Here is a 71798-nt window from a genome sequence, read left to right as displayed (position 1 = left end):
TGTCTCTCTTTGCTATGCCCTCTTCATACTTCTTTGAGGGGAGCTGGTCGCAGCGGGAGGGGGAGACTCCCTGGCTTCTTCAGCAGCCTGACCCCACTCTGCCTCTTGACCCCCCCCTCCTCTCCAGCCTTCTGATTCTGGACTGTCCTCTGCCACAGCTTCTTCCTGTTCATTAAACCCTGATACTTTGTATACTGCATTAGACCTGTAGATCTCAGGGCGGTTCACAACGTAAAAGCACCTCTTCACTAGTTACAGGTGAAACTCGGAAAATTAGAATATCGTTGAAAAGTGCATTTATTTCAGTAATGCAACTTATTATTTTGAGTTTCACCTGTACCTTTTCATTGTCCTCCCTCTGACCACTCATCATCGTCCCACCACCCATCCCCTGGCTCTGAGCAGTCTTCCCCTGGGGGTTCTCTTGGGGGTTCCCCAGCTGGTGCCTTCTTGGCATCCAGCCAGTCCATGACACTAGCCCCAGGGGCGGGGATGGTTGAGATTCTGCGCTTTCCAAACTTGTGGTGCGCCCAGCTTAATTTTTAGAAGAGCACTTTAAAAAAAACAGGGTTCTTTGTTGGAACAAAATGACCATCCCTCCCCCCCTCATCTTCCAGGAATTGCATCCTGACGAAATCGACACAGACTCCGCCTACATCCTTTTCTACGAGCAGCAAGGAGTGGACTATGCACAATTTCTGCCAAAGATAGATGGCAAGAACATGGCAGACACAAGCAGCATGGATGAAGACTTTGAGTCCGACTACAAGAAGTACTGCGTGCTGCAGTGAGCGCAAGCCAGGGGAGGCGCCGTGGACCGTTGCGAGAGAGCGCCCTTGAAAAGTTGCCTCCCGTTTGGCAAAAAAAGGAAAAAAAAGTGGTTTTTAGCAGAGCGGAAGAGCTAGACGTAGTTTTTATTTTTTTATTTTCCTCTCATGATCTGAAAGCACAACTAGAAGAAAAGAGAAAGAAAGAACCCCCAATTACATAGCAGCTCACAGGTTGAGATAGCTTTGGTTTTTTGTGTTTTTGTTCAGATCTCTCCATACACACTGGGTGGGGAGAAGGGGGGGGAATAACACCCATTGGTTGGATTTCTTTTTTTCTTTTTTTTACCTTTGGCTTTTAAACTGGTTTGATATAAGCAAACTAGGACCAAGAAAGCTTAAGTTGTGAGTAGCCCAAATAAAAGCTGGCCCAGAGTAATAGAAAGGTGTTTGCTTCCCTCCCCCCCCTTTTTAAAACAAAAACAAAATACCCATAGGAAAAAGAAAAAAACCTACCTTTTTGGATGCTCTCTTCAGATTTAAGACGATTGAACTTGTAGTGTTGTCTGTAGACAACATGAATTTGCTACCTCCTTTTTCTGAAGTTTTATTCCATTTTTTTAGTGGCGAGATAAGGAAAGCCCAGGATAGGCAACCTGCACAGAGGAGCAAACATCATGGCTTAGGGAATTTCCTGCCTTTTCCGTTTTTAACCCCACTGGTCTCAGTTTGGTTTGTGAATATTGACAGCCACTTCCTGTCTTTCTCAGTTGTTTCTTGGCTGCGTCAGTTCCACCCTCTTGGGTGAGCTGTGTGCTTTCAGAATGGCTTGGAGGGGAACTTCTCCTGTCACCTCTGTGGTTTTGTGGCTGAGATGATGCCATCCTACTCAGGAGAGAGTGGGGAGAGAACAGGGAAATTATGTGGCATTCGTCCCCAATCTGAAGTCTGGAGGCCTTGAGCTTTTCCTGGCATCAGTGTGTGAGCTGCCCTGCCTTATTTGAACATGCATATGGGCCCACTAGCGCCCCATCTTAGAATCTACATCACACAGAAGTTTGCTCCTAAGATCTCAGGCCTGGTGCAGACACAACACTAGTAAACTAGTAACTATGGTTGAGATTCCAGGAGGGGAACATGGGATGCTAAACTAACAAATATCTAAATCTTGGTTGAGATGGGAACTCTGCAATGTTTACCCATGTGCTCATGGAATTTATGTTGGGCAAGGGGTGAGTGGAGAGGGGAATGAGAGGTTGCTCTGCCCCCATCTTCCGACCTCTCCACCATGGTTAAGAGTTCACAGTCATTTCTTCTGCTCTGGCCTTTAGACCCTAGAAAATTGCCCCCCCCCCCAGATTCAAGTTTGTGAGCGGTGTGAAATAGTTGTGTGTGCGCGTGTGTTGTGTTTTTAATTAAATTGCACTTTAAATGAAAGGAAAGGATAATTAAAACTCAGACATAAGTTAATTTTATTACTGCCAAGTGTTTTTTTGAGTGAAGGATGAGGGCACCTCTTTCGCTTAAAGAGCAAGAAATCCTGCTTGGGTAGCGATTACGGTTTTAATATTGAAGTTTATCCAATCTGCGTGCAAACCTAGGCATGTTTCCCTGCCCCATCCCATGACCTGGAACGAAAAATAGTGCCCCATTTCTTCCTGTAATAAAGTTGGCATTAATTTACAACTGTTGAAAGCCAAGTCTGTATTTGTAGGAAGATCTGCAAAAAAAGAGAGGTCTGCATCAGAACTCCTTTTTGTCCAGAAATATCTGTGAAGAAAGCTGCTTGAATCCCTGCAGACTTGGGCCCAACAGTCTTCTTCGAAAATCCACTAGCTCAGAAGCAAGAACTTTAGTATCTGGTCCACTGGTCTGGGAGCCCAAGTGATTCTGCCATTACCTTCATTTGAATTCTCTTGCTCTTCCAAAGCACCCCTCTAAAGGACATTGTTGAATAAGATAACTCGTGATCTTAAAACAGGGTTGTAACTCCTTAATTTGTCGGAATAAGCAGGCAGTGTCAGGGTTTGAGTGTTAATTTATAAACTGGAACAACAACAAAAAGCCTAGCTTTTGCTGAACTCCTGAACTTGTGTTTGGCCTGTACCACTTCAAATTTCAAGCAGGGACTCTGATGACCGAATAGCTCCGGTGGACCCCCCCCCCCCAAAAAAAAGAAACCCGCACTTGGAAAAGTTGCAGGTCAGAGAAAGCTAAGCAAACACACTTGTCCCTGAAAAGCTATATTTCTAAGTAGAGGATTTTTTATTTTATTTTTCCATCAAGTTATATTCGGTCATCTGAGCAGCCCAATCACAATTCAGTGGGAACTTGGCCAAAAGTCTCATTATTTATTTGCAATATGCTTTTCTGCCTGCCACTCCTACCATGAAACAGAATCACTTAGCTTAATCTCTATCAAGGCACAGCTTTTGCTTCCCTGTCTCCTCTTTGATTGAGCTTTCAGGGTTTACAAACTTTTTTTTTTTTTGGAAGTTGCTTTTCTTGAGCCCGTGCAACTTTCCGACAGATTCAGTGCGGGGCTGTTAGCTGCGTCCCTGCATGCACTTGCTAGGGGGAGATGTTCTGAGACAGTCTGAAATCTTTAGACCAGGAGTAGGGAACCTGTGGCCCTCGGCTCCATATCAGCCCCGAACATTGGCCATGCTGGCTGATGGGGCTTGGGGTCCAGAAACACCTTGAAGGGCCATAGGTCCCCCACCCCATGTCAAGACATTGACAAGTCATGGCGTTTCACATAGGGGCCTGTCCTACACACTGACATGTTTGTGGGATGCCTTAACACCTCTGCCAATCAGGATCAGGGGAGATAGCATGAATCCATGCCTCATGGCTACCACCTCTGTATAGAGTCAGGGACATCCTCCACCTTAGGACCTCTGGCAGTGGGCGAGTATCTGACTTGACTCTTTGGAAAGTCCATTTCTTTAGAAGCTAAATTTGGCCCTTGTTCGGGCGTTGATCTTTTCGGTGGACGCCATTCCTCAGTCCAGTAATTTCTAACAATTAGGTTTAAGCTTTGCCAAAGGTGGGGTGGGGCGATTATTGAGCACCCGGTAATAACACTTCAAGATGGCTTGGGTAGGTGCTGCCCTTGCTGGTAATGTCCACAGGGTATTGCTCTTAAATTTCTTTTCCGCAGGGCAGTGAGGTTGGAGAAAACCAAGCCTTCCAAACCGGCAGAGATTCTGGATTCAAGACTATTCTGAGACACCCCGATCTGTGTTTCCTTTTACAAACTCCTCCGAACTCGTATTCAGATTAACTTTCCTTTCTTTCAGAACTTCTCTTGTCACTGAAACCGATCTACTAATGCCATTTTAAAAAACCTGCCATGCTTTGTTACTTCGATTCTTAATTATTATTTTTAAGGAGAAACGAAAATTAAATTAATTCCTAAATTTAACAGGGAAATTTATTAAGTTAACTCTTAACCACATTCACTTTGTAAATTATTGTATAAAAACTTATTGACAATGCACTGAATTTAGAAAGACCATGTACATAAGTACTGTGTAAATAATAAAGTATTAATGTATTGGAATATGAACTGTATAAAAAAAAAGTCCAAGTAACTGTATATGGAGTGAACTTGTTTATCTGTAACTATATTATTCAAACAAATTAAATACTGTGGATGCAATCCTCTGTCTCAATTCCTTTCCCTTTCTTTTCTTTTTGAGAAATTTCTATTAAAAAATGAGCAAGTTGACTTATGATCTGTTTTATGCTCCCCATGCATATTTAAATAAATATACATTTGGGTGGAATTTGACCATCAAAAAGACGTTGCTGCTTTCCAAGTGGTGAAAGCATGAATTTGCCATATGGGTGGTGCCTGTTTTAGCTGCAAAAAAAGGTTAGAGACAGAGTATATAATTATTACATAAAGTGCCTAAAAATGGATGAAACACGGAACCTACCTTGCAAACCAAATAGTCATTTTGTGTTACAGGAGGTCCCATGCTCCATCCCTGGTATTGCCAGTTTAAAAAAAGATTTGGTAGCAAATGGCAGGAAAAAAACCACCTTCACTCTGCCAGGCAGGGTCGTCAATAACGTGATAAGTGGGCTAATTGTCTGACTCGTACAGGGCACTTTCCTCCACCCATGAAGCAGCAGGATCATCTGCAGTTATCCATGGGCTTCCTTGCAACATAGAACACAAAAGTTAAATCTGCTGCAACCCCCTTTTATGCTAAGCTGTAACTATTCTGTAGAAATAGGGTAATAGGTTGTGGTTTGTCAGAATAATATTTCGCGACCAAGTTCTTTGCAAAGGGTGGTGACGTGACCACCATCAGGACCAGCTGGTGGCAGCATCTGCTTCTGAAGTTCTCCCAAGGTTACTGCTCTTTGCAAACTGACCACGTGAAGAAAATTAGATACACAAGGATGGGAGGCAAATTTGATTCCGTTCGCATTTCAATGAGAACTTACGGACTTTTGAGTTTTCCAAACCAATCCATGAACTGAAACGGTCATCCTTTGAAATTTGTCCTTAAGCTTTCACAATGCAGTTCCAATTCTCCAGCCAAGTAATATAAATGTGCAAGAATGCATAGGCTAGCTACGGTAAGGTGTGCATAAAAATGGTGAAAATATACCGAAAATGCATTATATCAGGACATTGCTTTGATAAAAGGTGTGTTAGGCAAAACTGAATGCAAAAATGTGTTGCATTAGGAGAAATCCAGAATTAAAACACCGGTGAATTTCCATCAGGAGTTTTAAAAGCAATATTTGCAAACTGATCTGTAGAAGTGCAAAGAACTGAAGAATAGAAAACTCTGAAATGTAGAGGGTGGGTGTTTCTCTGCTACAGATTGTCACTCTGCAAATGGCCATCAGGGTTTTCTTACATTGGGATGTACAGTAATGGGTAATTTGCACTCCTATGCAGAAAGGACCCTTACCTTTCCCGCCCCGACCTAGCCACAGTGATCCATGCGACGGTCACCTCCAGGCCTGATTACTGTAATTCGGTCTACGCGAGACTGCCCTTGAAGCTGTCCCAGAAACTCCAGAGGGTGCAGAATGCTGCAGCGAGGCTCCTCATGGGGTCCCTGCCACTGGAGCATATTCATCGAGAGCTTTTCCAGCTGCACTGGCTCCCGGTGGAGTACAGGTTCAGATTTAAGGTGCTGGTTTTGACCTTTAAAGCCCTTCGCGGCCTAGGATCCTCGTACCTACGGGACCGCCTCTCCCAGTATGCCCCGTGGAGGACCTTAAGGTCCATAAATAGCAACACTTTAGAGATCCCAGGCCCTAAGGAAGTCAGATTAGCCTCAACCAGAGCCAGGGCCTTTTCAACATTGGCTCCGGCTTGGTGGAACGCTCTGCCTCATGAGACCAGGGCCCTGCGGGATTTGATTTCTTTCTGCAGGGCCTGTAAGTTGTTCCGCCTGGCCTGGAATCAACTTGATCCCCTCCCCCCCTTTTCCTTTTTCTGATGAGGCTGCATTTTAATCTTAATTTTAATGTATTTAATCTTGTTTTTAAGATGTATTCTAATTAATTGTTTTATATTCGGTGTTAGCTGCCCTGAGCCCGGTCTTGGCTGGGGAGGGCGGGGTATAAATAAAAATTATTATTTTAATTATGATGATGATGCTTACCTGGAATCAAGCCCCTTTCAACACAGTGGAGCTGATTTCCAAGCAATTTTGCTCAGGGTTGCATTGCTGTCCTGCCTACATTAATTGCAGATTCTCTGTGACTTCCTCTTCTCCCAGTCAAAGATAATTATGCCATGATTATTTTTATGGTGATGGATAAAGCTACCAGACAAGAAACTTTCCCGGTTTTCTCTCTGTGCTGCCCATAAACAATGGCTTTATAATGCAAATGTGTGAATATTGGGTAGAAATTCTTAAGGACTTTGATCTTTGTGAAATCCTCTTGGAAATGACCTCTCAGACTAATAGTGGGAGATCTGTGTTCAAATCTCCACTCAAGCCATGACATTTGCTGGGCAATCTTGGGACAAGACATGACCTCTCATCCTGAGCTTCGAAGATGAAATAGGGGAGGAGATTATCCCCTGTACACCACCTTGAACATCCTTGGAGGAAAGGCAGAATAGAAATAAATGTACAGATTGGGAAGTGTAGTTTGGTTGGGGTGCCCCTCACACTGCTCCAGTTGGCAGAGTTCCCTGGGAAGAGGGATTGACGGCTAAAACACACTGAGGACCATATTATTCTGTGAGGAGAATTAAGGGGCTCTCAGCACCCTGGTCAATTCCTGCATCAGCACAACTTCCAACGTAGGCTTAGAAAACCCAGTCGCAACTTCTGTTATGCGGTACCCATCATGAATGCAAAAAAGGCGGCTAGTGTCAATACCGTGCAACTTTTTTTTGTACTTGGGGAAATCTATCACTTGTTCGTTCCTTTACCACGTTAGATTCAATTTTTGCGCTGTAGTATTCGCTTAAATAAATGCTGCTGGGATTCATACAGGTGCCCATGAGAGTGTGTGCCAGGGTGCCTGCCAGTAAATTTGCCTCAGTAAATATCCCCTCATGGCACAAGAGACTGTTCGCTCTTCCTGCTCCATTCATGTTTATACCAGCTTAGCCTTCTCTGCCTTGAACATGCCTCCTTAATACGTTTCTGAACAGAGGAGAGGGGAGAAAGAGCTTCTCTCTGTGAGGGAGCAGTGACTGAAGCAAGTGCCTTTTCCTCATTAATTTGGGTGGGACAGGGGCTGTTCACACCATTTTGTGGTCTTCCCTCCTTTCCAGCAGCCATTTCGTGTCCTGCCACTCCTCACGGCAGCCATTTTGTGTTATGCCACCACCCACTGGACTAGATGGGCCAATGGCCTGGTCCAGCAGGGTTCTTCTTATGATACGATAGGTTGTTCCACACACTCACGAGAGCCATTATCCACATTTTCCAATCTTCTCTAAACGTATGTTCTTCTTGTCCTCTTATTTTAATTTGTTAAATCTGCAAGCTGCGCATATTCTGTCAACTTAAGTTGCCATTCTTCTTTACTTGGGACCTTGCTCGTTTTCCATTTGTGGGCTAACTAAACACGGGCCGCAGTACTGGCATACATAAATAACCTTTTTTGACACCTGGGAATTTCAGTCTGAATTATCCCCAACAAAAGGACTCGGGGTTTTTTTTGGAAAGTACTTTTAAACATTTTTTAAAATTCAACATGGACCATTTCCCAATACTCCTTTTTTTTAAACCCTTTTACAAGTCCACCACATATGAAAGAACGTTCCTTCAACCTCTTTGCATCTCCAGCACTTAAATACCACCTATATATCATTTGCAAGTAGTTCTCCTTCAAAGAATTAATATGCTGTGAACTTCAAATCACTTTTCCAGAGTTTTCTCCAGAGGTTAATATCTATATTGTGACATATCTATTGCCCAGTGTGTCACTGAGGCTTCGACAAGCTCGTCTTTTGTTTCCCACCCTAGTAACAGAATATACATTTTGGACAAAAGTTTTGTAGAAGTTCTTTTTCAAATTGTGAGCTTTGGTCAAGAAAAACTTTTTTTTTCCTATCCAATTTAAACATTTCGTGTAACTGATGGTATTGTAACCAATCCATAACGTGGTTCCTTACATCTTCCATTGATTTCAGTTTGGGCCCCCACAGCAATTCCCTGTAGGTTGTCTACTGTCTATCCAGGGCAGGTTGCAGCATTAAGACACAGTAGTAAAAATAGGTTTGTTTGTTTGTTTGTTTGTTTTTTTAAAAAATGTTTTTTGTTTTGCAAAAATAGTTGTCATTTTCCCCCATGTTAGAGAGGCTAGACTGGCCTCAAGTGGATAGAAAATTCTTCAGTTGGTCTTCGGTTGCCACCACCCTGGTGAAGTTAATGCAGGTGGATGAACATCAACTTCGTTGGACTGGTCATGTTGTGCGGATGCCCGATGATCGTCTTCCAAAGCAACTACTCTATTCCGAACTTAAAAATGGAAAGCGTAATGCTGGTGGTCAACAAAAGAGGTTTAAAGACTGTCTCAAGGCAAATCTGAAAAAATGCAGTATATACACTGACAACTGGGAAACACTGGCTTGCGAGCGCTCCAGTTGGAGAACAGCCTTTACCAAAGGTGTCATGGGCTTTGAAGAAACTCGATCTCGGGACGCAAAGGAGAAACGTGCAAAGAGGAAGATGCGCTTGGCAAATCCACACCGTGATCAACTCCCGCCTGGAAACCAATGTCCCCACTGCGGAAGGACGTGTGGATCCAGAATTGGCCTCCACAGTCACTTACGGACTCAATGTTAAAACCGTGTTTATGGAAGACAATCTTACTCAGCTACGAGTGATCGCCAAAGAAGAAGGTGGATGAAAGAAAGAGCTGGATGAAATGTTCTTCAGTAGGTCTTATATAGCCGCCACCATGATGAGATAAACACAGGTGGGCAAAATGAAGGAAAACCTGTCCATTAAAGTTAAAGTGACACTGTACCTTTAACCATGTAACCATGTAATGATTGATTCCATTCACCTGCTATGTATTTAATGCTTGTAGCAAGTTTGAACATTAGCTGTGCCTGTGAATACTTTCTTATTTCGTGTAAACTGTTTTGTCTGACTGGGTAAGGTACAGCATGTTATTTGTGCTTTACAATTTATTTGTATTAATATACATTGTAATTTGAGTGTTACGGTATTTGTACCATGCAGCCTTTTGAACTAATGAAGCTTGTGGCGAAACCTGTTGCATATCCGGAGGACAGGTCTTCCTTCATTTTGCCCACCTGCGTTTATCTCATCATGGTGGTGGTTATATAAGATCTACTGAAGAACATTTCATCCAGCTCTTTCTTTCATCCACCTGCGTTAACTTCACCAGGTTGGTGGCAACCTAAGACCAACTGAAGAATTTTCTATCCAGTTCAGTTTTTACAAACTATCTTGAACATTCTTTATTTTTCTATTGGCGTCAGGTTGCTGTTCAATGCCTGGACATTACCTACTTGTTGAATGGTTCATTTATTCAGACTTTAAAACGTTCACTGTGCATATAATTCATTCCATGTTTTTGGCAGAACTAGTATTGATCTGCACATGGCATTGTAGCATGTTTTTGTTTGTTTGAATGGTCTTTAGTCTATCTTTAGTCCAGTTAAGTAAAAAAAATTCCTTCAGTAGCACCTTAAAGACCAACTAAGTTTTTATTTTGGTATGAGCTTTCGTGTGCTGGTATCTGATGAAGTGTGCATGCACACGAAAGCTCATACCAAAATAAAAACTTAGTTGGTCTTTAAGGTGCTACTGAAGGAATTTTTTTATTTTTTATTTTGCTTCGACTCAGACCAACACGGCTGTTGTTGTTTAGTCGTTTAGTCGTGTCCGACTCTTCGTGACCCCATGGACCATAGCACGCCAGGCACTCCTGTCTTGCACTGCCTCCCGCAGTTTGGTCAAACTCATGTTCGTAGCTTCGAGAACACTGTCCAACCATCTCGTCCTCTGTCGTCCCCTTCTCCTAGTGCCCTCAATCTTTCCCAACATCATGGTCTTTTCCAAAGATTCCTCTCTTCTCATGAGGTGGCCAAAGTATTGGAGCCTCAGCTTCACGATCTGTCCTTCCAGGGAGCACTCAGGGCTGATTTCCTTAAGAATGGATAGGTTTGATCTTCTTGCAGTCCATGGGACTCTCAAGAGTCTCCTCCAGCACCATAATTCAAAAGCATCAATTCTTCGGCGATCAGCCTTCTTTATGGTCCAGCTCTCACTTCCATACATCACGACTGGGAAAACCATAGCTTTAACTATACGGACCTTTGTCGGCAAGGTGATGTCTCTGCTTTTTAAGATGCTGTCTAGGTTTGTCATCGCTTTTCTCCCAAGAAGCAGGCGTCTTTTAATTTCGTGACTGCTGTCACCATCTGCAGTGATCAAGGAGCCCAAGAAAGTAAAATCTCTCACTGCTTCCATTTCTTCCCCTTCTATTTGCCAGGAGGTGATGGGACCAGTGGCCATGATCTTGGGTTTTTTAATGTTGAGCTTCAGACCATATTTTGCGCTCTCCTCTTTCACCCTCATTAAAAGGTTCTTTAATTCTTCCTCGCTTTCTGCCATCAAGGTTGTGTCATCTGCATATCTGAGGTTGTTGATATTTCTTCCGGCAATCTTAATTCCGGCTTGGGATTCATCTAGTCCAGCCTTTCGCATGATGAATTCTGCATATCCTATATAATAATGTCCATGTTGTCCCTGCGTCCAGATGTCCCGTGTGTCCCTGGGTCACTGCGCATGTGCCCCAGGGATACAGGGATTGGACAGCAGAGACTGCGCGCGCGCACTCTCCCCCCACTCTGCCTCCTCCAACCGCCGCTCCCGCCGGGGTGGAGGCCGGCGAAGGCCTCCTCACAACCCTCCCTGGCCGTGAGGAGCGGCGGTTGGAGGAGGCGGGGGGGGGAGAGTGCGCGCGTCCTTCCTGTCGGCGGCTGGGGGAGAGGAAGGAAGGAGGAGAAAGCGCCGCTTTCTCCTCCTCCGTTCCTGTCCCCCTGCCGCCGACAGCAAGGACGGGTCCCAGGGTTCGGAGAAGCGCTGCGCAAGCGCTTCTCCGAACCCTGGGATGTCTGCTTCCTGTCGGCGGCTGCGGGAGAGGAACGGAGAAGGAGAAAGCAGCGCTTTCTCCTCCTCCGTTCCTGTCCCCCTGCCGCCGACAGCAAGGACGGGTCCCAGGGTTCGGAGAAGCGCTGCGCAAGCGCTTCTCCGAACCCTGGGATGTCTGCTTCCTGTCGGCGGCTGCGGGAGAGGAACGGAGAAGGAGAAAGCAGCGCTTTCTCCTCCTCCGTTCCTGTCCCCCTGCCGCCGACAGCAAGGACGGGTCCCAGGGTTCGGAGAAGCGCTGCGCAAGCGCTTCTCCGAACCCTGGGATGTCTGCTTCCTGTCGGCGGCTGCGGGAGAGGAACGGAGAAGGAGAAAGCAGCGCTTTCTCCTCCTCCGTTCCTGTCCCCCTGCCGCCGACAGCAAGGACGGGTCCCAGGGTTCGGAGAAGCGCTGCGCAAGCGCTTCTCCGAACCCTGGGATGTCTGCTTCCTGTCGGCGGCTGCGGGAGAGGAACGGAGAAGGAGAAAGCAGCGCTTTCTCCTCCTCCGTTCCTGTCCCCCTGCCGCCGACAGCAAGGACGGGTCCCAGGGTTCGGAGAAGCGCTGCGCAAGCGCTTCTCCGAACCCTGGGATGTCTGCTTCCTGTCGGCGGCTGCGGGAGAGGAACGGAGAAGGAGAAAGCAGCGCTTTCTCCTCCTCCGTTCCTGTCCCCCTGCCGCCGACAGCAAGGACGGGTCCCAGGGTTCGGAGAAGCGCTGCGCAAGCGCTTCTCCGAACCCTGGGATATCTGCTTCCTGTCGGCGGCTGCGGGAGAGGAACGGAGAAGGAGAAAGCAGCGCTTTCTCCTCCTCCGTTCCTGTCCCCCTGCCGCCGACAGCAAGGACGGGTCCCAGGGTTCGGAGAAGCGCTGCGCAAGCGCTTCTCCGAACCCCAGGATTCTAGCGCCCGTTATTGAACGGGCTGAAAACCACTAGTAAGTTAAATAAGCAAGGAGACAATATACAACCTTGTCGTACTCCTTTCCCAATTTTGAACCAATCAGTTGTTCCATATCCAGTTCTAACTGTAGCTTCTTGTCCCACATAGAGATTTCTCAGGAGACAGATGAGGTGATCAGGCACTCCCATTTCTTTAAGAATTTGCCATAGTTTGCTGTGGTCGACACAGTCAAAGGCTTTTGCGTAGTCGATGAAGCAGAAGTAGACGTTTTTCTGGAACTCTCTAGCTTTCTCCATAATCCAGCGCATGTTTGCTATTTGGTCTCTGGTTCCTCTGCCCTTTCGAAATCCAGCTTGCACTTCTGGGAGTTCTCGGTCCACATACTGCCTAAGCCTGCCTTGTAGAATTTTAAGCATAACCTTGCTAGCGTGTGAAATGAGCGCAATTGTGCGGTAGTTGGAGCATTCTTTGGCACTGCCATTCTTTGGAATTGGGATGTAGACTGATCTTCTCCAATCCTCTGGCCATTGCTGAGTTTTCCAAACTTGCTGGCATATTGGGTGTAGCACCTTAACGGCATCATCTTTTAAAATTTTAAATAGTTCAGCTGGAATATCATCATTTCCACTGGCCTTGTTATTAGCAATGCTTTCTAAGGCCCATTTGACTTCACTCTCCAAGATGTCTGGCTCAAGGTCAGCAACCACACTACCTGGGGTGTACGAGACCTCCATATCTTTCTGGTATAATTCCTCTGTGTATTCTTGCCACCTCTTCTTGATGTCTTCTGCTTCTGTTAGGTCCTTACCACTTTTGTCCTTCATTATGGTAATCTTTGTACGAAATGTTCCTTTCATATCTCCAATTTTCTTGAACAGATCTCTGGTTTTCCCCATTCTGTTGTTTTCCTCTATTTCTTTGCATTGCTCATTTAAGAAGACCCTCTTGTCTCTCCTTGCTGTTTTTTGGAAATCTGCATTCAGTTTCCTGTATCGTTCCCTATCTCCCTTGCATTTTGCTTGCCTCCTCTCCTCTGCTATTTGTAAGGCCTCGTTGGACAGCCATTTTGCTTTCTTGCATTTCCTTTTCCTTGGGATGGTTTTCGTTGCTGCCTCCTGTATAATGTTACGAGCCTCCATCCATAGTTCTTCAGGCACTCTGTCCACCAAATCTAAATCCTTAAACCTGTTCCTCACTTCCACTGTGTATTCATAAGGGATTTGATTCAGATTGTATCTTACTGGCCCAGTGGTTTTTCCTACTTTCTTCAGTTTAAGCTGGAATTTTGCTATAAGAAGCTGATGATCTGAGTTACAGTCAGCTCCAGGTCTTGTTTTTGCTGACTGTACAGAGTTTCTCCATCTTTGGCTGCAGAGAATATAATCAATCTGATTTCGATGCTGCCCATTTGGTGATATCCATGTGTAGAGTCGTCTCTTGTGTTGTTGGAAGAGAGTGTTTGTGATGACCAGCTTGTTCTCTTGACAGAACTCTATTAGCCTTTGCCCTGCTTCATTTTGAACTCCAAGGCCAAACTTGCCAGTTGTTCCTTTTATCTCTTGATTCCCTACTTTAGCATTCCAATCCCCTGTAATGAGAAGAACATCCTTCTTTGGTGTCATTTCTAGAAGGTGTTGTAGGTCTTCATAGAATTGGTCAATTTCACTTTCTTCAGCACCGGTAGTTGGTGCATAAACTTGGATTACTGTGATGTTAAAAGGTCTGCCTTGGATTCGTATCAAGATCATTCTGTCATTTTTGAGATTGCATCCCATTATAGCTTTTGCCACTCTTTTGTTGACTATGAGGGCCACTCCATTTCTGCTAAGGGATTCTTGCCCACAGTAGTAGATATGATAGTCATCCGAACTGAATTCGCCCATTCCCTTCCATTTTAGTTCACTGATGCCCAGGATGTCGATATTTATTCTTGTCATCTCATTTTTGACCACATCCAGCTTACCTCCATTCATGGTTCTTACATTCCAGGTTCCTATGCAATATTTTTCTTTACAGCATCGGACTTTCCTTTCGCTTCCAGGCATATCCGCAACTGAGCGTCCTTTCGGCTTTGGCCCAGCCGCTTCATCAGCTCTGAATCTACTTGTACTTGTCCTCCGCTCTTCCTCAGCAGCATGTTGGACGCCTTCTGACCTGAGGGGCTCATCTTCCAGCGTCATAACTTTTATATGCCTGTTGTCTTTGTCCATGGAGTTTTCTTGGCAGGGATACTGGAGTGGCTTGCCAGTTCCTTCTCCAGGTGGATCACGTTTAGTCAAAACTCTCCACTATGACCTGTCCATCTTGGGTGGCCCTGCATGGCATAGCTCATAGCTTCTCTGAGTTATTCAAGCCCCTTCGCCACGACAAGGCATAAATTCCCTTTTATATTTATTAGCCAGTTTGTGGTGGTTTGTTTTGGTTTATTGCTATATTATTATCATCACCACTTTGATGCTTTGTATACATGGTATATTTGGGAAAGATGGAGGGCACAAGGAAAAGGGGACGACAGAGGACGAGATGGCTGGACAGTGTTCTTGAAGCTACAAACATCAGTTTGACCAAACTGCAGGAGGTAGTGGAAGACAGGAGTGCCTGGTGTGCTATGGTCCATGGGGTCACGAAGAGTCCGACACGACTAAATGACTAAACAACAACAACAACATACATGGCCTCAAGTGGGACATAGCTCTGGGACCCCAGTTGTCTCTGACTGATGATTCCCATCTGTTCTAGAGAACTACAAAACCAGCACCACGGAGGCAAAGAGGTCTGGCAGCCATGGCGAGGGTACTTTTGCATGCCTCTTGGGTGGGTGGAATTTCCTGAGGGCACTCCTTGGCGAGAGGGAAGAAGCACCAGGGAGAGGGGTGTGCTCAGTTCCACCCGTTGTTGGGTTGAGACTAGTCTTGGGTGGGAGACGGCGTCCTGGGGTAAAACCCAGACTGCTGTCGGGAACAGTACTTTCGTGTGACTGATGGGTAGCAATTTGCCTTGTCATGTACACAGTTCTGTCGGCGAATGTTTTGGCAGGACACCCTTGGGGTGTTTCTACAGTGCATTTTTTTGTTGTTGAGTGGTTGCTGGTGGCTGACTGGGAGATATTGGAGCAAACAGTGCTGTGTTTGGGTGTACTGGGGGCAGAATGGGATGAGGGAATTGCGTGAGTAGCAGGCGTGGTTTGATTTGTGCAGACATAAGGCCAAATTTGGGTGTGGTGCATATGTGTTCGTATGGCGAATGGCGTCTTTTTGAAGTGGGATATGCCATGGTAAGAGGGAGGCTGAGGAGAAAAATCCTTGACTATGAAGGTATATCAAAGGTGCAGCTATGTTCTTTTCTTTGGGGAGGGGAGGCTGTATTGATGTTTATTGCATTGGTTTGTATTGCAGTTTCTCAGTTTCATTGTTTGGAGAAAAATGTAACAAGGAGCTCATGGTGGCATTCGTTGTTCTTCCCTTCCTCACTTAATCCCCAGAACAACCCTGTGAGGTAGGTTAGGCTAAGAGGCAGTGACTGGCCCAAGGTAATCCAGTAAGCATCATGGCCAAGAGGGGATTCGAACCCTGGTCTACCAGATCTTAATACGGCATTCTAACCACTACGATCGATCGATCGATAGATAGATAGATAGATAGATAAGATATTTTGTAAACCACTTAAGGACTATATTAATCAGGAAATAAATATGTGAGGTTGGTTTGTTTTGTTTCAATTGCTTTTATTATAATTTTGATTCTTTATAAACTACCCTGCAAACTGGTTGAAGGTCAGGATATGATTTCCTGCTCCATCTTGTAATGAATTTCAAGAAACACTTATTGGCTTGCTATTTCACTCTCCCACTGGGAGAGCATCCTGTACTCAAAGTGGCCAATCAGGTGCCTATAGCAGGACTGGAGGGCAACAGCAACTAGCATTCAGAGTCAAGCTGCCTCCAACAATTAGCCATTGACTCTGGGCTAGGTGAAGAAATAGGCTACTGTAATGCAGTATAAGTCATCTTCTTAAGTCTGTCTTATTTTTCATTCATCGGTTCGGGAGAGTTTATTTACCCCTGCCCATCTTGAAAAGTTGCCTTCCCTGTGAATATAAATATGTAAATTTGTCTTCCCTTTGTGTTATGTTTGTATATTAATGTGGAAATCCTCCGGGGAAACACCTACTGTACAGGAAGGAAGGCCTAACACACGCACGCCAACCTAAACTGGGAAGGCCCAAGTTGGCGCCATTTCAATGGCCAAGGAGAGGAAGTTTATTTCTGATAAAATAAACGACCAGCCCTGAACCCTTAAAGCTGGGCTCCCCTGTCTGTTGGTTGAAGTCTAAACATACTTTTCTGCAGAATGGCTCCACGTGTGTCTGTCGCCTACTTGGGAGAAAGGCACAAGTCCAACATCAACAACGGCGGCTCATTATTTGCCTAGGCGTTCACCAGGCCTCCTCTGCTGCATTGCCCCTTGTTGGTTTATTTGCCCTTATGAAAATCCCATTCAAAGGTCAAGAATTCCCCCCCCCCCAAAAAAAACCTCCACAATGGGTAGATTCAAATACTGATTATTGGGCCTATTTTACACTGTACTTAATCTGCATTATTTATTTATCACATTGGTAGGAACAGAGGAAACTGCCTTGTACTTAGTCAGACCATTGGTTTGTCTAGCTTAGTAATGTCCACACTGACTGGCAGCAGCTCTCCGGGGTTTCAGGCAAGGGTGCCTCCCAGTCCAGGGACTGAACCAAGGACCTTCTTTGAAGGCAAATGCTCTGCCACTGAGCTATGAAATCTCCACTTTGCAGGCTGGGCCAGGTTTTTAAAATGATGATGATGATGATGATTTAGCATTAGTATTTATTTGTTGCCTTCTGTATAAAATGTCTCGGTGACTTAAAACTGTATTTTTAAAAAAACAACTTGCAGTCATAAGACATTTAGACATGCTGAGTGAGGCCTGAAAGCTTTGTTAAGTTTAAGAGGCCCTGTTGAATAACCAAATAAATTTGCAAATGCTGGACCTCACCTGCCACCAGGGCTGCTTAAGAAGGGTCCTGCTGAATCAGGCCAATGGCCCATCTAGTCCAGCATCCTGTTCTCACAGTGGTCAATGAGATGCCCAAGGGAAACCTGCAAGTGGGATCTCAACTCAAGAGTGCTCCCCGCCTTGCTGTGCTTTCTAGCAACTGCTATTATCCTCCATGAATTTGTCCAGTCCTCTTTTAAAGCCATCCAAGTTGGTAGGTATCACTGCCTCCCGTGGGAGCGAGTTCCAAAGTTCCAAAGTTTAACTATGTGCTGTGTGAAGGACTTCCTAACACCCAGCACACAACAACAACAACAACAACAACAACAACAACTTTTATTATTTATCCAGTCTCTGCATGCTGTGCCTAATTTTATGAACTTCTGTCATGCCAGCTCTTTCTCTCTTTTTACTAAACTGAAGAGTCCCAAACGTGGCAAACTTTCCTCATAGGAAAGGTTTCAAGCATATATTGTTTGACAGCTTATGGACACCTGACCTAATGAAAATTTGATCTAAATTATGGTTATTTCTGCACAGATTCATAAATGCAATCTGACAAATATCTGTGTAGTCATTAAGTATCATTTTGTCACAGGGTCTGTTTCCCCTGTTTCCCTTAAAAAACAACAACACCATTTATGCAAACTTGAAAATGTGTGTTTAGAGGCACCTTAGGCCCTAAACTGTAGCTTATGTAGTCCATGCCCAAATCCAGCACTGCCTGTGGGCCTGAAGAACTTCTGCCAATCAGTGTTAACAGTACTGAGTTGGATGGGACCAGTGGCCTGATTTGTGTAAAGGCAACTTCCTATGTTCCTAAGACCATCTCTTACAACAGGTATGAGGGTGTGGCCCGCCAGATGTTGTAGAACTACAACTTCATCAGCCCCAGCCAGCATAGCCAAGTGCAATTGCAGAATCTGGGATGTGATGGAGAAGACATAGCCTTTCAACTCCTTGCATTGCTTTTCACCCCTTTCTATGAACATAAATGACATCATTTATGCCAGAGGTATCAGCCAAAAGCACCCATCATCTTAACACAATTGTATTGTGTTAAGCAGGTTGCTGCCTTCCATTGTGGCTCCTTGGCTTGACAAGAGTCTCCGTGAAATAGTACAACCTCCCCTTTTCCATGTGCATGGCTTGGGTTGCTAATTTAATGGGAGAAATGGAGGCACTCCAGATGACAAATAGCTACGTTCGTCAGTGCACCTCCCTGGAGCCGGCCTCCGAAATGTATTACATAGCAGCAAATTATTCTGTCATAACTGCTTTGCAAACGGAGAGGAAAACAAAAGCTCTCGCTTGAATTGTTTCTTGTGTGTGCATGTGTAAAGGGGGAAGGAGACATTGATGACAGTCCAACACCCATCGCTGCAGCTTTGATTTACCACATAGCTGTGGTGAAGAATCCTATAATTAGAGCAATAAGAAATGGCAGCTGGAATGGAACAAACAGCTTCTTGAATACCCAGCCTCTTCTGCACAGTTTTGTTCGGGTTGGATGCTCAGCTGAAGGCAATCTGGAATTCCTCTCACTCCCTTCCGCCCCAAAGAGATGGGGAACCTTTTTTGGCCAAAAGCTGCATCCCCACCTGGGCAGGCTACACTCGCATACCCTTTTCTATGTTCCATCCAGACAAGTGACAGGCATGATCAGAGAGTTCAGGCAGGCTAAAGCACTCAAGGAGGATGTGGAGCAAGGCCAGTGAGCCTTGGTATGGCTTGGCAACAGAAGGTGTGGCTGAAGAGAGTCCCCAGGGCCAGGTAGAGGGGCCTGAGCCTGAGGTTCCCCATCCCTGATCTTAGGATACAGGGAGTGGTCTTTAAGGATAGGTTGCGGAGGCCATTGGTCAGTGTACACAATAGATTTTCATTTGATGAGTTGAGATGGAATGAGGAAGGTGTCAAAGATTGACATTGTTGGAGACCCACAACCAAGCAGGATGGGAGTTGGGGTGACAACCCCTGGAACCCCATGATGCTACTTTTCCTTCTTGCTGTTACCACACATTCACCTGCCCCCCCCCTGTTGCCCACAGCAGTCATTCCACAGGCCATAGGAAAGGGAGGTGGGACTTCCAGGTCTCACCGTTGGCTCTCTTGAAATAACAGCCACTATGTTATGGCAAGAACAGCTCCACGGGACACCTATGGGTGAACATGAATGTAAAGGGGGGAAATCAGGCAACCTTGTTCAGTGTCAAACTTTTATTTGTTTTATTCCTCAACCCGAACAAAATCTCCTTAAATAATGTAAGAACACATATATAGGGCTATATACATACTCAGAGGAGACCCACTGTAATTAATGCACACAATTAACCTAAGTCCATTATATTCAGTGTGTCTACTCCAAGTAGCACTTAGTTGGCTACAACCTACAGTACTGTGTGTTGACTTTGAGTATATAAATATTTCCATATTATTATTTAGCTCTATCTCATACACTTTTCTCGGCCTTTATTAAAGCTTTTGACAATTAAGTGGGTAAAGTACAAGTAAAAAAACCCCATTTGCCTGCTTGTAAAGCTGTGGTGAAGCTCCAGTGCCTTGGCATTGAAGAAGATGGTGCCTACAAAACAGGTGTGTTGCAACAACAGCCTTTACCTCAAAGCCAAAGCATGACTTGGCGTTCCTGGTATACAAAGCCCTGCAAAGGGTCAGTGGTGATTGCTGATGGTCACATTCAGATCTTATGCTAAACCCTCCTTCCCCCACCCTTGAGTCTCCAGGTGCCGCTGGACTCCAGTTCCCATCAGCCCTAGCCAGAACTATCCAACAGTTGAGGGATGCTGGGAGTTTTGGTCCAACAACATGGTGACCAAAGGTTGGGGGCTGGGCTAAACTATTGTTTTCATGACAAGAATGAGCTGCATCATGCTTCTACACTCCCCTCTTTTCCTCCCTCATGGCCATAGGGAGCAGATTAGAAGTTTTTGCTTCTGGTTTTTATTTACCACAGTTTAATATGTTAACGTTAACTATGTTAATATTAAACCTGCCAGCTCCATAACCTATAGTTTCAAACTTATGGCTTCAAACAAACAAGAGTTAACTACTGGTTTGGAAAACAGGAGCAGAAACTTCCAAACTCCTCCTTGCTGCTACTCTTTCTTGTCACACTAAACTATGGTTTAATGAGACATTCAGACATGGCCGGTGTCACATTGCATTGATGCAAGGTCAAGCTTAGTTTCTTTGTGTTAACCAAAGGTCATCAGAAATTTTCCCATCACAAAGTGACTGTTACATATAATAGTTAAAGATTCAGTAAAATGCCAATTCTTGTATGCTAGCTACTGTTGCAAGGCAACAATCCAGATTATTTAGGCGCTTTACAAATTAGTCTCCAACATGCCTGCCGTGCTTAGTCACATAATTCAGTTGGATTAATCAGTTAGGAATCTTTCAGTCAGTTCAAAGAAGTGGCCTCAAATTTGTTTTTAGCCTTATGGTAGGTGGCTATTGCTCCTGCATGGTGGAAGCCAGTGAGGAGGCAGGCTCTTCTGATCAGCAGAATCCCCTGTTGGTGGGTGAGGATCAGCTGCACACGAACCAAGCATGTTTTAAGATTGGGGGCTTTGCGCTAAAGAACCCATTTAAAATCTGCCCAACCCTTCACTGGATGAGAGTGAGAGCGAAGTATGTTGCTGTTGGTATTAGTAGCAATATTTTTCCTGGTGCGAGAAGTACATTTGAGTCTGACTTGTAGACAATTCGTCCACCAAGAGGCTGAGTCGGTCGAAAGTTATCCACCATTGGCCACTCTTTGTCTGTGTCAAAATAGAGCTCCATCCAGAATTCTTGGATCTGTGGAGCACCAGAAAAATGAAACATTACCGTATTAGAAAAATGAAAAACGAAGCAATGGAACTAGCACTACAATCCTAACCCTACTTACCCAGGAGAAAGCACCACTGAATTCAATAGGATTTCCTTCTGAATAGATATGGTTATGTTTGCATTAATAATAATAATAATAATAATAATAATAATAATAATAATAATAATAATAGCTGTTTCATGTTATTAAGCCAATGAAACAGTGTACCAAGGTAAAAGCAGAATGAAACACAGGAACACAAATTCTAAGAAAATAAGAATGAGTTCAATAAACTAAAGTAATAAAACCATTCTAATAAACTCTAAAACCAATGAAAACACTCCATCAACTTCATCTTCCATAAATGTCTGGGTTACACCTCTGGGGAAAGCTTCTGAAACAACATATTTAGTAGGTGCCTAAACATTATCATAAGGGACGCGGGTGGCGCTGTGGGTTAAACCACAGAGCCTAGGGCTTGCTGATCAGAAGGTCGGTGGTTCAAATCCCCGCGACGGAGTGAGCTCCCGTTGCTCAGTCCCAGCTCCTGCCAACCTAGCAGTTCGAAAGCACGGCAAAGTGCAAGTAGATAAATAGGTACAGCTACAGCGGGAAGGTAAACTGCGTTTCCATATCCTGCTCTGGTTCGCCAGAAGCGGCTTTGTCATGCTGGCCACATGACCTGGAAGCTGTACGCCGGCTCCCTCGGCCAGTAAAGTGAGATGAGCGCCGCAACCCCGGAGTCGGTCATGACTGGACCTGATGGTCAGGGGTCCCTTTACCTTTAAACATTATCATGCCAGGTGCCTGTCTCATTTTGGCTGGTAAATGGGGATAAAGGATGGGGTGTGGGGGTGCCATCCTACTCCTAATCCAGCCTGCATTGATCCCAGCATTCATAGCAAAAGCCTTCCTCAACTTTCTCGACTTTCCTTTCCTTTTCCTGAATAAAAAGAAGTACTCGCCCTGGGATGAAACCCAGTGCCACCTTGCGGGACTATTCACTTCTATAGCCAAAATTCTGAAAGAGAGAGCCCAAGAGAGGGCATTAGAATTAAGTGGACAGCACTAAACTGCATTGAAGTGCATCATTCGCAGCTGTTACCTACTACGGTAGCACAATGGCTCTGTTAAATTGCCCAAAAATAATTAAATAAACAATAAGTTCTGAAGAAGTGTTTAAGTGAACTGAATGATGAGGCTTAAGCATGTTAGGGTTGAATATGCCTTTTGTAAAGCCCCATCTCTTGTGCTTTGTCTCACCTGCTGGAGACTAAGTTCGATAGGTGTCTCAAACAAAGTCCAGATGACTCCCTCATTGCATCCAGGTGTGGTCAGCGAGCCGGTGTACCGATAAAAGCTGTCGAGGGCTGACTTTTTAGGGATGAGGGCTTCCAGGCATAAAGCCCCCATTTCAGTCGCGTTGCCTAAAGAGATCAGAGAGGAATTATTGTTTTGTGCAAGGCACATCTTTCTGATCATCACTCTGGCAATTGCCTTCAGTTCTGTAAGTTTATTGATGCTGATGTCTTTCAAAAGAAGTTTAAGGAAGACTGTAAGAAAAGCCCTGTGAGATAAGGCCCGTGGGTGGCAAACCACATGCCTCTTAGGAAACCCACAAGGTGGACTCAGGGGCCCTAGCCCCCACTATCTGCTCTGTCCCCCAGCAACTGGAATTCAGATGATTACTGTATCTCTTCCTTGTTAGGAGTGGTATTTCGGAGGATCTGTTGAGATGCATGAGCAGTAATGGATGGAGGAAAAAATTGATTCATTTCCCATTTTAAGCTGAAGCGATCACATTTGCACTCTTCTGAAGCAATACAAGAACTGAAACACAGCCATCCTTTGGAATTTGCACTAATCCAAATTTTGTGATGCAGTTCTCTGACTCGACCACCTTTACAAAAATACATAGAAAAGCACATAAAAAATGAGTGTGCTAGTTAAGATAGCATACAAAATTCTCTGCATTAAGATAAAATGCTTGCAAAAAGGTGTATGTTAGCCAAAACTGCATACAAAAATATATTTATTAGCCAAACTTTGCATGTATTCTGTATATCTGCATCTTGCTATAGAAAATGTGGACACTGAGACTGAGACTAACTGAAATAGACAGAACCATCCATCTGTTATCAGCCATGCACATGAGAAGGTGCTTAAGGCCACGATGAAGCTGGAGAGAGTAAAACACCTGCTTTGCATGCAACAGGTCCCAGGTTCAATCCCTGCTATCGCCAGTTTGTTTTTAAAATAGATAAGCGAAATGAACATGATAGGAATGACCTTTGCCTGAGATTCTGGAGGACCTAGGAAGCTGCCATTGGTCTATCTAGTTCACTCAGTATTGTCTGCAGATAGAGGAACTTTTTTCAGTCTGAGGGCTGCATTTCCTTCTGGGAAACTTTCTGCCAGTAGCATGCAGTGCAAAATGGAAAGGGCAGTTAAAGTACAATTTTATTATGTGTACAATAGGCTACTTTCTGCATACCCTTTTGCAGCCTTCTGCATTCTCCATCCAGACAAAAAAAACCAACATCATTAGAGTTCAAAGGACACACTCCAGCCAGGCAAAAGCATTTTTTGTTTGAATCAAGGCCAGTGATGGGGAAAGTTCTGAGGAGCAGACAGAGAGACTGGCGGGGGGCATATTTGGTCCCTGAACCTAAGGTTCTCTATTCCTGGTCTGCACTGACTGGCAGTGGCTTTCCTGAGCTGACAGGGCATGTTCCTAGCTTTGTTAGAGTTGCCCAGGGATTGAATCCAGGGCCTTCTGCATGCGAAGCAGCTGTTCTCCCAGTGAGCGGCAAGTCTTCTATAGAGTAAATAGCCCTGGGCTCAATGGATCAATGATCAGAACTTGTGGAGGGAAGTGTCCTTATGTATTTACATCTCCCTATGATGATGATGATATTATTATTATGTTTTGCTTTATTACCCTGCCTTCACCGTAAGGTCCTGGGGCAGCCTGCAACAATGAAAACAACTTACAATCAGAAAAATAAAGTGGGTCCTAGAAAACGTATACCTCAGGTGCTAAAAGCCAGACTAAAGTCAAGTATAGAGTAAACATGAAGTTTTCTGACCTTGTTTATGGATCAAAGAGTTGAGTGTTGCTGCTGCTGTTTTAAAGAAAAAGTTTCCATTAAGTCTTACCGTTGAAAGGAATGTCTTTTAACTTTGAAATGAAAGGTTCGTAGAAGTCATTTTCTTTGCCAACCTGAAATAAGACATTTTAAAAAGGTACAATTTTAATGCCCCTTTTTAACTCTCTACTATTTTCTAGAGCAGGGATTGCGGGGGGGGGGGGTGTGGACAGTTTTTCAGCCCAATTACCACTTTCCCTTCTGGGCATTCTCCCAAGAGCCACAGGTCAGCATTTCCCCCCTAGATAGTAGAAATTTATCTTGCAAACATACCAGAAAGTATGAAATGGCCCCCATGATTCTTACAGCCCAAGCCAATTCTAGTTGCTTTGCCAGTTTTAATGTGAACCCAAATCCCTTCCATACCTTTATAAAGAAGCCCAGCACTGCCACACCATTTTTGGAGAGCGCTTCCTCTATGGTGGGAAAGTTGTCCTTGATGTGGACGATGTGAAGCTATGGGGGGAGGCAGGTGGAGAGAGACTGAGACCTTTTTCTACAGTACTGTGCTTACAAATGTTTAACTTTTAAAGAAGAAACAAGAAAACTAAGAAATGAACATTGATAAGGGTAAAACCTTACACAAAGGAAAATAAACATGTATTTGCACGTAAGCCATATACAATATAGGTGAGGATGTTGTTGTTGTTTAGTCGTTTAGTCGTGTCCGACTCTTCGTGACCCCATGGACCATAGCACGCCAGGCACTCCTGTCTTGCACTGCCTCCCGTAGTTTGGTCAAACTCATGTTCGTAGCTTCGAGAACACTGTCCAACCATCTTGTCCTCTGTCGTCCCCTTCTCCTAGTGCCCTCAATCTTTCCCAACATCAGGGTCTTTTCCAAGGATTCTTCTCTTCTCATGAGGTGGCCAAAGTATTGGAGCCTCAGCTTCACGATCTGTCCTTCCAGGGAGCACTCAGGGCTGATTTCCTTAAGAATTGATAGGTTTGATCTTCTAGCAGTCCATGGGACTCTCAAGAGTCTCCTCCAGCACCATAATTCAAAAGCATCAATTCTTCGGCAATCAGCCTTCTTTATGGTCCAGCTCTCACTTCCATACATCACGACTGGGAAAACCATAGCTTTAACTATACGGACCTTTGTCGGCAAGGTGATGTCTCTGCTTTTTAAGATGCTGTCTAGGTTTGTCATTGCTTTTCTCCCAAGAAGCAGGCGTCTTTTAATTTCGTGACTGCTGTCACCATCTGCAGTGATCAAGGAGCCCAAGAAAGTAAAATCTCTCACTGCCTCCATTTCTTCCCCTTCTATTTGCCAGGAGGTGATGGGACCAGTGGCCATGATCTTGGGTTTTTTGATGTTGAGCTTCAGACCATATTTTGCGCTCTCCTCTTTCACCCTCATTAAAAGGTTCTTTAATTCCTCCTCACTTTCTGCCATCAAGGTTGTGTCATCTGCATATCTGAGGTTGTTGATATTTCTTCCGGCAATCTTAATTCCTGCTTGGGATTCATCTAGTCCAGCCTTTCGCATGATGAATTCTGCATATAAGTTAAATAAGCAGGGAGACAATATACAACCTTGTCGTACTCCTTTCCCAATTTTGAACCAATCAGTTGTTCCATATCCAGTTCTAACTGTAGCTTCTTGTCCCACATAGAGATTTCTCAGGAGACAGATGAGGTGATCAGGCACTCCCATTTCTTTAATAACTTGCCATAGTTTGCTGTGGTCGACACAGTCAAAGGCTTTTGCATAGTCAATGAAGCAGAAGTAGACGTTTTTCTGGAACTCTCTAGCTTTCTCCATAATCCAGCGCATGTTTGCTATTTGGTCTCTGGTTCCTCTGCCCTTTCGAAATCCAGCTTGCACTTCTGGGAGTTCTCGGTCCACATACTGCCTAAGCCTGCCTTGTAGAATTTTAAGCATAACCTTGCTAGCGTGTGAAATGAGCGCAATTGTGCGGTAGTTGGAGCATTCTTTGGCACTGCCCTTCTTTGGAATTGGGATGTAGACCTATATACAATATAGGTGAGGATACTTGTGTATTATCTGAAACAAACTTTCATATCTCGAAGCAAGAGACTCTGAGTAGACCCATTGGGCGGCAATGTGGGTAGAGTGTCAGACTAGGACTGGGAGACCAGAATTCAAATGCTCATGCAGCCATAAAGCCCATTGGATTGCTACCTTGGGGCAATCACTCTCTCTTAGCAGAACATAGCTCACAGGGTTGTCGTGAGAATAAAACAGGGAAGGGGTGAATTGTTTACACCACCTTGAGCTCCTTGGAGAAAAGGTGGAATAATAATAATAATAATAATAATAATAATAATAATAATAATAATAGGAAGAAGAAGAAGGCTGAATTCATCTTAAGAGTGGATACACTGAAATTCATGGACCTGTGTTTGACATGACCGTTAATTTCACCTGGCTTGTTTCTCCATTCTTGTTTCTCCATGCATGTTTGTCCAGTTCTCATCGCTGTGCAACATTAACTCAGTTTTCAAATTCAGTATTTAAGCTTCTCCAATACATAGCAAGGATGCTAAAAATTATTGTTGTATGTGTGAATGCTCCATGCGAGTTTCCTCAAGTGGACACTTGGCACATTTGTCCAGAACAATCCCTTATGTTGGAAGTGGGTGGGGAAGGCTTTCTTTGTTGGTGCCTGTGGAGCTGTGGAATGGGGGCCTTGGGCCAAGAGTTTTCTGGACATGTGAATCCCTGCATGACCTTTTTTCTTTTCTTTTCTTACCTCCATGGCATATCTTTCCCCGTCAATGCTGTGCTCCGATCCAGGGCTCACCCTGCTTTTCTTCCCCTCGCTGTTTCCCCAGTGGAAGTGGAACTGCACGGCCTTGTATTTCCCCTGGAGGCCACCCGACTCGATCTTTGCTGTCCCATCAAGCTGCACTAGGACTGAGGGAGGCAAAAAAGAAGTGCCCTTTCAGGTCATTCATTATTTCAAAAACATGTTATCATTATAAACCGGGGGTTGCGAGGGAACCTCCACCCCACAGACCTCCTTTGCCCCCACCAGGCCATTTTGGCCAAGCAATGCCCAGATGCCACACACCAGAGCTCTCTGTTTCTCATATTTTCTCTGTTTTCTAATATTTTAGTATTTTAAAAAATAGTGCAGGGTTCCCCAAACTAAGGCCCAGGGGCCGGATGCGGCCCAATTGCCTTCTAAATCCGGCCCGCAGATGGTCCAGGAATCAGCATGTTTTTACATGAGTAGAATGTGTCCTTTTATTTAAAATGCATCTCTGGGTTATTTGTGGGGCATAGGAATTCGTTCATATATTTTTTTCAAAATATAGTCCGGCCTCCCACAAGGTCTGAGGGACAGTGGACCGGCCCCCTGCTGAAAAAGTTTGCTGACCCCTGAAATAGTGTCTTTTATTGTTTCATATAAAACAAATATACCAGGGGCAACGAACAAATGACACTCACATCCCACTCAGTCATGAGTTCTTTGTTTTCAGTGTGAATGTATCAATTATATAAAATATTTGTTAACCCAGAGTGTCTTCCCAGAGTGATCTGTGTGGAGCAAGTAGTTGGTAACTATGTTACTTTGTTGCAGCATACCACATCAAAGCTATCAGTTTTAGTAATATTACTACAGTGGTACCTCGGTTTAAGTACACAATTGGTTCCGGAAGTCTGTACTGTACTTAGGTGGAAGCGAACTTTCCCATTGAAAGTAATGGAAAGTGGATTAATCCGTTCCAGGCGGGTCCGCGGAGTACTTAAACTGAAAGTGCTCAAATCGATGCGTACTTAAACCGAGGTATGACTGTACATGCCTTCCTTCCTGAAGGGAAGGAACAAACCATAGCTGTTAGTACCAAGTTTCAAACGCATTAGCAATGGGGTCTTTCCAAAAATATTGCAACAGTCAATCTTGCAGCTCATTTTTCTAATATTAAATTCAGTTCTCCCCATTTCTGCAGCAATTTGGGATTTTAAACAATACCCTCACAAAAATTAACCAACATTTTAGTGCTTGCCATTTTCACTGGCATACATACAGTTTTTTCTAACTTTCCCTGATATAATGCATGTTTGTATGTTGTTTTAATGAAGATACCTTGAACATTAAATAAATGTGTTTATGTCATTTGAAAAGACAGCTGTGTTTCAGATCGCACAATGTTTTTAGAAAGTTTGAAGTTCTTTTTAATACAGAGACTCCTAAAAAGTGCCAGTGGCAACAATTCTTCTTTTTCATATAAGAGTAGTGATGAGGGATAAATTCAGTTCAGTTTACTGTAATATTCTTGTTATAATGAAAAATTCTTGTTATTTGCTGCTATTACTACTACAACTACTACTACTACTACTACCTGCAGCAGTGGGTCTCAGGGCAGGTTACATTGATTTAAAATCCAGAACGAAAAACATTTCACAGTCACGGGAATCGGGTGGGATGAACTTACCATATCTGCACTTTCTGAAAGAGTGTGTGGATGTATTAGGAGGAATATGTGCATATCAGGAGAAAGTCACATTAAAATGTTGATGAAGTTCCAGGGGGACTTTATTAAAAACAAAACAAAAAATACCTCCAACTGATGGGGATGTGGAGAACCAAACTTAAGCTTGAAATGCAGAGAAGCCAAAAATGGGCAGGTACCCCCTTTCCTCCATAGGAGGGAATGGCTCCTGAGAGTATGGCTGCCAAGGTCACCTGCATCTCCTAAAAGAGATGTTCCCATCTTCCCGGTCATTGGACATATTGGCCAGGGCCGGCCCAAGACATCTTTGCACCTGAGGTAAACTTCAGAATGGTGCTCCCCTCCCCTCCAATGAAGAAGGGGTGAGTGAAGATCTACATTGAGCACAAAGGTGATGCGGAAGAATGATCTGCATCCCAGTCTGCTGCCCCTGTGGATCCTGCTGCCTGAGGCCTCATGGGTAGGTCGGTCCTGATCCTGTCTTTGATCTTACAGGAGGTGCAGTCCCATGGGAACACTTTAAGGACACCACACCGGTTACTCTTGCAATACACAAGCCAATAGGTTATATCTTCTACAAATTCCGCCTCTCACCTGTATGGCCATTATTTACAACTCTCCAGGGTTTTTCTGGCTTGGTGTTGTATTTTTCAAACTTGAATGGCATGAGGTCCCAGTCGTATTTCACATCGTTGGTGAGGATGTTGATAGGAGACTGTTGACTTTTTCCACACACCTCGAAATCCTGTTCCCAGTGGCGGGGTTCTGTTGAAGGTGTCGTGGGCAGGAGGGGGGGAAAGATTATTTCAGTGGGGGGAGAAAGTTGGAGAAAGTTGTGCCACTGAATGAATCAGGCTCTCTGCAAACCAGGCTTTTTGAAATATTAGGCAGCCTTAGGAATGCAAATGCCACCCTTCTGCTCTCCAAAATAGTTGGACTACAATTACGGTCATCCTGACCATCAGCCATGCTGGCTAGGGCTGATAGGAGTCTTAGTCCAACGGCGTCTGGAATAACCAGCTTGGGAAGGCTAGTACATGTCATCACTGTATTGTCTAAGGTGGCTGGTTAAAAACCCGGATGCTTCAAAAGGCTTTAGCACAAGTGTTCTCTTTTTGCTGACTTTTCCATGGGCGTACCCAGGATCAAAACTAGGGGGGGGGGGCGCACACCAGCCACACACCCCACCGCCAGCCACGCCCCCTACCGCCAGCCACCCGATTGGCTGGCTGGCTGGCAATGACATGGCTGGGATCCCCCCAGGAGGCGTGGTCAACGTCAACGCCCCCCAGAGGGGAGGGGGCCAGCTTGCGCTTCTGCCTCGCCAGCTCCTTTACCGGCAGCGGTGACTAAAACGAGGCAGCAGCAGCAGCGAAGCTGCCTCCGCCGAGGGAAACCTGGACCTGGGCTAACTTCAGCCCACACTCCTTCAAGTCACAGCGAGCACACCACAGAAAGTGCTGCCCCACAATGCTCTGCGGCACATTGTGGGGCAGCACTTTTTGTGCTGTGCTCACTGTGACTTGAAGGAGTGTGGGCTGAAGTTAGCCCAGGTCCAGTCCAGGTCTCCCTCGGAGGAGGCAGCTTCGCTGCTGCTGCTGCTGTTTCGCTTCAGCCGAGCAGGCTGAGGCGGAGCACAGCTGGCAGCGTCTCTGCCTGTTTGCCCCCTCTTTGCTTCTGGGGGGGGCAGCTGCCCATAGCTGTCCACTTTCGGATTTGAAAATAAGGGATCAGCAGCCTCACCTGTCCCAGGGACAGTCTACTGTATAATATATCTAGCAATCCAGGATAGCAACGGGAAACGGCGCTGGAATAAGGGAATTTCCAGCAAAAAAGGGAAAGTTGACAGCTGTGGCTTGGAATAAGGGAGTTTCCCGCCAAAAAAAGGGAGTGTCGCGGTCATCCTGACCTGCGCAGCACCCTCTGACATTTTACGGTCTATTGATGACTGTGCCAACGACCGAATAAAATATCTGCTGTCACTTAAAATACTTCAGACCAGGATAGTGTGGAAGTAAAAAGATGTTGCTTTATTGTTGGTACATAAGCGTACTGGTTTCAGTATTAGTCTTAAGATTGTTACAAATAACAGATGTTTCCTATACCAGCCTATTACCTCTAAATATAACTACTACCGGCCTATTACCGCTAAAGACAACTAAATGTATTTGTGAATAAGCACACAAACTCTTTATCCTGACTGATTAATAACTCACACCATCTATGCTTCACCTCAGTGTTTAAAACCAGCTCTCTCTCTACCAACAACCAACCGACTACCTCAACCAACTGACTACCAACTAACTCCAGGGGTGGGGTTTTTATACTCTGTCAGAGCCCTCCCCCTTGGGTTCTAACAGTTCTATTTGGATTAACCCTTAATAACCTGGCTTAACTTTAGGCTGATCGCCACAGGGAGGGTTGGCAGCTATGCAGCTGCCTCCCCTGCCCCGTGCTGGGTACGCCCATGGACTTATCTGTGGCCCCATCTGCACTAGACATTTAAAGCAGTACCATACCAATTTATAAACAGACATGGCTTCCAACTTCACGACAAAGAATCCTGGGAACCGTAGTTTGTTGTTTGGAGACCCATTTATGTAGCAGAGGGGCTGGATAGCCATGCTACTGCAGACTTTATAAGTGATGTACATAGGAAATTAGAGTATCGAGCAAAAGAGTTTTATGTGAATGTGCATCTCTTACAATGGTATCAAAGTGGTGGCCACTCTAGGTGTTCCCCAGAACTGCTTCCCTCCATGCAAGCACCCCTGTTACACTTTGGTTCCTACTTCCAGCCATTCTCCTTGCAATATTGATCTCTGTCTTCGTTTTGCTACACAGATGAGCAATCTTGGCCTGCCGCCAAGAATGGGCTCACCCCCCTGACCCCAACCCAACACTGACTTAAGCACACTTAGAAGACCTTTGAGAGGTTTGTGTTTTCTTTTAAAATCTGCTATGAATTACCTAGACAGTGTTGGTTTTGACACCGCTGTGACAGATAGCACCAGTGGCTTCCTTCTGTAAGAGAGATCATAACAGCCTTTAGACAATTAGCTCTTTGGGGTGGGGAGTCAATAAATTTTTTTTAAAAAAAATATTTATAACAGTCATGACACATATGAGTATAAACAAAGGAGAAGAACTGTAATTAAAATGAGAACAGAAACTTTGCACCTTTGAAAAACAGATAATTTCTCAGTATCTTCTGTAATAGTGCAAAAGTGGGGGACACAAACAGAAACAGCAGCAGTTTCCTCATAACTGACAGTACCGTATCTTTCTAGAACCCTTATTGCCAAGCCCCAAGTGGCTCTGTGATCGTTTAGCATCTGAAATACAGAAGTTGTTTTTAAACAAATATTTAAACAAATATATGTTGTATGGGGTATTGGAGTTCACTGTTCCACTCAATCAGTGATGCCTTCTTCCTGAATACTCCATTTCATCTCCCCAAGCTTGTTTTCTGTCCTTCCCCCTGACAACAGTAGGCCCACATTCCACAGCCACTGAGCATGCTCAGAACCTCATTAGGCTGTTTTTCAGTGCCTTTCTCCCAAAGATCTTGTGAACTTCTGCAAACCTTATGGTTCTGCAAAGCCTGCTGAAAATGTTGTGGAGATTTTTTTTTGAAATATCAGAAGGGTTTTTGTTGTTGTTGTTGTTGTTGTTTAGTCGTTTAGTCGTGTCCGACTCTTCGTGACCCCATGGACCATAGCCCGCCAGGCACTCCTGTCTTGCACTGCCTCCCGCAGTTTGGTCGAACTCATGTTTGTAGCTTCGAGAACACTGTCCAACCATCTCGTCCTCTGTCGTCCCCTTCTCCTAGTGCCCTGAATCTTTCCCAACATCAGGGTTTTTTCCAGGGAGTCTTCTCTTCTCATGAGGTGGCCAAAGTATTGGAGCCTCAAAGTATTGGAGCGTCACGATCTGTTTTTGTTTTAACCTATCCTTTAGGAAATAGGCTGCCATATGCCTGGATGTTCCAGGACATTTTAGCCGGCTTTTCAAAAAATCCTCCCGGACGCCATTTTCAAGGGATGAATCCCAGCGATGTCTGGACATATGGCAGCCCTAGGTTCCCTAAGCAATAGTACCCACATCCTGATTATTGGAAATAAGGAGCCATTCTGTCTGCATCTAACCTCTCCTGCAAGCTTGTTGTGAGGATGAAACTAGCAGAGAGAACCATATACAGTATGTTGCCTTGAGTTCCTTAGGGGAAAAGTGTGATGCAAATGTTATAAATGGATCTAAGTTAAGAACATCAGAAGAGCCCTGTTGGATCAGGCCATTGGTCCATCTAGTCCAGCACCCTCTTCTCACAGTGGCCACCCAGAAGCCCGTGGGAAATCCACAACCAGGACCTGAGCACAAGATAACTCTCCCCTGCTTCCTCCATGAATTTGCCCAATCTTCTTTTGAGGCCATGCAAATTGGTGTCCATCGCTGCCTCCAGGAGGAGCGAGCGTCATAGCCTCATGTAGAAGTACTTTCTTTTATCTTTGTTGAATCTTCCAACATTCAGCTTCATTGGACGTCCCTAAGTTCTAGTGTTACGAGAGAGGGAGAAAAACTATTCTCTGTCCACTTTCTCCCTGCTGTGCATAATTTTATTAACTTCTATCATGTCACCTCTTGCTTGACTTTTCTCTGATCTAAAAAGTTTTAAACGTTGCAAGTTTTCCTCATGGGGGAGTTCTTCCACCCTCTTGATCATTTGAGTTGCCCTTTATGGAACCTTTTCCAACTCCCTGAAAGTTGTTATAAATATTCCAAAAATCAGGTTTTTTAAAAAACTGGAATTGGTCTGTGCTGTGGTTCCCCCTTGAACCTTGAACCCTGGCCGTGCGCCATCCCAGTATCGTTTCCAATGTGCCTCCTTTGCAAAGGAGAGGTCCTTTAAAGGTCGCCACCGAAGCAGCAAAATAACATTTCCCCAGTCAGCAGAATTTTGATCTCACTTAATAATTCAGTGAGATGAGCTCTCCCAGGGCATCTTGTTTCTGCAATGTCAGCATTTGAGTTAGCCTGAAATCGGAGGGGATGGAAAAGAGATTCTGTTTAAAACTGCGGGGTCTAAGTGGTTAATGCAAGTGCTTGCATTCTGGAGGGCAAGAGGGTTCTCTCTCTCCTCTCTCTCTCTCTCTCTCTCTCTCTCTCTCTCTCTCTCTCTCTCTCTGTGTGTGTGTGTGTGTGTGCAGGTCCGGTGCTAGGGCTTTTTGCGCCCTAGGCAAAATCACCTTCTGGCGCCCCCTGGCACATGCATCATGACGCATGCGTCATGCCCCATGCACAACACCGCTGGCACCCCTGCGTCCCCTCCATAGCTGAAGGCTTCAGCTACGGGCGCTGCTGCCGCCACCGCCCGCTCGCTCGCAGCTGCTGAGGAGCTCACATCAACCCCTCCATAGGTGGCAGGAGTGTGAGCATGCGTCGTGGGAGGGCGGCGGTGGGAGGGCGGTGGCGCGGGGGTTTTGCGGGGCAGGCTGGCCATGCCCCCTCCATTTACGCGCCCTAGGCAACTGCCTAGTTCGCCTAAATGGATGCACCGGCCCGTGTGTGTGTGTGTGTGTTTTCTGAGTGCAACCCTCTCTCTGTTCTCCCTTTGTCCCAGTGCATCTACATCTCTATGCATTTATCTACATCTCTAAGCATCTAGAGGAGTCTTTGCCAAGCTAATGCCCTCCAGCTGTCTAGAACTACAATTCCATGGCTTGGGTGGTTATTTGAACCCTGGTTTCCCAGGTCCTAGTCTGACACTCAACACTTTTGTGCATGATTTTGCTTAAATCTCACACTTTTTTTTTCAAAGCCATTCTTCCTATTCATGCATTGGCTACTTCAAGACTGGATTATGTACTGCAATGCACTTTCTGTGGGGTTTCCCTAATGCTTCGTTCAGGGGCTGCAGTTAGTGCCGAATGCTGCAGCACGATTGCTGACAGGAATGAGGCCTTGTCAGCATATAACACCTGTGCTCAAAGAGCCCAGGACCTTGTTTTGAGTATCTGAGGTGAAATGAACTCAGTCTTTCCACACCAAAAATCCATGCCTTGTTACTCCCTCTCACCCCCCAATCTATTGTCTTTTTACAGAGGTCTTTCTCCACCTTGTTAATTAAGGGCCAACACAGAGTCTGAGTGCTGAGTGATGCTAATTTGATAGGGGAAAACTAGAAGTAAAGATAAAGCCTTTGGCCAAAGCAAATAAAAGTCCATTTCTACAAATATTATTAAGCGGATTAGGGTTCGTGTGACGCCTGATCCTTCTAATCAGTATCTGATAAGTTTTATCCTCTTTCTCAAATTTCAGAGCTAATGTCTGCGGTTTTTTTATTTGTTTGTTTTGTTTAAATCATGGTCTACTGTGGTTGTAGAGAGCAGTGGGGGGAAATATGGAGGCTTCCAAAGGCAAGTAGCGGTACTCCAAGCCATTCAGGTCATGTAGCTGAAAGAGTAAAGGAAAAAGTTACAAATCCCCCATTCTACAAATCTGCCCCTTTTCCAGTCTTGTTCCTGGTGGGAGTCACTCTGTTTTTCCAATTTTGCTCTGTCTGTTTTCCTCAGGACAATGTGAGGAAACAGCATTGCCTCCCCAGGTGTGTGTCTCTGCCAAATAGCTCAGCCATGAACAATGGGCTCTCAAGTGGAGCCTTGAGACCTCTGCATGCCTTGGAAGGACAAGGTGGGGCAGAGGAGAGGAACTTCCAATGCAGAACCTCAGATGCTTTGGGGGTGTAGCTTAAAAGCCTCTAAAGAGGGATTAGAGCAATTCATGAAGGTTGTCAGTGGGGAACAAGCCATGATGGCTATGTGGAAACTCCAAGTTCAGGAGCAGCCTACCTGAGTACTTGTTGATAGGGAGCTGCAATAGGAAAACGGTTGTTGCCTTCCTGCCCTGCTTATGGCCTTCTCAAACTCCTCTGGTTGGCCAAACTGGAAACTAGTTGCTTGCTGCTCTTTGTAGCCATCATGCCTTTTATTACTAGCTTAAAATGCACATTATGCGCTTAAAACACAGCCAGGTCATTCTTTTTCTCAATTTGGATAAAATCCGGTTTTAGGGGGAAATACCTCAAATGTAGCATTTCATAGGAAATGACAGTATAGACATGGATTGTGGCATGATCATGTGTACACAGCTTTCTAAACCAGTGGTGGGAGCACACCGGATGCAGAGTAAACAGGAGCATGCTCACAATTTGTGATTAGTACATCAGCACACATCATGGCACTGAGTTCCATAGCTTAATTTTGGCATACCATGCTTCTTTTCGCCAGCCGTGAATCTCCTGCTGATCACATTACTGTACTTTCACATTACTGTGTTTTAAAATTCTGTTTTATTAGCTACATAGGAATCTGCCTTACAGTGTGCCAGATCCCTAGTCCATCTTGCTCCGTATTTTCTACACTCCACCTGGAGATGCCAAAGATTGAACCCGGCACCTTCTGCATGCAAGGCAGATGCTCAACCCAGAGCTGTCTTTCCCATAGGGCTTAGTGGGGTGTCGCACCAGGGCGCTAGCCTCTCAGGGGTGCCCCAGCAAGTGGGGGGGCTGCGCGGCTTTGCCGGCGGCCTCCCCTTTCCATGCACGCCCGCCAACCATAAGGCTGGCGGGCATGCAGCTTCCTTCCTAAGCCTCCTTAGGAGGAGAGCGATCCCCGCAGAGGCTTAGGATGGAAGCTGTGCCCTGCCAACCATATGGCTGGCGGGCGCACAACTCCCCCCCCCCAAGCCTCGGCAGGGATCACTCTCCTCCCAAGGAGGCTTGGGAGGGAAGCTGCGCTCTCCTCCCGCGGAGGCTTGGAAGGGGCGCAACTTCACTCCCAAGCCTCTGCAGGGATCGCTCTCCTGCAGCAGCATGGGGGAGAGATGTGCACCGCCCCGGATGGCTGGCAGTGCGCAGCTACGGCCACCCCAACACTATCCGTGGTATTTTGGGGGTTCTGGGCAGATATTTGCACCCCGACGCCGCATCTGCTAAAGACTGCCCTGGCTCTACCACTGAGCAGAATCTAAAGAGGAACCCAAGACAAAGAGTGCCACTCCGGGTGTGGGAAAGCTGCAATAATTATTTACCACTGAAACATCATAAAGAAATAAAATTGCCCTCTTGTTAGTTGCATAGAGATGTGTCCTTCAGAGAGCAATTTGGAGACAGGAGGAGTTTCCGTCTCTCCTGAATCACTAGAGAGACCCTTCTTTTGTGTTCTGAGCTGCCTAGAGAAGAATGTCATTAAGTGGCCTATATAAAGACTCTAAGTTAAGTAAAAATAGTATTACAAGAAAGGGATAAAAACTTATCTCTATCGAGTTTCCCCACCTCATGCATAATTTTATAACCTGTCCTGTTTTTGCTATACTAAAAAGGCTTTAAACGTTGCCTGGCATTGCCTGCCTTTTTCTGCACCTCCCTCCCCAACTGTAAAGTGTATGTATGTGTGCATTACTGTGATTAACAAAGCAAAGTGTTTTTAATTTATGTAGCAAAACTGTTTCAGCTTCTGCCTTCATCAGCTGCTGTGATACAAATTAAACGATGCTGTTTCCAAGGTGGCTGTTACTGGTGTTTTGCTCAGAAGGGCTTCATTTCCTGAAGCTAAGCAATACTGCGGCCATCGTACAGGTTGAGGCCATGCAGTGTTAATGTGTCCACTATGTACATATTTTGCTAACATTGTGGGATTTGTTGGCTTCACAGCTTGCATGAAGCACAGTTTGATGCCTGCCTGCCTGCCTGCCTGCCTGTTTTTAGATGCAGGGACCAGAACTGTTCAATACAGTCCCCTAATTGGATTAAGCCTGCAAGTGGCTGAAGAGTTGCGGGACTTGGCTTCTTTGTTTTAGGTCTTTGAAATTAAAGGTGAACTCAATTGAGTAAGAAGCGGAAGGGAGCTTATTAAGGAGGGACTGAGTTAAGGGGAATTGCAATCTGTAATCCTTCTATGTACTGAGAGTGGAAAAGTACTGAAAGAGGACTGAGAATTGAGAGTATACCACCCAGTGGTGGAGAAGGGAATATACATACTCAGGAGTTGGGACAAAGTATAGTGCCATCTGGGGGTAAATTGGGTATTGCAGGAACTTGGGATTTTGAGCAGTACCCTCTAGTGGTGAGAAGGGGGATTTCCTTTGTCTTTTTTTGTTTGTTTGTTTGTTTGTTTTTGTTTCCCTCCTGAATAAAAATGGCAGGTAAAAAGGAAAAGAAGCCGGCAAGCACACCGAAAGACAGAAGAGGCTCTAAACAAGAAGAAGTTAAAGATCTAGAAGCTTTATGGCAAAAAATTAAAGATGAATTTAAACATAGTGAACAGCGAATGGATAAGAAATTGGGAGAGATTGACAAGAAGATTGAAGGAGCGGTGGGAGAGCTTTCGACTCAGATAAAAGATCTGTCAGTGAGATCCAAAACAATGGAAGATTCAATTAAGAAGACACAAAAAGAAGTAAAAGAGGTTAAAAAGGAAACGGATAAAGTGAAAGACAAAGTGAAAAAACTGGATAAGGCACATGAACAAATGCTTGACAATTTAGCATTGATAGAAATGAAACAAAGACAGTTGAATCTGAAATTGAGGGGTATTCCTGAAGAAACGGGAGAAGATATCAAATCGAGAATAATTGCTGAATTGGCAAAATGGATGGGAAAAACAGATGAAGAAGTGAGTCAGACAATTGTAAATGTGTTTAGAATTAAGGTGAAATCAGCAAAGGCCAAAGCAAGGAAAGCACCTGGTGATTGTGTGGTGATATTCAATACAATGGAGATGAAAAATGAGATTTTAAGACTGAGTTTCACCAACAAGCTAATCATCAGTGGTAAGCCTATAATTGTGTTTAAAGAGATACCAGGAAGATTTTTGAAAAAATGCGATAATTATAAAGCAATGGTGGCCTTGCTTAAGAAAAATGGAATTCAACATAGATGGGAATACCCCGAAGGAATGATGTTTCATTATAAGGAGAAGAGACATGTGCTGACAAGTATACAGGATATCGGAAAATTCTTGAGGAAGTACGAAATTTTTTTGGGAGAGTTGGACCCAGAACTGGCTGTTCTAGCAGAAGTAACAGCGGAAGAGGAAGAAGACCCAAGACCACAAAGAAGGAGGAGAAAGAGAAGAGAGGAAGAAGAAGAAAAGGCAGAGGAAGAAGACCAAGATCAAGAGTCAGAGAGAGAGGAAGAAGAAGAAGAAGATAAGGATTTAAATAAAGAACCCGACCAAGTTTAGCAAAATAATTTTTTGCTCTTCCTGATAGTAGGAAGTAAAATGGCATTGAAGATACATTCCTGGAACGTGAATGGCTTGAATAATAAGATTAAAAGGAATAACATTGATCATGTTTTGAAGAAGAAGAATTTGGATATAATTTGTCTTCAGGAAACACATGTGGCAAAAAAACATAGTTATATTCTTAAAAATAAAAGGTTGGGTAAAGAGTTTATAAGTTCGATGGAAAAGAAAAAGAGAGGAGTGGTCTTGTATATAAAGGAGAAATTAGATCCGAAATTGATTTTTAAAGATGAAGAAGGAAGAATAATCGCGGCTCAAATATCGATTGAGGGAGAAAAAATGTTAGTGGTGGGAATCTATGCACCGAATGAAAATAAAGCTGAATTCTACAAGAATCTGGAGGAAAGGCTGACTGAATATATGGATCAAAAGACAATGCTTATGGGCGATTTTAATGGAGTGACAGTGCCAGAATTGGATAGGACCAAGAAAAGGAAGAATGAAGGTAAATTACCAAAATCCTTTTTTGAACTAGTAGAAAACCTGGGTCTAGTGGATATTTGGAGACTGAGGCACCCTACAACTAAACAATTTACATTCTTCTCAGAACCAAATCAGAGTTCGGGAAGGATAGATAACATGTGGATCTCCAAGGAACTAGTGCCCAGGGTGAGTAAAACAGAGATAATACCACGTACACTGTCAGACCATAATTCTATATTCATGGAATTGAAAAGCAAAGACCAAAAGTCCTTCAGGTGGAGAATGAACGAAGATCTATTTGATGATAAAGAGGTGGTCTCGAAAGCTAAGAAGACCCTGAAAGACTACTTTCATTGGAATTTATACAAAGATACCGGACTGGATATGGTATGGGATGCAAGTAAAGCAGTGATGAGAGGCTTTCTAATACAGCAAAACAGTTTTCTGAAACGAAAGAAAGAAAGGAAGAAAGAAGAAATTTTGAAATGTCTCATGGAAAATGAGAAGAACCTGATTGATAAACCCGAGAATCAGCAAATAAAGAATAATATAAAGATGTTACAGACACAATTCTCCATGTTGATCAATCAGGAGATTGAGTGGAAAATAAAACAAATGAGACAAAGAAATTTCGAATCGGCGAATAAAACAGGAAAACTGTTGGCTTGGCAGTTAAGGAAACGTCAAAATCAGAACATAATAACTAAGATTAAAACAGAGGGAGGAGTGACGGAAGATCCAAAGGAGATTAAGAAAACCTTTCAAAAATTCTATAAGGATTTGTATTGCAAAAAGAAAGAAGATGAGAAGAAGATCAGTGAGTATCTAGGAAAATATGGCTTGAAACCAATTCCAGAAGAAGAGAGGAAGAAGCTAAATAACAGGATAACGACACAAGAATTACAACAAGCAATAGGGAGAATGAAACAAGGTAAAGCCCCAGGACCAGATGGTTTAACGGCGAAATATTATAAAGTACTGAATGAACTGTTGGTTCCAGTTTTAGAGGAAATGATGAATGATATTCTGTTGGGGGGAAAGATCCCAAATACATGGAAAGAGGCATACATAACATTGATCCCAAAGCCGGATACGGATGGCTTAGAAGTCAAAAATTATAGACCAATCTCATTATTGAATAATGATTACAAACTCTTTGCAGATATAATGTCCAAGAGATTGAAAGAAGTTTTAAATCAAATAATACATAAGGATCAGGCTGGTTTTCTTCCTGGTAGACAGTTAAAGGATAATGTAAGACACATAATAGATGTAATAGAATATCTGGAGACCAAGATAGATAAACCAGCTGTCTTGATGTTTGTAGATGCTGAGAAAGCTTTTGACAATATATCTTGGCAATTCATGAAGAGGAATTTGGAATCAATGGTTGGGAAGAATACATTCGTGAATGGGATCGAGGCGATTTATTCAGAGCAAAAGGCAAGATTGATAATTAATAACACCCTAACAGAATATTTTGAAATCACAAAAGGAACTAGACAGGGCTGCCCTTTATCACCGTTATTGTTCATCATGGTCCTGGAAATATTATTGATCAGATTAAGAGACCTATCTACAATTAGAGGTATTAAGGTAGGTGCAAAGCAATTTAAAGTGAAAGCCTTCGCAGATGATTTAGTTTTAACATTGGAAAATCCAAAGGAAAGTGTTGCAGAAGCTATAGAAGTAATGGAGAAATTTGGCCAATTGGCAGGATTCAAATTAAATAGACAAAAAACCAAGGTTATGGCAATGAATATGACGAAAGAAGAAAAACAGGAATTACAGTTAAAACATGGACTCGACGTGGCTAAAAAGGTAAAATATCTGGGAATATGGATGACAGCAAAGAATATTAATCTTTACAGTGATAATTACGAACAAGTATGGAAGGAAATAAAGAAAGACCTGGAAAGATGGACTAATATGAAAATGTCATTCTTAGGAAGAATCGCAACAATAAAGATGAATGTATTACCTAAGATGTTATTCTTATTTCAAACTATACCTGTGGTTAAAGGTACGAGGCAATTCCAAGAGTGGCAAAAGATTTTATCAAGATTTGTCTGGCAGGGGAAAAAACCTAGAATAAAACATAAGATTTTGGTAGATAAGAAAGAAAGAGGTGGATTCGCCCTGCCAGACTTGAGACTTTATTATGAAGCGTCCTGTATCTGTTGGATAAAAGAATGGATAACTCTAGAGAATACAGACTTGTTAGATTTGGAAGGTTTTAACAATAGATTTGGATGGCATGCATATTTATGTTATGACAAAAAGAAATCACATACCGGGTTTACGAATCATGTGATAAGAAGATTTCTGTACGAGGTGTGGGAAAGAAATAAAAGGCTGTTAGAGACTAAAACACCCTGGTGGGTCTCACCAGCAGAGGTATTAACAGTTAAGAAAGTAAATATGGAGAAGAGGCGGGCCACGTATGAGGAAATCTTGACGAAAACTGAAAAAGGATGGAGTTTAAAACCTTTTGAGGACATTAAAGGAGTGTTAACAGGATGGATAGAATACCATCAAATAAATGATGTGCTTAAAGAAGATAGAAAAATAGGTTTTGAGGATAAAAGATCCAAATTTCAAATAGAAGTGCTAGAAGGCAAAACAAAGCTTTTGGCAAAGATGTATGATTTGTTGTTGGAGTGGTATACAAAAGATGAGTTGACAAAAGAAGTGATGATTAAATGGGCAAAAGATTTGGGGCATAATATTGAATATGATGCGTGGTTGAAATTATGGAATCAAACTTTAAGATTTACAGCATGTACTGCCTTGAAAGAAAATGTATATAAGATGATGTACAGATGGTATTTAACTCCAGTTAAATTAGCTAAAATGTATAGAATGAGTGATAAAAGTTGCTGGAAATGTAAAGAGAAAGATGGTGAATTTTATCATATGTGGTGGACATGCGAAAAAGTTAAAAGATTTTGGGAAAGTTTATATAACGAATTGAAAAAGATGTTTAGATATACCTTTCCAAAAAAACCAGAAGCATTTTTGTTAGGAATAATAGGAGGAGAGATTAGAAAAGAAGATCAAACACTGTTTATGTATGCAACAACCGCGGCTAGGACTTTGTTAGCCCAAAAATGGAAATTACAAGAATTACCTACAATTGTGGAGTGGCAGATAAAAATGATGGACTATGCTGAACTTGCTAGATTGACATGCAAGATTCGTGACCAGGGGGAGACAAGGTTTCAAAAGGACTGGAGTAAATATGTGGACTATATGGAGAAAAACTGTAGATCATTAAAAACTCTCGCAGGATTAAAATAAACCTTACGAATTGACCAATATGTTAAAAAAGGAACTGCAAAAAAGGGAATTAACAAGAAACCCGCATGAAGGGAGGGGGGGAAGTCATAGCTCGGCGGAGCAAGGTAAAAGATGTGAATATAAGATTTTGTATAAAAGATTGGTTTTGTTAATTTGTTAAATTTGGAAAATTGGAATAAAATGTATTTTTAAAAAAAAACAGAACTGTTCAATACAGTCATACCTCGGGTTAAGTATGCTTCAGGTTGAGTACTTTCAATTTAAGTACTCTGCGGACTCGTCTGGAACGGATTAATCCACTTTCCATTACTTTCAATGGGAAAGTTCGCTTCAGGTTAAGTACGCTTCAGGTTAAGTACAGACTTCCAGAACCAATTAAGTACTTAACCTGAGGTACCACTGTATCCTGTGTGCACCTGGCAGTTATAGATTTATAGATTTGCATATGCACATAGATTTGTATCCTTTGTCCTTGTTAAGGATGGGTGAATCTGGCCAATTCATTTTTTCTTCCTTCTGCCCCCGCCCCTGAAGTTCACTTCACCCCATTTCCAAGTCAATCTTGCAGATTGTTTAAAAACTCCAAACTAAAACGCATGAAAATTTGGAAGCCATGTCTTCAAATTTGCGATTTTGCATGTTTTCAAACAATATTTCCCCTAATAAAATGTAGGGGCATCTTTTTTACACCGTCATTTCCAAAACTATATGCATTTTTGTGTAGTTTTTGGTTGGAGAAAAGTCCCAGAATTTGAAGAAGCACCTATTTTGAAGGGCAGTTATATTATATTATGTTTTGTTTGTTGCTTCAGGAAGTGTGAATTTGGGAGCCTTGCCCAGCCCCTTCCCAGCCCCTGTTCTGTTGAGATACAGTGGTACCTCGGGTTAAGAACTTGATTCGTTCTGGAGGTCCGTTCTTAACCTGAAACTGTTCTTAACATGAAGCACCACTTTAGCTAATGGGGCCTCCTGCTGCTGCCGCGCCGATTTCTGTTCTCATCCTGAAGCAAAGTTCTTAACCCGAGGTACTATTTCTGGGATGGCAGAGTCTGTAACCTGAAGCGTCTGTAACCTGAGGTTACAGGTGCCAACTGTCTGCACTTTCCAGAAAAAAACTGAAGACATTTTTGCTCTGACAAGCTTTCTCAGATGGACAAATTTGGTCTCAGCCATGGGTGCCTCCTTGGTGCTGTTTTCAAATTTATCTGATATTATTTTCTGTGTTGTTTTTAACTGCTTTTAATTGCCTTGAGATGTGAGGAAGCCAATGAATAAATCAATAAATACTGTTGCATATTAGTCCCTTCAGCTAAAGGTGTCCCCACAAACTATTGTATAACCCCAAGGAAACTCTGACTCTTTCCATTCTCGTGGGGACTCTAGGGCCAGCTTTCTTTCTTTCATTCTTCTTAAGCAGATGGTCCAACTTTAGTTACCTGAATTTCCCATTTCCTAACTTTAACCCCCCCCCCTCAGTTTGGTTCCTGTATAACAATAACATGCAAATATGTGTGTTCTTTAAACTGTAGCTATGAGCATGTGTTTAGGTTATCAGCGGAAACTTGGCCAGGAGTTGGGGAGGAAACTTAGAACGTGTACAACTCTGTCCAACAAGATAAAAATAAAAATCTGTATGTTGCTTCCCAACCACAGCAACTTGCTGTTAACAACAGCATAAGATCATAGGTACATCAGAAGCTGCTTTATAATAGCTCAGTATTGTCACTTCACTGACTGGCGGTGGCTTCCCAGAGTTTCAGAGGGAGAATAATCCCAGCCCTTCCTGGAGATGCTTGGGACTGAACCTGGCACCACCTGTGTGCAAAGCAGGCATTCTATCCTTGAGCTACGGCTCTTCTGTGGCTTACTGTGGCTCACAGGCCTGTTTCAGTACCAAGCCACTACCCTAGAGAAGGAGTATTTCTGAGCACATGCAGAGTTCTGTTTTCTAGTCATTGAGTGAGCAACAGCCTTTCCCTCTGCATGTCAAAGTTTCAATTATTGAGGAACAGAAACTGGAAATAACACAAAAATTGTAAGAGACATAGGCAAAGAGCCTTCTTGGTAGTGGCACCTGCCCTGTGGAATGCACTCCCACCAGATTCCAAGGAAATTATACAACTATCTGACTTTTAGAAGACATCTGAAGGCAGCCCTGTTTAGGGAAGTTTTTAATGTTTGATGTTTTATTGTGTTTTTAATACCCTGTTGTTGGAAGCCGCCCAGAGTGGCTGGGGAGGCCTGGCCAGATTGGCAGGGTATAAGTAATATATTATTATTATTATTATTATTATTATTATTATTATTATTATTAAATTTTCTTTGGGGGGGGAGAGTAGACAGGTGGGGGGGGCGGGGAGAGCAAGCGAGTTTCATTGAAAGAAAAAATGAGAAGCATAGTGTCTGTATATTCCAGGTCCCACAAAAGCTAGATATATATTTACCCTCTGGGAAACTGGAGATTAGGATTCATTGGGGTTGGGGAATTATTCCCCACCCCCAGATACATTTAGACAGAGGGGTTATTTGGGGGCAGATTTTATGTGCTGCAAAGAGTCGCTTTGTTTCTAAAGAGATCCCAGAGCTTTGGGCAAGGGGAAGGTCAAAAAAAAAACTTTTATCAGAATTTTGGAGCACCTTCCTTCCAAGGAAAGATTAGCATGTTTGCAGGATTTCAGAGCTAAAAGGCCATTTGGAGGTGGGGTTATCCATACCTCCCGATAAACTTTCCCCAGCACTTTCCTCTGAGCTGAGGTCCCTAGGTATCTGAGCCTGCTTAGGCATTGCAGCTGCAGCTACAGAACCGACTCCTTGGAACAACTCCCTGTTGCTTCTCTCTGCCACTGTTTCCTTTTGGACAGTGTCTCCGTTACAAATAGGGAGGAACAGATGGGGACGTGTCTTGGCCCTTCTGTGGACATTCCTTTCTGCTCCGACTCCCCTTACGTGGTTCCTGTGCTTATCAGCTCCATTGTCAGGCTCAGGCCAAACTCGATCCCTGCTGCGTGGCTGCTGTAGCGAAAATCGTTCTGCTTGGGAGCTGGACAAAACAAAGTCCGCTCATAGTTGTCCAAGCATATTGAGGCTCTTCTCCCCAGCCGCTCTGTTGCCAAGCCACCAGTTGTAATCTGTTTGGGGGCAGGGGTGTGTTATTCGAAGCACCATGCCCATTGCAAGGACAGAGGAAGCTGCCCTATGCCGAGTCAGGCCATTGGTCCATCTAGCTCAGTATTGTATCACTGACTAGCAGAGGCTCTCCTGGATTTTATACAGGGTTCTCTCCCAGTCCTACCTGCAGGGGATTGAACCTGGGACCTTCTGCATGCAAGACAGGTACCCTACCACCAAGGGACAAACATGAGTGACTGCAGCCCTTCACAATGATTAAGGTTCAGGGAATAACATGTTTCAGGGAATAGCTCAGTTGGTAGAGAACGTGACTCTTAAACTCAGGGTTTTGGGTTCGAGCCCCATGTTGGGCAAAAGATTCCTGCATTGCAGGGGGTTGGACTAAATGACCCTCAGTGTCCCTTCCAACTCTACAATTCTATGATTTTATAATTCTATGAATTCACAAGACAGGAAAGCCATAATCACTAGATATTGGCACCTCTCTCTGTGTTTGTATGCGTGTCAATCTCTAATGTGTGCTTGGGGATGGGGGAGAAAGTTGATTCAGTTCACCTTTAAAGGTGAATTTACCAAATTCACACTTTCCTAAACAATATAAGAATCAAAACACAGCCATCCTACAAAATTCATTCTTCCCTGAATTTTGCAGTGCAGTTCTCCAGCCAAACGCTATGTACAAAAAGGCATATATTAGGGGGAAATGTGCATAAAAGTGCATATATTAGTGAAAATGCCACACAGAAAAGCATTTTATTATGGGAACAAGCCAAGAGGGGGTTGGAGATGTTGCTTAGCAACCAGGCATAGCGGCATGATCTTCACTGAGGTAGCACATGCTTTGATTAGCTGTGCAGTTCTGAGAAAGTTTTTCCTTCATATGTTTGGTTAAAAGTTTTCCTGCTATGTAGAAGGCCTGAGCTAAGAAAGACAAGGCACCTCTGTAGCATTCTGTTCAAATTATACACTGTTTTTGTTAGGTTTGCTCAATAAAGTGTTATCAGGACTATTCTTTCTGGGTTCCCATCTGTGTTATTTAAGTGGCTATCAGTCCATCTAATTCTGATTGGTAGCATCTCCCCAGCGTTTAAGGCAGGGATCTTTCCCCCATCCTACTCTAAAATGTTCGGCCTTGCAGCTTCTGAAGTATGGAAACACTGTTGGGTTGCAGTAGTGACTCTCTGGATCCTTTTGAGAGCTTCAAATGGTGGAGTTCATTGTAAGGGCAGCTATGTTCCCAGGCATATTGGTCTCATCAAACACAACCCCACAAATAATAACTTTTTAAAACTACAAAGCTTGTTGTGCTTCTATCCTTTCAACGTGGCACTTTAAATTCCTCTTGCCTATAAAATTGCTCATTGGCAAAGGACACACCTATATCCATTTAACATGACAGAACTTAATTTTGTTAATGCTTCAGTGGTAAAGAATTGTCGCATCTTTCCCACGCCCAAAGTAGCGCTCGTAGGAACAAAAGAAGAGCCTGCTGGGTCAGGCCAAGGGCCCATCTAGTCCAGCATCCTGTCCCCACAAGTTTGTATGACAGGTGGCTGTCCCCATCTTGATCCTGGAGACTTGTCAGGCAAGGATGTGGAGAATGCAGGCTTAATCTTCCCATCAACTCTAGCCAGCTAAGCCAGCTCCCATTATTCCTCACCATTGACCATGCTAGTTTGGATGGACAGGAATTGACATTTGATGGGTGGGCAGGACCACCCATCTGTCAGCCACATGATGTCTCAATGACATCTTCAGGTGACCTGTTTCACCCTCCCCCACAATTTGAAATCACATCATTCAGGAAGAATGCACAGCACTTTGCAAGCGGTGGCCATCACCCGACAGAGCAGTGTTATGAAAAATGTACCCCAAAATGCGTTGCCTTTTAAGAAGGACAGACGCGGGTCGGAAGCTCCAAAATTTGCACTAAGTTCAGCTCCGCCGGGAAAATGACAGAGACCACACGATGCTGTCAGGAAAAACAAACTGATCCCTTTATTGCAGAATGCAAAGCTACAGCTGTAGGGTCCCTGCCTCTGGAAAGAAGGAAGGAACCCCCGGAAATGGTGAAGTCCCCCTATATACCCTCCTGTTCATGCATGGAAATCTCTGGACTAGGAGGGAGGGGGAGACAAGGGCGACGGGTGGGAGATCGGATTAGCTGGGTGCGGAGATGACTTCTCCTTTCAGATGGAGAGATGTCAATCTCTCTTCTCCTGTCGTTGATGGTGCTCCCTGTTGTTTGGCAGGAAGGGCAATCAGTCGAGATGGGTGCAGAGGTGGGGCAGTTCCTGGCGATTTCCATGGGGTGGAAGTCCGCCCGGCAGGTGTTTTCCTCCAGGCCATGGAAGGGTGGGCTACGTTGAGGATGGCAATTTATTTGAATAAAGTTGTTCCAGCTAATCCCTCTATTGTCCGTGTGTCCTTGAATGGGTATAGGGTGGTAGTAGGGCAAGGTTCAGGTGGGTTGGGATCATACAGGGTTCATACAGAAAATATACCTGGAAAACATACCTAATGCAGGGATTTCTAATTAAAAGGTAGCAGTCCTGACATATACAGTTCTAAGATATAAAACAGCAATTCTAATACAGAGGCAGCGGATAGAGATTTCATGGTAAGAGAACATATAATAGGCTGTATTATTAACTTGAGTAGAAAAGTTTAACTTTGGATTTGGGCGGTTTCCCCCCCCCCTTCTTCTGAAAACATTGTTTTGTTCTGGGCGGAGGGGAGGTGGAGAGGGGAAATGTGTGAGTTTATGCTAACTGTTGTGCATATGCAGATCCTTAAGCCTTCCTTCAGGCAGGGTCGCGTCCTAGCTGGAGGGGTGGGGAGACAGGGAAGATGGCATTGAACAGGATTCTGGGTATTGCAGCTGTCACCCCTCTCTGTTCATTAATAATGGTGTCCTGCAACCCCCCCCCCCAATATGATTTTATAACAGCCCCCTCTCTGAGGCAATATTGTTGTGTAACAACCAATCATTGCCTCACATAATATTCTCCATTTCCCAGGTGGTACATTGGCACAACCTAGGGGTATGTGGTGGCGGCTCAAAGGGGGGCTTGGGAGAAGCATTTTATAAGAAATGGTATATGCCTTACATTACCGGGAAGGTCCACCAATGACTGAAAAATGCAGTTTCCTTGGAGTTTGCCTTTTGTGTGTTCTCAGGTGTAAAAGTTAGCTTTCTGGTCCCACACCTCCATCATGGCACAGCAGCAACAATCCCTGGTGAATCCCCTTAGGGCTTTCATATCGACCATGTCACCTGGCACTCACCATAGCTGCCACAGGTTTGGGCATGTCATGAGAGAGATGCCTTTGCCTTGGGCTTTCTATGGGATTTTTTTATTATAGGCTCTGGTCTTGCACTGTAGTAGGGAGTTGCTCAGTTACTCTTAAAGGGAGAAAGCTACTTGCACCTTGGATACACTTGCCCAATTAGAACTGACCCAATTATAATTTATACAGCCCCATAAAAACCATTCTGAAAAGGGCACATGTCCAAATTGGTCAATTTAATTCTATAAGGAATCATTCCAGGTAAATCAAGGCATATACACCTTCTTGTATCTGCTGGTTTCATGAATCCTGAAACTGCTTCTTGGTAAAAAGAAGGCTGGCACACTACAAAGTGCCAGGTGAGATAAGGAAATGTGGTCATAAATTGATCTAAATCTCAATAATGGACTATGCAATAGCCTGATCTTTTAGAAAACATGAGTCCTCCATTGGGCGTATAAGGAATAATACCACCATACAATAACTTACTATACATTAAACATGAAAACAATTACACACAAAAATGCCCCCCCCCTTTGTGGAAATAACATATACTTGTCAGGCATAGGTCAACGTTTCTGCATAATATCACGTAACATAAAACATAATTATATATCAGTTGCATATCTTGAGGCCAACTCTTAACAGGGCACAGAGTCCTGAAGTCAAAAGAGAGCATATGTCCTTGCAATTCACTTTCCCCCCTTTGTCAGCCCATATCCTTTTGGAATGAGATAGTTGTGGCCAGTTTGAAAACTCTGGTGTCTGTTGTTGCAGGTAAAAGTCTTGTGGTCCGGAGGATTTGGGTTCAAGGTTTTTTCCATCATTGCGTCTGTAGTAACATCTGTAGAAGGAGTATGCTGTAAGGGGCAGGGTTAGGGTACTTAAGGGCACAGTTAGAAGAAGGAAAGGGCAAAAGCCAAAGGGAAGAAGAGGGAAAAAGGGGAAAAAACATCTCCTGGAGTTTTCTTAGGAAGCTGCAAACAATAAAATCTTGATGCATTAAGTATTTTTTCTATATAATTACTACTGTTGTTAGCTGCTAAGTCTGTTTTCCTTTACCTAGGGGTTTATTATTATCATTATCATTATTATTATTATTATTACTACTACTACTACGGAAAGAATGACTTAGATGTTACATTCACATGTACAGAAATAAAGAGTAGAAATACAAAAAAAGTAGAAGTGCAAAATAAATCAAAAATAAGAACAAAATAATATTTAGATTACCACTCAAACAACAATTTTTTCAGATGGACTTGACACAAAAATCTCAGATTAAAAAAAAGAATTATTATCAAATAATATGAAGACATTATAAAGACCATACAGGTTAATATTGGACTGTAACCTAAAGATTTGAAGGTGAATGGTAAAATAATGGGGAAAAACCTTAAAAGTCATCATGTGCTATCTGATAAAAGAGAACTCTATGGGGAAAAACACAGATGGTACCTGAATAAACATCAGTCTAATAATGAGCATCTCAAATGAAAATAAAGAGTAGCAATCTAAAGTTGTACAAGTATGGTTAGATTAATTTCATAGACATAATGGAAAAACTGATTTAATAAATGAAAGCAGATTATTTGCAACCTAAAGAGAAGCATCAAAGTAAAGGAAATATATAAAACTATAGCGGGAAGTAAACTAATACAGCAGGGATTTAAGCTCGTTTTGCAGACTGTAAGGAAAGAAATTACTGTTTGTATCTCTTCACTACCCCCCCCTTTTTTTTTTGCTGTGGGAGAAAGGAAAAAATAAACACTTGTTACTGGGGTTTAGTCTTCTTAAAGGTTCACATATCCTTTAGAAATGTTCTTCCTGGGAAAGCTGTGAGAATAATTTTTGCATGTTAGGTTGGAACTTTGCAAGGGGGGAGGTTATGCAGGAGTTAATGCTTGGGGTGAAATGCAAATGCGAGATAAGTATCTGAAGGTGCTTCCTGAATACCCATTGGAAAGGGGGAGCAGACCCTTGGTTTGCATAGTCTGGAGTTTTTTCTAAGCCCTTGACTAAAATCACAATCAGTATCCTGTTGAAAGGGGAAACAAACAACAACAAAAAGTACTCAAGCGATGAAAGTACTCAAGCGATGAACTCAAAGTGGGAGTGCTGAGATATTTACCTCTGGAAAGAATTTTGCATATTAGATTTGGAATGATGGTCCAACACTTGACCCTTTTGTTTTCTCAAGTGACCCCCTGGAGTCAAAGACACATAAGGAAATTTAAACAAATTTTCCCCTGCATGGCACAGGCCCTTCAGCATTTGGTTGCTGTTTTTGTTTTGTTTTGTTTTTAACCTCCTTTTTCTCTCTATTTTTTCTCTTCAAGCTGGCATAGCCTCTGTGCATGTACAAAGTTCATGATTCAGAAATCCATTGTACCATTTGAAAGTGTTGCTGGTGTTGGCTGAATTACCATTTGAATAGAGGAAGGGAAGGGTGAATAGGTTAGATTTTACACAGAAACCCAACAATTTACACTTCCACCAAACCAGCAACAAAAAGTGGTCAAATTAAATTATTTTTGGTCAGTTTAAATCCATTTCTATAGCTTTTGTGTCCTGAGATATTTCTGACACCTCTTACTTCCTGTTCCTTGCTGCTTAGGAAGCAGGCTTATAAATCTTAAACTTTAAATATATAAAACTTCAACATCCAGACAACCCAATATTTTCACAGACAACCCAACCCAATATTTTCACAAGAAAGCTGCAAGAAAAGTTTGGTCAAATTAAACTCCTTAATGAAGTCATGGCACTAATTAGCCATGTTTACTGTACTATATAAACATCTCATACCCCAGGCAAAAGAAATCTAGATTTGCCCCCTTTATCTACAGGGTTTTTGGGGATACCCCAGGCAAAAGAAATCTAGATTTGCCCCCTTTATCTACAGGGTTTTTGGGGTGCAGACTTTTATTCAAAATATTTCACAAATGTGGATTATTATTATTAGTGTGCTTTCCCTCTAGTCATTAGCGGAACAATGACCCGCCCCCTTATGTACGGGTAAATGACCAGTCAGAATTCATAAATTGCAAATGTTTGGTTTTTTTTAAATAACTTCAGCCATGGGCAGACTAAAATTCCCTGCCCCCTCATATATGGGAAAATGGCTACAGGGTCACAATTCATAAGATATTTTCTGCCATTTATTTACAAGGGAAAATGGTCAAGACTTTCATATGTGCTTAAACTTTAAACCTTAATAGACAAAATGGTACAAACTTATATAATCACTCCTTAAAAACCAACGACACTCTTGTTCTAACTCTGAAAACCAATAATCTTTCCTTGCCAGAAAGCAGAGCTGGGCTGAATTTCAACCCATCACCACATCAGACACATTGCCTTTCACATAGCTCTAAAATGGAAGTTAGAAGGGACCCTGAGGTCATTTAGTCTAACCCTCTAAGATGCAGGATTCAGAAGATTTGACTGAGAATACCAACCCTATACAGAACCCTTTAGCAGATGAGTTTTTTCCTTAAGAGACTGATATCAGGAGCCCAACAAGAACCCTTCTGTCCAACACAATCAAAGTTAAAACTAGACTCAGATAGACAATTCCTGGCTATGGAAGCTCTACTTTTGACAAACAAATCGCCTTTATAGGAATAGCTGTTCAATTTTCCTTTAGTCAATATTCCTCTAGTCACTTGGAGAAAGACTCCCCTTTGTAGCCTCTCTCAATAACAACATTTGCACACCTCATTCTCATATTTATCATGTTTAAGATTGATTGGTTCAACATTGTTTCTTTATACTAGAAATTTAAAACAAGTTGGCAGTTTTAACTATGCACACTTAAGAAGGCAGTCTATGGATGTTGTGGCCAATTTATACACAACCCCATAACATTTCTAAACATTGAGTACATCTCTTATCCACTTATAGCTGGAGTTTATGAAGTGAACATTTTCAAGTTTCGAAATATTTTCAAAGCATTGAGCAAGCATTTTCAAAGTTACAACTCTTTATTTTCCTTCATCCTGCCCCTCTTTTTACTTTTGGAGAGGAAAAAATGGCCTTCTACAGCCTCTTTAAAATAAACCTTTACACACTACGTCCACTCTTTTTAATATTTGCCATGTTTTTTTGGGTTGATCAAGCCCTTACATAAAAATTATTTAAGCAAGCTTGCATTTTGTTTTGGTTTTTTTTTCTTTTGTTTTTTTAGACCCTGAAACATTTCTTAAATACAATTGGAGGCGTCTATCAGAGTTCAGACGGGAAGTAAGCTCTCCTTGGGCTTATTTCTCCCCTGAAGCCTGCAGAGTTGTCTCTTTGGACAGGGGTGCACCCATTTTTGCCCTGGTCAGTCTCCGAAGGGGCACTTGCGCAAGTTCTAGCCCTGGGCAGTCTCCGACGGGGCTGTGGGGTCTCTCGGGGTTCTGGGGACTCCTTGGGAACCTGGGGCACGTCTAAGGAAAGTGGACAGACTCCGATAGGAAAGTGGACCGACTCCGATAGGAAAGTGGGCTTGGGAAGGTTTGCTAAAGGGCTCTCTAAGGGAAAATGGGGTTTGGAAAGTCTCCTTAGGAAAACGTTCTAGGAAAGTGGACACACTCCGAGGAGGACTCCTATTCCCACCCACAATTTAATAGTGCCACAGCAATCTCCCTGCCTCTTGCTCTCTAGACTCAGGTCCTACTGAACGCTTGCCTACGCAATGCCAGATCGGACCTGAGGAATGCAAAGTAGGAAAAGGGAACGGGCGCACTTGCAATCTCTGGTCATGGGTCATACCTAACAAAAGGTCGCCATGGCAGAGGGGCGTCTTCACCCGGGATAGCTAAGCGAGAGAAGGAAGAGTTGCCAAGGCTCGCTATCTGGGCAAAACTCCGACGGACAACAAGCCTTGGGGAGGAAAAGGGCAGCCGCAAAACCTCCAGCCTGGGCAGACTCCGACGGGCTTTGGGCTTTTTGGCTATGAAAAATAGGAAAGAGTTTGATTGCTGTGACAATTCCCACCCCGAAAAGCCAATTTCCCTATTGATACTCACGTCGCAGCGCGCTGCCTTCTTTTCCTGAAGCTTGATCACCTCGCGACAACAGGAGAAGAAAATCTTGGAAAACAACCCCCACGGCCGTCTGGATCCTGTTTGTTTTCCCTGTGTGGTCCCGCTAAGGATCCCAGTTAGGCCAGAACTCCAGGGACAGTCGGGGAAGGGGATCCCCCCTGCAAATGGCTGGGTGCGCTTGGGCTCCCCAACCACGGCGCCCCAAGAGTACGGCTAAACGGAGTCTCCTGCCTGGCTCGCCATATTGTTATGAAAAATGTACCCCAAAATGCGTTGCCTTTTAAGAAGGACAGACGCGGGTCGGAAGCTCCAAAATTTGCACTAAGTTCAGCTCCGCCGGGAAAATGACAGAGACCACACGATGCTGTCAGGAAAAACAAACTGATCCCTTTATTGCAGAATGCAAAGCTACAGCTGTAGGGTCCCTGCCTCTGGAAAGAAGGAAGGAACCCCCGGAAATGGTGAAGTCCCCCTATATACCCTCCTGTTCATGCATGGAAATCTCTGGACTAGGAGGGAGGGGGAGACAAGGGCGACGGGTGGGAGATCGGATTAGCTGGGTGCGGAGATGACTTCTCCTTTCAGATGGAGAGATGTCAATCTCTCTTCTCCTGTCGTTGATGGTGCTCCCTGTTGTTTGGCAGGAAGGGCAATCAGTCGAGATGGGTGCAGAGGTGGGGCAGTTCCTGGCGATTTCCATGGGGTGGAAGTCCGCCCGGCAGGTGTTTTCCTCCAGGCCATGGAAGGGTGGGCTACGTTGAGGATGGCAATTTATTTGAATAAAGTTGTTCCAGCTAATCCCTCTATTGTCCGTGTGTCCTTGAATGGGTATAGGGTGGTAGTAGGGCAAGGTTCAGGTGGGTTGGAATCATACAGGGTTCATACAGAAAATATACCTGGAAAACATACCTAATGCAGGGATTTCTAATTAAAAGGTAGCAGTCCTGACATATACAGTTCTAAGATATAAAACAGCAATTCTAATACAGAGGCAGCGGATAGAGATTTCATGGTAAGAGAACATATAATAGGCTGTATTATTAACTTGAGTAGAAAAGTTTAACTTTGGATTTGGGCGGTTTCCCCCCCCCTTCTTCTGAAAACATTGTTTTGTTCTGGGCGGAGGGGAGGTGGAGAGGGGAAATGTGTGAGTTTATGCTAACTGTTGTGCATATGCAGATCCTTAAGCCTTCCTTCAGGCAGGGTCGCGTCCTAGCTGGAGGGGTGGGGAGACAGGGAAGATGGCATTGAACAGGATTCTGGGTATTGCAGCTGTCACCCCTCTCTGTTCATTAATAATGGTGTCCTGCAACCCCCCCCCCAATATGATTTTATAACAGCAGCAATATCTGCAACCCCACTTTTGGCTTAGCTGCACTTTTGCCTGCAGGGAGGTTGGTACTGTGCAGAGCCAATCCAGTGCGAGGCCCCATCCTTCATCACCCACCGCTCCTGGGATCTTTAAAGCAGACTTGGACCAGGGAACCAGCTGGCTGGCCATGCTTGGAAAGCCCAGTGCAAAGCACTGACGATCATCTTAATCTAGGGATTTGTTATCCGTGTTTATAAGCACTCTCTCTTTCCCCCCTTTAGTTGTCTGTCTGCTTGCCTGAACAGTGCTGCCGTATGCACAGCAAATAAAATACTGCACTGTTAGCATGTGCATGCTATAGGCAGCGAGTGTGTGACCTCTCACATCCCTTCCACTTGTGCAAAGAGTTACCTCTTGATATTCTCTAATCAATAGGATGCCTTTGGCACAGTAAGCTCCTGTTTGAGGTTTCATTTGTGTGTGGTTCTCTCCCCCCCCCCCTCACTTGAAGGAGGAAGCCAAGCTAACTTTAAATGAAACAATAACTTCAGGCAAAAGGTGAGTTCCTCCCTGGGGGACAGTTTGCTTTTAGGTTTAAGAGGACACCTTCTCCCAAACTGTGGCAAAGGCAACTGGCCCTATGGCATTCTTTCCTTTGGGTGCTTTTAAACAAAGCCAGCAGGAGCCTCCCCTGTATCACACAGAGACGTCATCACGGGAGATGGCGGTTAAGCTTCTTTGGCAATTGACTTGATGATGTTAAAGTTGATGATTAAAGTTTCTGTGCTTACGGAGGGGATTCCGTAAGGAATGGTTACGAAAACCTCCAGTGTGCCTTCCTGCATCAGATAAAGATCTATCTAGTGCTTTCTTTCCATTTTAGATTGTAAGGTCTTCAGGGCAGGGGCCTGTCATACTGCTCTATGTCACGTAAACTGATGGAAAATCTATTGGGTTATTTTTATAGTTGCATGCATTTCTTTAAAAAAAAAAATCCAAGGGAGAACTAGCACAAAAGCAGGCAGCGGGGAATTCCCTGAAGCTCATGAAAGCCGCCAGCAGTGGTTGTTCCCAGCATCTGGTCCTTAGGGGTTGATTGTCTCTAATAAGGGAGGTTTGCTTTAGGTATCATGGCGAGTAACTACTGATGGATGGTTCCTCTGCCAACTGGCCCGACACTTCATTCGAAAGCTGTCGAAGCAAGGTCACTGCATCTTGTGGCTGGGAGTTCTACAAGCGAATGGAGTGTTAAATGGGAAGGAGTTTTTATTTTTGTCAATCTTGAACTGGCTGCAAATTAAATCCACTGGTTGACATGTTGCTCACTCCAACCTTACCCTGAGTTCGTTTATCATGAAAACAAAAGAAAGAAAGAAACCCAGTTTATACCTCACTAAATGGGAAATGCAATAGCTTGAATCTGGAAAAAAGGCACCCTCCCTCCAATGGCCCTGAAACTTCCCCTTGATCCCACCTGGCTCTGCATCCATTCCTACTGTGCCCATAGCACAGTGGTGCAGAGCACACAGAATGGCCCAAGTTCATTCCCCAGAATCTCCAGGTAAAAGGATCACATAGCAGCCGATGAAGTAAATGCCTTCCCTAAGCCCTGGGGAGCCAGTACAAATGGTCTGATTTATTTATTGGTGATGAAGAGCATAAAATCAACAAATAATTCATGGAAGAAATATGAAATATATCACAGAGCCAATTAATTCATCCCCCTATGAGGCAGTTTCATAGTAGATCCCTGCATATGCTTTTGAGTACCTTCCGGGGGGGGGCGTGTCTAATAAATGCAAACAGGTGAATGTTGCCATAGCTCTTAGACCTGCTGTTATGGTGGTAAGGTTCTAACCTTTCACCTTTGTTCTCTGGAGGCTGTGATCGTGTGTGTGTGTGTGTGTGTGTGTGTGTGTGTGTGTGTGTGTGTATTCTTGTTGTTACTTTCATGGTTGGCTGACAGTAATATATGAGATACAGGTAGGTAGCCGTGTTGGTCTGACGCAGTCAAAACAAAATTTAAAAATCCTTCCAGTAGCACCTTAGAGACCAACTAAGTTTGTCATTGGTATGAGCTTTCGTGTGCATGCACACTTCTTCAGATACACTGAAACTATGAGTAATATATGTTTGTTTGTTTGATTGATTGATTAATTAATTCATCAACATAGATGCATCAACCCTCAGGGGGGCAGCCTAGGTGGTACTTGCCTGATGTTCATTGGGAGCACATTCCAAAGGGCAGGTGCCACCACACTAAAAGCCCTGATCTTTGTGGAAATGAGGCAAATCCTGGGAGCATCCAACACAACTAAGATTGTCCCTCCTAAGGAGTGAAGTGACTGGGCAAGAATATACAAGGCAAGGCATTCTGGGAGGCACCCTGCTCCCAAGTTGTTCATGGCTTTATAATGCCGTATATAAGCAGCCAGTGAAACATGCCATATTTCAGTGCAGGTGTTATGCTGCACTGTCAAATCGGGTGCCCCACTCAACAGCCTTGCTGCTGCGTTAAGGCAGCTTCTTCTGTCCTCCTTTGACTTCTTAGCCCTTCAGGATATGCACAGCTGATGTCATGTGATGTTGGGCAAGGGAAATGTGGGCATGGTTCATCCAAAACAGCCCAGTGGGCTTAATTGCATCCATGGACCAGAGGTATCTCGCCACAGCTTTAAAATATTGACTAGCTTCTCTACATCGTACGGTTTCTCTAAATGAAGGTGCCCCCCCCCCCAAAAAAATATGCTTGGCATGGACATTTGTGTGCATGCAGCAAGAACCACAACCTTCCTTCTCTGTTGGTCTCCTCTTGACTCATCCATTTTCTTCCTGCCTTGTCAGACCACCCCTAACTCTTTTCCTGTCCTTGCTTTGGCCTTAATGGGGGACTCCCCCATTTATTCCCCCTTGCTCTGACTGTGGTAAAGGGGACCAAAATGGACAAGCAAAATGGTTGCAACACCTTCTTTAAGGCTAAAGACAGGTGGTGGGTGGGAGCTTCTGGAAATGATTGATGGAATCATAGTCAGAGCCTTCCAGGATTAGCCAAGGAAACTGATAAGCAAACACTGGATTGAAGACAGGGAAAATAAAGTAATGGGGGGGGGGGAGAGGGAGTTTGTATCCAGCCACTGGGCCAGGTCCTTATCTCTCCATTCCTCTGTCAGTCAAGTACTGTACTAGTATCAATCCCTAGTATCTCTAGGTAGGACTGGGAGAGAGTGCCTGCCAGTCAAGGAAGACAATACTGAACTAGATGGGCCAGGGATCTGAATCAGTATAAGGCAGTTTTCTATGCTCCTGTTCATTTTGCAGAGAAGGGCCCTTGACTTCTGCCCTAAAGACCTACCCGGATGGCACCCAAATTGCATTTTGGGCCCCTCCTGCTCCTCCTGCTGTGTGGGGCACTTGACTTCTTCCCCAAGAGTCCCATTCTGATGGTGCAATGTGGGTACATACATCTCCTTTAGGGGCAAGAGGCATTCATCGCCCACTCTTGAGATTTAACATCCCCTGGGGGGAAGGAGCTGAGCCTTGAAGAATGACAGTTCTAGCAAAATCTGAGGAAGCACATTTGAAGAAGGCATTCCTGACAGGCCCAGAGAAATGGGGACAGCAGTTTACCAGGGGGCAGGAATGAGAAAGGAGGGCCTGTCCATGATAAACAGGGACAGTTGGAAAACGTATGTGTCAGAGTAAGTGAATGCAAAACGATCGGCCCTTGAGTCCCAACTCAGCACTTCTTTCTTTGAAAAACTCCTGCTTGTTAACATGAAGAGAACAAAATAAGGTCAAGCCTGTGCTTGGTACGGAATGGGGGGGGGCACACAGAGGAAACCTTGCTCACTCATTAACTACACTTAAAAGAAACAAAACAAAAACTCAATAAGGGAGAATACTGGGCGGACTTTAAACTGACAGTGCCTTGTGGACCTGACAGGGCTATGGATTATTATCTTCTCTCTCTCTTTCTCTTTTAACACACATTGTTAGTTTACGAGGCTCACCTTCCTGATTTTAGTTTGTCGACAGATGTGCAGAGAGTTGAATCCTGCTGGCTGCAATCCCTTTTCATCCCTGGGTGGTGGAGCTTGGGGCATGCATTTCTGAGCATGGACAGAGTACCCAGGCGGAAGATGAGGAGAGATTTTTATCAGCACCTCAGTTCCACTTACTTGAATAGGATATGATTGCCCTACTGGGATAAAATTCCCACTCGGTCACCATATTTTTGGAGTGAACTGGAGCCAGTGTGGATCAATTGAACAGAGGCCTGTTTATGAATACATTTAATAATAATAATAATAATCCAAAGAGCTTGAAGTGGCACAGTTTTTGCCCCCTCCGTTTTATCCTCGTAACAACCCTGCAATAAAGGTCAAGCAGAGTGATCAAGATTAAACTGCAAACAAACAAACAAACAAAATCCTGTATATTTTGAGGAAATATGTTAAGATTATTTTATGTCAGGCATCCCCAAACTTCGGCCCTCCAGATGTTTTGGACTACAGTTCCCATCATCCCTGACCACTGGTCCTGTTAGCTAGGGATCATGGGAGTTGTAGGCCAAAACATCTGGAGGGCCACAGTTTGGGGGTGCCTGTTTTACGTGGTACAAGAGGGAGGGGGAGGAGAGAGAGTGTGTAATATTTATTTATTGGTTTAATTTAGTTATTTATTTATTGCTTTTCTAAGATGCCCTTCCTCCTCATGGGGGAGGGGATTAGAACTCAGGGTCCCTCCAGTGCATCTTGACTGGCAAGAGATCCAGGACAGACAAAAGGGAAGTCCTTCTGATGCCCTTATGGATATGTGCTCCTCCCAGATCAGTGATATGATTTGCAGCAAGGTTGGGTAACCCTGTGTCCCTTCTGATGTGTGGCCAGTGGCTAGGGATGATGGGAGATGTTGTCTGACAACAACCATAATGGCTTCCCTCACCCCTGACATGCACAATCCTCACGACAACCCTGTGAGGTAGGTTCGTCTGAGAATCAGCGAGTCAGTAAGAAGGGACCCTGATTGGGAGCGACACTGCCCAGTGAACTTCATGGGTGAGGGTCTCTTTAGACTTAATCTGAGCCTCTAATCCAGGGGTCAGCAACTATTTTCAGCCGTGGGCTGCTCCACCATCCCTCAGACCATGTGGGGGGCTGGACTATATTTTGAAGGAAAAAATGAACGAATTCCTATGCCCCACAAATAACCCAGAGATGCATTTTAAATAAAAGCACACATTCTATTCATGTAAAAACACCAGGCAGGCCCCACAAATAACCCAGAGATGCATTTTAAATAAAAGGACACATTCTACTCATGTAAAAACACACTGATTCCCGGACCATCAGTGGGCCGGATTGAGAAGGCGATTGGGTTGCATCCGGCCCATGGGCCTTAGGTTGCCTATCCCTGCTCTAATCTGTACCCCCTCCCACAGATATTGTTGGACTCCAGCTCCCTTCAGGCTTGACCATTGGGATGGCGCTGTGGTCTAAACCACTGAGCCTCTTGGGCTTGCAGATCGGAAGGTTGGCAGTTCAAATTCCCGCAACGGAGTGAGCTCCCGTTGCTCCATCCCAGCTCCTGCCAACCTAACAGTTCGAAAGCACAACCAGTGCATGTAGATAAATAGGTACTTCTGTGGCAGGAAGGTAAATGGCATTTCCGTGTGCTCTGGTTTCCATCACGGTCTCCCGTTGTGCCAGAAGCGGTTTAGTCATGCTGGCCACATGACCCAGAAAGCTGTCTGTGGACAAACGGTGGCTCCCTTGGCCTGAAAGTGAGTTGAGCGCTGTAACCCCATAGTTGCCTTTGACTGGACTTAACTGTCCTGCTCACTGGGACTGATAGAAGTTGGAGTCTGATAGTTTCTGGGATGTTGACCTTCTGTGCTGCCTGCAATTAAAATTAGACTTCCTGTCTTTACATCACGCCTTCCGTTTGCCTCATGATTTGGAATTGTCCCCCTTTTGAGCTTCTGCAAGCCTTTGGCTTCAGGCTGATACTGTGCATGGCACATGTCCGTCTTACCAAATATCTGAGATCCTTTTTACCTGGAGGTGCAAAAAATAAAACCTGGGCATATCCGCACCACCATGCATTTAAAGCATATGAATTTCCCCCAAAGAATGCTGGTAACTATAGTTTACCCCTCCACATACCTGCAATTCCCAGCACCCTTCTACGATTCCCGGGATTCCTTGGGAGAAGCCATGTGTTTTAAATTTTTGCATGTATCCAACCCATGCCAAACCGCATTCTCCCTATTGTGGGTTGTGCGCTCTAGAGCTGAGCACAGAATCTCTGTTCTCTCGTTGTTTCTCCTACCTTTTCAAATGTTTGTAATTGCTAGTTAATGTTTGCTTATATCTCTGATGGCTGAATGACAAGGTTCATCTATCAAGTGTTTTTTATTTTTTACGGCCTTTTTCAAAGATGGAAGCATTAAAAAACAAAGGGGGAAATGTCACTGTTCTCTTCTTTCCTGCAACCCCCCCCCCATTCCCTTGCTTTGATGTGGAGGCTTAATAGTGTTTTAGAGAAGTCTGTGGTGTACTCGGCACAAGCTATTTTCTGATGTGAAAGTGGGAATCTTTAGCTTTTGTTATAAATGTTGCTCGTCCTTAAGATCAATTGAAAAGCAACACTTGCATGGATAGAGGAAAAAGATGAATATGTAGAGACTGCAGGGTGCTAGAATAGATGGGCCATTGGCCTGATCCAGCAGGCTAATCTTAAGTTCTGAAGTTTTGGGATTTTTTTGAGGACTGGCAGGTTGCAGCGTCTGAATGCACCTCTCTACCAGGGAGGCTAAAGTAACTGTCATGCTTGATTTATATCTGTGCTTTTCATGCTGTCTTAAAGGTAAAGGTAAAGGGACCCCTGACACCCCATCCTTTATCCCCATTTACCAGCCAAAATGAGACAGGCACCTGGCATGATAATGTTTAACAGTAAAGGGACCCCTGACCATTAGGTCCAGTTGTGACCGACTCTGGGGTTGCGGCACTCATCTCATGTTATTGGCCGAAGGAGCCGGCGTACAGCTTCCAGGTCATGTGGCCAGCATGACAAAGCCGCTTCTGGCGAACCAGAGCAGCACACGGAAATGCCGTTTACCTTCCCGCCGGAGTGGTACCTATTTATCTACTTGCACTTTGACGTGCTTTTGAACTGCTAGGTTGGCAGGAGCTGGGACCGAGCGACGGGAGCTCACCCCATCGCAGGGATTCGAACTGTCGACCTTCTGATCGGCAAGCCCTGCCTAGGCTCTGTGGTTTAACCCACAGCGCCACCTGCGTCCCATCATGTTGACTTACTTGATAGTTATCCTGATATGCTTTTACTTTTTGAGATGTGATTGATTTTCTTTTTTAAAGTGAGTGCTGATTATTATTATTATTATTATTATTATTATTATTATTATTATTATTATCATACTTGAGATTTTGAGTACTGCTTAGAGGGGATATGTTTATTTTAAAAAGCAGCGTGTGCATGATTAAAATCAATAAATAAATTTAGCACTGTTGCTTTCCCACAGACAAGAGCATTTTGCATGGGAAATTTGCAGCTGTTGATGCAAGGCAAAGGTGAAATTTGAACCCATGCCCCTCTGATTCTGTGCCTCCCCCCAAGCTCTTTACTGGATCACACCAGCATTCCATGTCTTCCTGCAGCTTTTGTTTAATATTTCTTGGGATTTTTTTTATTTTTATTTTTTTTGTATCTCTGCCAAGCTAATATTGACAACAAGATAGGATATTTACGTGGGAGCTATTTTTCCGTAGCCAAAAAACCCCATCCCCAAACACGTTTGCATTTTTCTGAACAATACTGTTATTTCAAGATAAGAAATTAAAACAAACAACACCCCCCACAGCATACACACAAGTAAACGTGCATAAAATTGTGGTATGAAGCTCGGTTTTTCAGATTTTTACATGTTTACCTGGAAGTAAATACCATTGAATTCAGTGGGGCTTACTTCTGAGTAGACATGCACAGGATCATACTGTGATGTAGTTCAGACATGGCCATTTTGTCAAGTCTTCTGCGCAAAAGGACAAATTTTAACTTATGTTCTGAAAAGTTTGCCAGCTGTTTCACTAGTAAGTGAAATTTAGAGGCCAGGAGGCGTTTTCAGGTTGCATGAGACGGGGTAGGGAAGTCCTCACTTTGGGTGACATTCAATCCATTGATTTCAATTAATCTACTCTGAGTAGTGTTGGATATCAACCTTTAGCATTAAAACTCCCTGAGCATTTTCTACATAATATTGTTATGCTGTACGAACACATGAGCTCTCTCACTGCCTCAAATTACAGTTACAGCCTCAGTTTTGTTTTTGAAGATTTGGCATCAATCATTACGTTTCTGCAAAATAATAGAATACAAAAGTAAGCTCTCTTTTTTTTTGCAAAATTCAGTCATACACAAATTCGTAGACACAGTGAAATGACTAGAACTGATGTAGTGGCTCATTAATTTCAGAGGATCTTCTGTGAGTATGACTAATGCTAAGATAAAACCCAGTAAAACTTTATAAAGGGAAACAGGTGAGAAAGGGGAGATGGGAGTGAAAACAAGAGTCAGAAATTGCCTCTGGAGGCAAGCCACCAAATCGAGGGATCCTATACACATTACAGTATAGCCTAATTCTGCCTAAAAACACATGAAATATTGTATTTTCCTCTCCCACTATGTTATTAAAAATAATTGCTCCATATTGCAATTATCTTATTATTACAGTATCTCGGGTTACAGTATTTGAATACTTGTTCATTTTATTCTGGCTACTTTATCCCACTTTTAATTTCCCATCTGATATTAAGGGGATGTTGTTGTTTTTTAACCCTAGTTATAGCTGATGATTCATTAAGGAAATGAATAGGATACAATTTGATTGTGAAAAATTTAGCACCCACAAGGGAGGCCTGCAGACGTGATAAAATGCACACCCGCATTCTTGGACATCAAGCAGCTCTATGAGAGAAAATAAATGCTGACTAAATTCTTAGGAACACAGGAAGCTGCCTCTACAGTACAGCAACTCAGGGCTTCTCTGAGAAACCTGGTTTACTGATCATTTATCCTGATTTCCTTGCACAAAGCTTACAGGGGAGTTGGAACACATCTGGTCACTATCAACCATTCATTCCAATTCATTTACAACAACATGCATTTATCCTGAATTCATCCTGATTTGCTTGCAGGGTATGTATACATTTCTTCCTATAAATCATTTGCTTTTTCAAACCATATAATAAGAAAGTCACTAATAAGAGTGTGGGGAAAATATACAGACTTGTTAGAATGGAAAACACCATGGTAGCTGTCACCTACTGAAGCATTTTCACTTAAGTCGACCAAAAAAGTAAGTTGGTTGACATACAGAGGGTTATTAACAGAGGATGAAGGTAAACTCAAATTTAAGGAGTACGATGAGTTGAAAGATTATTTACAAAGTTGGTTACACCATAGGCAACTAAATGATATTTTTAAAGGAAGATAATAAAAAAGGTCTCCAGATTTAGCCTCCAGATTTCAAAAAGAAATAGTGGAAGAGAATTTTAAGTTGCTTAAAAAAGCATGTAGTATTTTATTAGAATGGGAAACTAAAGATGAAGAAGTTAAATCAGTTATGATTAAATGGGTCCAGGATGTGGGACACAACATTCAATTTGAAAGTTGGGGGAAACTGTGGAAAGTTGATATAAAATTTACAGATTGCATATTATTAAGAGAGAATTACATGAAAATGATGTATAGATGGTGTATTACACCATTGAAAATGGCTAAGATGTTTAGGAAAGAAAATAATAGATTCCCCAAAAATGTATGATTATTTGTTTGAATCCCTTCCACAAAACAGTCACAGTCTGGAGAGGCACCTTCAGACTTTGTCTGTCTTGCCCAGAATCAGCTGCTCTGGCTTGGTAGCATCCCTCTCCGGGGTCCTGGACGGGGGAATCAGTCCCATCACCTGCTTCCTTTTTAATGGGATATGCCTGGGATTGAACCCGGGAACATCTGCAGGTAAAGCAGGTCATCTGTGGCTGTAAAGGCTCACCAATGCAGGCTTTTAATCTTTTATAAACTGAAGGCATCAGTTTGGCATTTGTGGGGTTGGGGGGAAAGGAATCAAGAGCATAAATAAAGCCTTTCTCTTCTTGATCTGATAGAACACATATTTTCAACGACACAAATGCAATGACAGGAAACATAAATCAACTACACGTATGGACACGTATCAGCCGGGCGAGTGAAATGAAGTCGAGCCACACTCTTTCAATTGCATCTTTGCAAAATAATATCCCTGGAGCCCCGTTGCCTAAAAACAAATCAGCCCTATTAGAAACTGTTTCACATCCTTAGGAGAATTAAGAGCATGTAGAGATGATAGACAGATACATAAACATATAGCATTGTAGACTAAAAATAAAATATAGTCAGCAGCCAATGATACCGTGAGATTGCCGGGGTCTTCCAAATATCAGATTTGTAAGCTGAAAAAGAAGCTGTGCTTAGCATCCTTGAGGAAAATGGATAAAGGACTCACCCTCTGAAGCGGCTGCAGCAAAATACAGTGAGAGCAGAACGAGGGAATTCAGGAATCCCATGATCTCTTTTCCAGATGGGCTGGAAAGATGTACCAGCGTAGATCTCTGTATACATGATCCCAGACCTGTTCTGGGTTTTTATACAGGAGGAGGGCAGGCAGCCCTGATCACCTTTCCTGGACATAAGCAGGAGGATGGTGAGAGACACCTCCCCTTTTTAATTCCTCCAGCTATAAACTGCAATAACGATCCCGTCTCCTTTGAAACTTCTTCATTTCCTCCACACCCCTTCAGCGGCTGCTGTCAAAGGAGCAAGATTCTCCTCTGGCCCTGAAGAGCTGCCTGTGAAATGAACTTAGCCAGATGACTAGTAACTTATTAGTTAAGTCAAACTTTTCTTTTACCCCTCACCCCACTTTTCTATTTCTCATTATTGCGCCTTGGCTCAGGGATATTGGTAGATAAGGCAGAGAGTATTCCAGGTAACTCATTGTTTCTTTTTTATGGCTGTGATATTGCTTCTCTTCCTCCCTCATCCAGTGAAACATTGTGGATCATAATCAACCGGACAGCTTGAGAAATATGATATTGATGCAGGAATAATAGCAAATACATCCTCTCTGGTGCTGATGGATTCTTGTGCATATAATGCTCAGCAAGGCAGCTGTGTTGGTTTGAGAGCATTCAAATATCTAAGTGAGTTTGGCATCAGATTCTTTGGGCTATCTACTTTCTGCAGCAGCACAGTGCACTGGTTAGAGTCAGGTGGTCAAGTGCCACATTCAAATGGGAGTAATTTGTCAGGGGCCAGAGCTAAAGATGGCAGGAACGACTAATTCTTTCATTTTTTTTCATTCTTTCTACCATTCCCCATTCCCTCTCTGAGCATGGATATTGTTATTTTAAACAAAAACAAAAACAATAAAGAGTTTACCAGGCTTTATCATGTGTAGCAGGACAGAACTTCTAGTGCACCACTGTAAATAAGTTAGTTCAATCAATATCCAGTTCTCTGAGTCCAGGGCACTCATTCACATAAAAGCTTCCCCGTTGTGTCTCTGCATGAGTCACTGTTCTAGTTTGGTAGCCTTCTTCTCATCCTCCGCCAACTCTTAGCCATTCTGCTGCATCTTTACTTTGGCTATACTTGGTCCATTCGATCCTTCCCAATGCATGGAGACACAGCAGAACCTCTTCATAGGAGGCTGCCTGTTGTGTGTCTCCATGGTGTGCTGCCTTAGGCTCTTCTCAGTTTGTTTCTGCTGAGAGCAGCCTGGCACTTCTCCTGTATCTTTGCAGTTGGTATGATTGGACAATCCAGTCACATCTGAGGCACGGAGGTAGCAGAATTATCCTCCTCACCCACTCAGAGGAGTCTGCCCATTGTGTCTCTGTGTGAGCCACTTGCTCTGCTCAGGAACTGCCAAATCTCTGTGCAGTGCCCTTATGTGGTGAACCTTTGAGCTACAGGTGCAGGCCTTCTCAGTGAACGTCCCTCAGGCCTTGGACTGACTCCAGCTCACTCCGGCTAGCTATTGAGTCACTCTTGGACAGGAAGGAACATAAAAGGGGCTTCCTGTCCTGGCTCAGCCTTGCTGAAGCAAGGTCTTTCTTTCCCTGGTGTGTCCCTTTGTTTGTCATTCTTTGGGTCACAGGCTTGCTCCTTGATCATACCACCTGCTTTGCCCTGTAGTTCTCTGATCCAACACTTCATTCTGACTCCTCACTGACTTCCGCCATGGCCCTCGGCTCACCCTGGACTGCTGCCCATGTCCCAATCAGGTGGTGTGCTCATAAAAGCAATTTGTCTAGAAATGTGTGGCAGTGGTAGCTTGTGCCCAGTAGGGCCAGTGGAAGAGAGAGCAGGGAGCTCACAGTTAGGTGGAGCCAGAGCCCATGACAGCCAGTCAACTCTTTCTAGTTTTGTCTCCATCTTCCTCCCTGCTGAGTTCTGCATGGGCAACAACATGGAGACTGAAGAGGAGGAAGTTGACAGAAAGCCCCCCCCCCAACTAGACTGGTTGTTAAGAAAGAAGGCAGACAGGTGGGGGGGTGCTTGAGGGGGTAGACTGAGATAGGGTGGGGGCAGTGTCCTCCCATTTGCCCTAATGGAGCAGATAATAATATTTGTCAGTCACTTGTCTCACAGTGAGACCCAAAGTGACTTACATTAAAAACGATTAAGAACAAAAAACTAAAAACACCCTTATAGAGATAAAAGGCAGAAGTCCCTCCTCACTAAAAGAGACCACCTTTCAAATCAAGGGCTGCAAGCCTGGAGAAGGAGAGAAATCTTTGGCTGCAGGCTGAAACTGGATAAAGATAGCACCAGACATGCCTCCCTGGGAAGAGTACAGGTATTTAAAAATGCAAACCAGCAACCTACATGATAATGGCCAGTATTTTGCAGGAGCGATTCGGACGCATATCAGAAATTTAGCTTTGTGCAATTAAAGTGGGTTAAAGGACTCTGAGCTGTGGTGCAACAAATCCACTTAATTTTTTATTTTTATTTTAATCAGACTGTTTGCAGATTCCTGCATTGCAGGGGGTTGGACAAGATGACCCTCATGGTCCCTTCCAACTCCATGATTCTCTGGTTCTGTTAGGAAAGTGACAGTGAAATGCACCGAAAAGTGTGGGATGAATGAATGGTTAATGGGAACATGTATAAACGTCACACTAGCAAAATGGGATCAGGTGCTCATGGTCAGATAACAAATCAGAACACATGCTCAGTCCGGACTGGATGTTGCCTGACCGCATCTGCTTAATGCAAGCAGATCAGGATGAATGCTCAATAAGCAGCCCATCTGGAGGAGCCCCAACACATCTGTTGGGTTCTGATTCTGGGTTGCAACACACTCTTCATCTATCAGACATATGAGAAGCAATGCATGTGGTCCAGTGTTATATTTCTAACAGGAACCATCCTGAGGCCCCTGAGAATCTGTCACACAAGGTTGATGTGGTAATAATAATAATAATAATAATAATAATAATAATAATAATAATAATTTATTTATACCCCGCCCATCTGGCTGGGTTTCCCCAGCCACTCTGGGCGGCTTCCAACAGAAAAATAAAACACACTAATCTATTAAACATTAAAAGCCTCCCTAAACAGGGCTGCCTTCAGATGTCTTCTAAAAATCTGGTAGCTGTTTTTTTCTTTGACATCTGATGGGAGGGCGTTCCACAGGACGGGCGCCACCACCGAGAAGGCCCTCTGCCTGGTTCCCTGTAGCTTGGCTTCTCGCAACGAGGGAACCACCAGAAGGCCCTTGGTGCTGGACCTCAGTGTCCGGGCAGAATGATGGGGTGGAGATGCTCCTTCAGGCTCTCTTTTGTGTTTTGTTTCTGGTTATCCAGTATTCAGGACAAAAAGCACAGCAGATATAGTAAGCTTTTGGATCCTGACACTCACTGAACATGCTCTTATCCCTTTAATCATCAGCTCCCCACCCTTCAGCTGATGCAATGTGCATTGAAAAAGCAAGCAACCTGCATATTAATTGTTATGTACTGAGCTGAATCCTAGAACAATAGGATTCAGAATCAGCGGGAGCTACCCAATCCAACTCCAGGTGGAAGTGAATCCGCAACCTGATTGGCCTGCTGGAGCAGCCAATCAGGCGGCTGGCAGAAGTGAATCTGCTACCTGATTGGCCTGTAGGAGCAGCCAATCAGGCTGCAGGCAGAAGTCAATCCACAATATAATTGGCCCACAGGTGTAGCCCTGAAGTAGCCAATCACGCAAGGCCCATTGTGTAAATAATGTATATAAGCAGATGGTTTTGGGAAAAGAGCCATTCGTCTTCTCTTCTTCTCCTTGATGACTATGAGCTGAATAAAGAGCATGAAATTCACTCTCGACTCTGAGTATATTTCACTGGCGACGAGGATGGGATCCTGCTGAGCTGACCGCCACCACGCACTGCACCGCAGCACCGCCACCTGCTGCACCGCTGCATCGCACCGTGCATCCAGGCTTCAGCTCCAGGACCCAAGGAACCCAGAATGGCAACCGACAGCAGCTTCTCGCCATTCAAACCAGCATCAGGAGACTGGGAAGGGTACGCCGCCCGTTTCAACTTCCTCCTGCAAGCAAAAGAAGTCACCAACGATGCCATGAAGAGGGCGACATTCTTCAGCGTCTGTGGAGAGGAGACGTTTGAAATCGCCCGGGCTCTCCTTGCACCTAGAGATGTCGCTACCGTCTCTTACAAAACAATAATGGAACGGCTGAAGGAGCACTTCTCACCACAGCCCTCGGTGGTAGCTTGCCGAAATGCCTTCTACGCAAAGCGGCAAGCCCCGGGGGAAACCATAACTGGGTTTGTGACCTCCCTCCGCCAAGCCGCCCGGTTATGCAACTTCTCAGAGTTGGAGAACATGCTTCGTGACCGCCTCGTCGGTGGCCTGAGGGACGAGATGTTGCAACGACGCCTCTACGCCAAAAAAGACCTCACGTTCCAGATTGCTCTGGAGGAAGCCCTGGCAACCGAAGCCGCCGAGAGGTCAACGCAAGAGGCACGACCGGCCCCGCCATCCCAACCGAGGGTCTACCACGAAGACCTCACCGACGAATCCGAATCTGACAGGGAGGAAGTACACCGAGTACAGCGGCGCACTCAAGCAGCACACACACCACAGCAGCCTCGACGAGAAGGAGGGAACTGTGCAAGCTGCGGGGAGAACCACGAGAGGAGGACCTGTCGTTTCCGCAACGCAGAGTGCAGGCAGTGCAGAAAATTGGGACACATCGCCCGGGTGTGTCGGGCTCAACTCACCCGTCGACAAGCATCAGATGACCGACCCAGGAGCCCCAGGTCACACGGCACCATGCACCAAGGCAACTCGACGGAGATCACGGACTACCAGGTATTCCAGTTGCCCCATCCCAGCACAGAGAAAATTTATATAGAGGTACAGATAGAGGGAGCCCCATGCCGCATGGAGCTGGACACAGGTTCAACTCTATCCATAATCTCGGCCCGAACATTAAGGGAACTGTGCCCTAATGGGGGTCCCAAACTAAGGCCGGCCCCATTCACCCTCCGGGACTTCCAGAAACGTAAGGTCCCTACAATGGGGGTGGGGACCTTCAGGGTGCAATATCGAGGGCGAAAGCAACAATTGGACTTGCTGGTAGTTAAGGGCCCCTACGTTAGCTTACTGGGACTGGCATGGTTTGGACCTCTGGGGCTAGCCGTTACCGGGGTGAACCGCACTAGCTTACAAGTGGACGTGGACGCCATATGCAAAGAGTTTCCAGGGGTTTTCGATGGGGCATTGGGACGATATACAGGACCCCCCATTGCCCTACAGCTAGACCCCGCTGTACGACCCATCAGGCACAAGGCCCGCCGGGTCCCGTTCGCCCTGAAACCCCGCATAGACGAGGAATTGGACCGGCTCGTGGAGCAAGGAGTGCTGGAGCCGGTGCCCAACTCCCCCTGGGAAACTCCAATTGTCACACCCGTCAAGCCTAACGGTTCGGTCCGCATCTGTGCAGACTACAAATGCACCATAAACAAGGCTCTCACGGCCCATGCATACCCAGTGCCAGTGGTCAGCCATGTCCTCGCCACCCTGGCTGGGTCAAAAATCTTTGGCAAACTGGACTTGGCCCAAGCGTATCAACAGTTGCCTGTGGACGAAGCCACAGCAGAGGCTCAGACGATTGTGACGCACAGAGGGGCATTCAGAGTAAAGCGGCTGCAATTTGGCGT

General features: G+C 44.2%; 2 protein-coding genes across 6 annotated transcripts in view; one reads left to right on the top strand and one right to left on the bottom strand.

The window, feature by feature from the left end:
* The window catches only part of USP32 (ubiquitin specific peptidase 32), a 149408-nt gene extending 144977 nt beyond the window's left edge, over positions 1–4431 (top strand). For all 5 annotated transcript variants that reach the window (XM_088658062.1, XM_035140036.3, XM_035140035.3 and 2 more), the window contains exon 34: positions 618–4431. In XM_088658062.1, coding sequence (XP_088514188.1) covers positions 618–791 — 174 coding nt within the window. In that variant the 3' untranslated portion in view covers positions 792–4431. The remainder of the gene's footprint in view (positions 1–617) is intronic.
* Positions 4432–19496: 15065 nt separating this feature from the next.
* Positions 19497–66500, bottom strand: CA4 (carbonic anhydrase 4). Its single transcript, XM_035140070.3, has 8 exons — positions 66063–66500; positions 31677–31730; positions 29301–29471; positions 26999–27162; positions 24645–24734; positions 24289–24352; positions 22393–22556; positions 19497–21116 (listed from the first exon to the last, which is right to left on the bottom strand). The coding sequence occupies exons 1-8, from the start codon at positions 66121–66123 to the stop codon at positions 20925–20927; spliced, it is 960 nt and encodes a 319-aa protein (XP_034995961.1). The 5' UTR covers positions 66124–66500; the 3' UTR covers positions 19497–20924.
* Between the last annotated feature and the right edge of the window lie 5298 nt (positions 66501–71798).

This window comes from Zootoca vivipara, chromosome 14 (genome assembly GCF_965207765.1).
Source record: "Zootoca vivipara chromosome 14, rZooViv2.hap1.1, whole genome shotgun sequence".
NCBI lineage: Eukaryota > Metazoa > Chordata > Lepidosauria > Squamata > Lacertidae > Zootoca > Zootoca vivipara.
This window is presented reverse-complemented; position numbering and strand designations above follow the sequence as displayed.

Excerpts from the sequence above, each read along its gene's own strand:
- CA4 (XM_035140070.3), bottom strand. The coding sequence starts at position 66,123 with ATGGGATTCCTGAATTCCCTCGTTCTGCTCTCACTGTATTTTGCTGCA. Across the intron at positions 29,472-31,676 it reads TCAAAACCAACACTGTCTAG|AACCCCGCCACTGGGAACAG; the intron begins GTAATTCATAGC and ends CACCTTCAACAG. Across the intron at positions 27,163-29,300 it reads TGTAAATAATGGCCATACAG|TCCTAGTGCAGCTTGATGGG; the intron begins GTGAGAGGCGGA and ends TGCCTCCCTCAG.